Source organism: Phodopus roborovskii, unplaced genomic scaffold (genome assembly GCF_943737965.1).
Source record: "Phodopus roborovskii unplaced genomic scaffold, PHOROB, whole genome shotgun sequence".
NCBI lineage: Eukaryota > Metazoa > Chordata > Mammalia > Rodentia > Cricetidae > Phodopus > Phodopus roborovskii.
In genome coordinates this window covers 58,743,509-58,815,597 of record NW_026126418.1, presented here as the reverse complement: position 1 = coordinate 58,815,597, position 72,089 = coordinate 58,743,509, and positions in this window count along the sequence as shown.

Here is a 72,089-nt window from a genome sequence, read left to right as displayed (position 1 = left end):
GATTGAGCCTGGTTAGGAATGGAAAATAGGAAAGAGAGAGAGAGACAGAGACAGAGAGAGAGAACATAAAAGAGGGAGCCAATATTGGTTTGAAGATAAAGTTGAACACAAAGAAAGGTCGAAGGAACTACAAGACTGCTCCCAACTAACAATCTCAGCTTCCGTGGAAAGGCTATCATAAATGCCCTTCCCGGAGAGTGAGATCAACAACTAACTTCTCCATGGAGTCCTCAACTAATGCCTGTTGAAAACAGGAGCAAACACCCATACATAAACACTGAGTCAAACTAGAACCCAGAAGCAGATGGAGAGGACAAGACCATGCGGTAGAAGTACATAGAGACAGCTTACCTGAACAAGGAGGAGCTAAGGGCCACTAGACTGATAGCTGGGAAGCCAACAGGGGTCTGACTCGGACTCCCCTGAATATGGGTCTCAGCCAGAAGGTCTGAGCAGTCTAAGAGACCTCAGACAGTGGAGCCAGGATGTATCCCTGGTGCACAAAAGGACTTTGCAAACATATCCCCCATGGAGGGATAACTGCCTTATTCTAGAGATAGGAGAGAAGCCCTAGTCCCTACTTCACAGGACCTGTCAGATCTACATGACCCCAACTGGATGGCATTCCCCTACATATTGTATTGTGGTGGGGGGTTGGGAGGGGAGGGTGTTTAGAGTGCATGGGAGAGGGTAGAGAGGGTAAAAGGGAGGGAAGGAGGGAGGGAGGGCTTGGGGGGAGGGAGGGAGGGAGGGAGAGGGAACTGGGATCGACATGTAAAATAATAATAAAAAAAAAAAAAAAAAAAAAAAAAAAAAAACGCTTTGACTCCAAAATTTAAGTTGAAGAACAAGTTACTGGGGAAAAGTATTTCTATTTTTGTTTCCACAGAAAATGAAAAGATGTGGATTCCTTCCAGACTAATGTGGTTTGATCACACCAGACCACCTGAAACAGAGTACAAGCTGATCCTACATTCCAAACAGCTGGACAAAACAGCCCTACAGACTACAGCTAGGATATCTGAATCTTCTTCGAATCCCCCAAGACAGCGCCCCTTACCAGCAGGAAGTAGTTTGGAAAGAACGACGCCCAAATTCCCAAATATTGTGTATAAATGTTTGTTTTCATTTAATTGGACTTTGTTATATAAAATTAAATAAAAAATACTCTATATGCAAAAAAAAAAAAAAAAAAAAAAAAAAAAAGAGTTGGCATGATCATGGTGTCTATTCACAGCAATAGTAAACCCTTACTAAGACACCAACCAACATCTGATCTGACTTAAAGCCCTCTCTATGAGTTGGAACCCATGCCTGACATTGCTTGGAAGATCAAGAACCAGAGACTAGATGGCACAGAGATCTAGGGTAAAACAAAGTACTAATGGTCTTGAAAGAAAGAAAGAAAGAAAGGAAGGAAGAAAGAAAGAAAGAAAGAAAGAAAGAAAGAAAGAAAGAAAGGAAAGCCATTCATAGATCAGTGCCTCATTCAGCCTTCATTAGGGAAGCTTCCTCCTGCAGAAGACAGGAACAAATGCAGAGAACAACAACCAGACATTACACACACACTGAGAGAGAGAGACCTTGGAACTCACAGCTCTAATCAGGATGTCTCTATCAAATCCCTTCTCTAGGAATTCAAGGAACCCCCCTTGGAAGAGGAGACAGAAAGGATGAAAGATCCAGAGGGGATAGTGGGCACCAGGAGAACAAGATCCTCTAAATCAACATCATCAAAGCTCATATGAACTCACAGAGACTAAAGCAGGAAGCACATGGCCAACATAGGTCTGCACCAGGTCTTTTGCATGTGTATTATAGTCTTATAGTTTATTGTTTTTATGGGACTCCTGAGTGTGTGAACAAGTGGGTCTGTGATTCTTGTGCTTTCTCTTGGGTTCTTTTCCTCATGTTGGTTTGCCATGTCCAACTTTGATGTAATGGCTTTTGTTTTATCTGATTATAATTATTTTGTTAAAATTTTTTTAAAAAACAGCAAAAAATATAGCAAACAAATAGTTGCATCAATTTTACAATAGAAAATATAAGGATTTTCTGTGAAGTAAACACTTTCACCAGGAAAAGGGGAGTTAATAAACCACTGTGGTGATAGCTTGCCTGTATGGATAAAGCCCGTCTGAAGATCAGAGGATGGAGCATGCCACTATCTAACCACAGAGGTCTGGAGGTCTGTACAGTTAGACAGGAAGTGAGATTACTGGGCACAGAGAAGAAGTAAGGTGGCTGGGCACAGACAGAAAGTGAGATGGCTGGGCAGAGAGTAGATATAAGCAGAAAGAAACAGGAATTCACTCTCTTGTCCACTGAGATACCAGGGAAGTAAAAGGTGACTTTGGCTTGCTCCTTTTTCTCTTTGATCTCTGTATTTTCCTCTGTACCTGACTGTGGGATTTTATTATTTAGGCCAATTAAGAACCCTTTTTACAAACCATATGTGAAGTGTTCATATCTGCTTATTAAATGAAGATACAACATGACCAACTGTCTCAAGCTCCTGCCCAATTAGTCCCCACCAGGATGGACCTTACCCTGGATCTGCACTGATAGACTTTGCACAAGAATGCAAGATGTTTCAAAAGGTCTACTTTCCTGTTCTTGACAGTGTTGAAAACATGAGTGTTTTCTGGTGTTCAGGATATAAGCTCCAAACTCTTATTTTTAGTGCTGATAATTCAGGGAAAGTAAGACTGTGCTTTGATCTTGATGATCTATGAGAAGTTGCCTTACCTTAGTATAAGGGGAGCTTCATCTTCAGGTCATTCAGTTGTATTTTTCCAGATGGAAAGTGGTGAGCCCAACTCTTTCCTAAAGACAGCTACAGATGTAGTAAGAATACTGCCACTGACTCCAGAGTGACTTCCTTAAATGTCCTGTTAATGTCCTCCTCCTTGAGAATAAAGATTGCTGGAAATGAGCATTGTGGTAGTTTGGAAGCCACAAACATATTTCTATTGAGTGAAATATAATGTACTCATAAACACCTAGAAGATCTAAAAGGCCTTAGAACTACCTTGAGAAATGCAAAATGACATTTAAAATTTCCTTTACAGATAAACATTTATTTTGATATATTTTACCACAAATCAAGGATCAGATTACTCTATACCTTGAGATAAAAGGAAAAAACAAAAAAGAAATTTCCTCTGGCATATTTGATGAGAATAATATACATCCTGACAAAAATGTATAAAGTCAGATTAAGACAAAAATATATATGGCTAGTTTCAGAAAATAAATGAAAAACACCAAACGGTTTATAAATATAGTGATATATGTAAAAGGCAATACATTATACTGGAAGTATACATTTGATTTAACATTAGAAAATTTAAATTATTTCACCACTATAAAAATTAAAAGTTATCCCTAGGGGGCCTAGAGACATTACTCGGTTGACAAAGGTCATGCTCAGAAGTATGAAAAACTCAGTTTGATTTTCACCTGCATTAAACAGCCAAGCAAGTAGTATGTGTGCATGGAAGATAGAGTCAGCTGTAATCCCAGTGCAGCCGAGTGTACACAGGAAGAGTCCAGCTGTAAATCCCAGTGCTGGGGAGGTGGGGCAGGAATGTTCCATCTGTAATCCCAGTGCCCATCAGGGTTGGGAACATAAGGATTCCAACTGTGATCCCAGGGCAGGAGAAGTAAGGACAGGAAGATGCCAGCTGGAATTGCAGCCCAGGGAGGTAGGGACAGGAGGATTCTGGAGTTTTCTGGCCAGACAATCTAGGTGAATTGGAGTGCTTCCAATTCCATGAGAAACTGTCTCAAAAACTAAGGTGGCAAATAAAAGAGGAAAGTCACCTACCATTGACCTCTGAAACACACACACACACACACACACACACACACACGCATGCCCACATATACATGCACACGCCACCAGCAAAAGCCACATTGGGGATGTGTTTGTCTACTTTTGCTAAGCTGTAACTCAGAATTCTGGTGGCCTAGTATCAGAGGAGAGTGAGGAGGGCTTAAGAGAAGGCTATAATTCTGTCCCACTAGTGACTAGTGACACTGAACCAAACTTCTGTGTTAACAGTAAATACCATATGGAAACCTGGCCTTTACTCTTCACCTTACAACGGCTCAGAGCCCCCCTCCACACACACACACATCTTCTGACTGACATGGTACTTGAAGAGGACCAGTGAAAAATCAGAACTTCTTCCATCACCCATTCTGAAAAAAAAATAGTAATTTATTTAAAAACTAAATACACATCTATCATACAATGTTCCAATTCTTTTACTGGGTATTTATACCAGAAAAATGAAATGTGTTCACACTGCAATTTGCATACAAGTGTTTAATAATGATCTGTGTGTCCTTGATGGGTGAATATGAATAAATTGTGATACTGTCATACCATGGAATATATACTAGTCAACAATATAAAATAAACTGTCACCATGAAACAATATCAATAGATCCACAGAGAATGATGTAGAATGAAAAATATTAATGCCCAAAGGTCACACATGTCATGGTTCCATTTCTACAATACTTACATAATATCAGATTTATAGAAACAGAAGACACACTAGTGGTTGTGCAGGGCTTAAAGGATCAGAGCAGCAAAGCTATAAAAGGAGATATGAATGTCTCTTATAGTGATAGAATGTTTTGTGTCTCAGTTGTACCAATGTCAGCATCTTGGTTGTGATTTATACTGTACTTTTTAAAAAAATATAAATATTAGAGAAACTGAATAAATGGTACATGAGCTCTCTATTATTTCCACATGTAAATCTATAATTATCTCAAAATTAAGAAGCCTTATTGAAAACAGATTTTTTTTCATGGAACTTGAAAAATTAATTTAATTCAATGTAGGAAAGTGAAACAAAAAATATATATAGTGGGCTAGGAGTGTAAATAAGCACTAAGCATTTGCTGAACATGGACAGGTCTCTGTCCTTCATACCCAGCAAGACCAAAACCAAAAGTATAAAGTAACAGTGATGGACCTACCTAAGACTAAAAAAATACAGGGTTCTCTCTCCCTCCTAAAAGCAGAAAATGAGCAAGCAAATCCTATCAGTTTCAACTTCTGAAGAATTTGAAATCTAGTAAAAGGAGAAAAATCGACTTTTTAAAAAGCTAGGAGTAACTTGGAGAAGGAATGGGCTGCTGCTTTGTGATCAGAGAATGAACGCTATGGTGTTTGAAAGTTCTTGTCTACCATGCCCACACAGGCTGTCTACACACTTGGTTCAATTTTCTAGTGCCGGAGTTAGCAATACAGAACTCACTCCCAAAGACTTGTGCATGTAGATCTAAACCTATTGGATAGTTTTTTCAACCAGGACAAGAGTTGCTTTATGCTACAACTAACTCAGTTTCTCTGGCTTTCCCAGACAGCTTTGATAAGTTACGTGAAAGCACAGTATTGGCTGAGGTGTCCTAGGGCAGGCAATAAAAAACATTTAAGACAATCAATACATAGATCAAAAAGTCTCTAGGAAGGCAGAGCTTAGGAAAGTAAGAGCTTCTGTGTATGCCAGAGGCTCAAGAAACCCACGTGTGGGCTCAGGATGGGATGAATGTTACATAAAGACTTGGAAGACCTAAGATTTCACTTCTGGCTACTCCCCAGTCCCCATACAAGTGAAGGAGGCTTAAATAAAGAAACAGAAAAACTGAGCACAGGGGAATTGCTACAATACAAAGAAAAAGCTCAAAAACCCAACAATGCAGCTATTTTCTTTTCGTTTCTCTTTTGCAATCCCAGGTGTCTAAGATTACACTGTTAAAGCACATGGGTATGACTGAACTTATAGACTACAGACTACTACGAAGGACCAAAATAATGCACAAGCTTGAAAAAAAAATGGTTTGAGAAAAAAATCACATAGGGAATAAATGACCACCTGAAATAGAAGAGCAATAAGTCTAATGGGGGTGGAAGAATATAAATTCTGAATTTGTGTGTTAGAATCACCTAGTAAAAATAAATAAGAATATGTGATCTATCCACAGGAAACTAAAACACAAATCAGTAGAAACTGTTCTTGCAGGTGCCTAACAATTTGACTAAGAAAGAAGCTAACTGACATCTATTATGTACACTCAAACAAGAAAAGGAACAGGAACAGGGGATTAAAGAAAGAGAGAGAAATAGAGTTTTAACAAACCAAAAGTATCACTGAAGAGACAATAAAGAAAAAGATGGTTTCAAAGAAACCCAGGTTTGATCCCTCTGACATTGCCAATAAAGTCTGCTTTGAATCAGAGGGCAGAGCCAGCTTCTAGCAAAATTAGCTATAGAGGTTTTTGGAGGACCAAGGACATATAGAGAGACACAGAAAGTAGTAGGGAGGGGTTTAGAAAGATTCTCAACACTTTTGGATGGAGAAAGGAGAGAGAAAGAAGGCTCCTTCTCCACTGCTTTTCTGATCATTCAGGTTCTTACGAGTTTTTATTAAGAAAGAATAATTAGATAAATGCTTCACCAGATAGAAAGTGTAGAGTTCAAAATTACTAAGACTAAGATAAAAATGTCAGCAGAGTGTTCTACACAGATGGGATTAGACAGAAGAGTAAATGAACATGAATATAAGTCAACAAAAATGTGCCCATTCAAGAAGCAGAAGGAATGAAGAAAAATGAACAAAGCATAAAATCCTTAGGACACCAACATGGAACTAAGTGCACAAAAGGAGAATTCCAGAGCGTGGAAAGAGGCAGATGGATGGACACACCTTGAATACGTGGTGGCCACTTACATCTCAAGTTTAATGCAGAATAAATGCAAAAAAAAAAAAAAAAAAAAAAAAAAAAAAAAAAAAAAAAACCAATTCCAAGAGACATTAGAGCCAAACTTTCAAAGATAATCTTGAAAGCAGCTAGTGAAAGGCCTGTCTAGTTGTCTAGCAGGCCCAAGCACTGCAGACAGGTTTGGCCATCTCCCTCCCTCTCTCTTGCTAAACCATTCCATTATATTCCTAAAGTTAACCCTCAAAGTCTATTCCCTTGTTTGGCCACTGACTCATTCTTGAGACTGAACACTGAAGTCTAGCAATCAAAACTCATTATTTGGCTACACTGGCTTACCTATCCAACCAGGACTTACCAACTCAATGTAGCACAAACTTCCTCTTTTCTCCTTAAAAACCTGCAGAAACACCTACTGCTTGCTGTTTGCCTTTGCCCATTTAAGAAGCAGCCCCCACCCCCCCCCACCCCCTAACACTGCTTGCCCCTCCAGGGTAATATCCTTTGTGCCTAGAATTTGGTGTCTGGATGTGTTCTAAGCCGACTCCAAGGGTTCCCCCCTACATTGGTTCCGTGACTGGAGGAGTTGTACTACAGGACCCCCCAACTCAATTCTTGTATTTTCTAGACTGCTCACTTCATCCAACAGCAGCAAATTGGTAAGTCTTATCTAACTAACAATCCTAAACCTTCCCCTGGGACACCAGATCATGATCTTTTTGTGTCCTGCATCTCCACTCTGTCTTGTGGCTTTCAAGTGGATAGACTCCCTTGAAAGGCAGGTAGGCACATTCCATTCATTTTATCTTGGATAGCAGTTTCCTTTTTCACTTTTAATGGCCTCTCTAGTGGAATCCAGTGTCCATTCCTAACTATCTGTAAATCTTCTCCACAGGCTCCAGATTTCTCCTCTGACCCATCATGTCCCTCTCTTGGGTGACAATTCTTCCCTCCCAGAGACCTCCTTATCAGCCACATTAGATCCTAGAAGAAGCCCTTGGCTCCTGGTCACCAGTAACAAAGGGGATCTGTTTCCATTCTGACTGATACACCTCTGGGATGTTCCTTAAAGGCTCCAACTCCTACCCAACATTACTAGTGAACCTTAGCATTCAACATAGTTCTTATACTCCCTACATATCAAACAAACAAAACAAAAACTTTTACAATTTTGTGGGTACATGAACCAATTGAAGGGGATAACAACCCCCCCCCCCACACACACACACTTTTCCTCCCTGCCTCCTTCGTTGCAACCTCTCTGCCTATCTCTAATTCTTAACAAATTAACTCTGGGATTCCCCCATCACATCCCACCACTCTCTCTCACCTCCTGACTTACAAAGGATTCCAAACCCTTCCACTCTCTCAGATCCTGTCCCTCCAAACTTCTATTGAAAACTCATTCCTTACATTTCTTACCTGTCTTCTCCTCAATTCCTCCACACCTACCCCAACATTCTCTAGACCCCTTCATTCCTGTCCAGAGACTCTCCAAGGCTTCCTTCCCCATCTCTCTCATATACAAGAGGGTCATCTAGCTATTTCCTCCTATACTTTTTATACAGATGGCAATTCCTTCCTGTTGGATAGTCACCATGTGAGATATGGAGTGGTCAAAGATGATGACATCATCAAGGTAACCTCCTTGTCCACACACACAACTAATCAACAGACAAAATTAATAGCCCTCACCAGAGCCTTCCAAATCACCACCAAAAAAAAAAATCATTAAAGGTATATACAGACTCCAAATATACTTTCCATGTATTGCTAACACACTCAACCATCTGGAAAGAATAAGAACTTCTAAACACAAAAGGCAACTTAATTACTAACTCTTCATATATCCATAACCTCAAGGCCTTTGTTTTACCCTCAGACACTGGCTTGGTTCATTACAAGACACATCAGACTAACCCCTACCATCGTCAGTAAATGCAATAGTTGTGCTGACATGGTAGCCTTTTATCCTTTGTGACTTATCCCACTTCCTTCCAAGTAACCTTCCTACATAACCCAGATAACAACATACTTTCAACACAGCCAATTATTTGCTACTTGTATCAATTATTGTACCCTAATACTAAATCTCTTTTATTCTTTCTTTACACTCAGACTCCTCTCACCCCAGCAGGTAAACCTTTTTTTTTTTTTTTTTTTTTTTTTTTTACATAACTGAACCCAAACCTACAATATATGGCAGCTAACTAATACAACCTCCACTATATGGTCTATCTAAGTCTAAGAAAATGTTTCAAGGTATGTGAATACAAGTTATAAAGGTCTAAGTTCTGAGGATATGAAAGCTTAAATAAGTTGTAAGGGTTGAAGCAGATGACTTATGGGTCTGAGAAAGTGATGTAAAACATAAGAAGTTATTTCAGATTTCTTCCCCACCTTTCTATGCTATTGTTTTGGGTCCCCAAATTTCTACTATGTCCCAACATATAAATCTATTGCCCTTTCTACAATATGAATTTCAGTCATTTAGCAAACTGGTAATAATAACATATCTAAAATTTTATCTCATTTGTAAATTTAAAAATTCTTGCAAGCTTCAGGGAATTGACTTGGATCCACCTCTCACAGGTCAAATGGACTTCAGAAAAGTACTCCCGTCAACCATCAGCCTAAGATTTCCCAGATGAGGGTGGTATCACTCCCCACTTTTCTGGTCTTGGTATTCCTCTCCCATAACTCCCAGGACCATGGGCCTAAGAGTTTCAAATATACACTCAAGAAAAATTTTTACCCCTAAACTCTTTAACTTTACTTCTGTCTTTAGTCTATCTGTTCTAGCAGATTTTAAATCATCTACAGACTATTCCAGCAACTGGATAGCCTCAGATGTTCCTTTGGACTCTATATCCTAGACAGGTCCAAAGCAGCTAGCCTCAGATGGCCCAGCCTCACAAACTGCTCCAATGTTGTCTGCATTTCCCTAGCCCCAGATGGTACCTCAGATCTTGGACAGGGATTGATACAGCTTGCTCTTCCTGACCTTGACCAACATTCTGGGTTCATTGGATCCCAAACAATGACACCCTTACTCTCCCTTGATAAATCATTAGATCATATTCCTAAAGCTAGCCCCCAAGGCCTATTCCATTATGGCCATTGATTCATTTCTGAGACTAAATATCAAGGCCTAGCAATCAAAATTCATTATTTGGCTACACTGGCTAACCTGTTCAATCAGGACTTACCAACTCACCCTAGCACAGATTTGCCCCTGCTACTACCCTTCCAGGGTAAAAAATCTCCTTTGTGCTGAGAATTTGGTGTCTGGGTGAGTTCTCAGCTGACTCCAAGCCCTACCCCCAACTCCAATGAGCTAGAGAAAAGCAATTTATCGTGTACAAAGAAGTCTTAAAATAATAAGATTGTAAGCTGACTTCTTTCTAGTGACTATGGAGGCCAAATGCTTTAGAATGACACATTTTCACATTAAGAATAGTGAAAGGAAAAAAAACTGCCAATCAAGAAAAATTACCCACTAAATTTGTCCCCCAAAAATAAAGGAAAAATTAAGAGGGAAAGTAACTAAACTAGTTGAATCAAGAAAGTAAGATCAGGGGACAGAGAGACAGGTCAGTTGCTAAAGTGTCATAGAAGCTTGAGGACCTGAATTGGGACCTCCAGCACCCACACAAAAGCCAAGTATGAGGCACATGCTTTTACTTCTACTCTAGTGATGCAGAGAAGAAAAATTCTGGGGCTTGCTGGTTCCAGGTTAGTGAGAGATCCTATGTCAAAAGGTAATGTGGAGGGTAACTGGGGTGAGTGCTCAATAGATAAGAGTTCTTACTATGCAAAATGAGGACTTCAGTTCAAATCCTGCTTGCTTAAGTGTTATATATTGTTTTCCTTTGAAACTAAAATATTCTATCTTGAAATGAACTCATTAAGACTCAAGCGGTTTGAAAAAGAGGTAAAAACATTCCAATCCTGCAGGGGAGCTCCTTAAATTCAGGAAGTAAATAACTCAATAGCTTCAGGAAGTCCCTCAAACTAAGTAGATTTACTAGTCTCTCTCTCAGCGCTTATATAAACAGTAAGGACTGCTGAGAAACACTCTCAGACAAGCCACACTGCCTGAAAGGGGTAGATTAGCCAAGCAATCTGGAGGAAGCAGAGACTAAGTAAGCTACCTAAAGAGTAGCTGTGGAGCAGCCTGCAAGTTGTTCAATGCAGATTTCAGTTTTCAGGAGCTGTCATCTATGCTAGCATGGGCTTTGGACATGTAGCCTTTTCATTTATGCTCCTATAAGTAATGCCAGAACGAGTTGGTTAACCAACATGGCCATTAGTGATATCATTATTTTGGCCTATCATTTCTTCTCTGTCTGAGTAGACATTTACTCATATCTTCACACAACCAGGTCCCACATAAAATGCCTCATGACTGCACATGCCTGTAACTACAGTGCTGTAGGATACAGGATAATTGCCAGGGCTTTCTGACTGTTCTGTTTATTCTTGGTTGTCAACTTGACTACATCTGGAATTAACTAAAACCCACCTGTGAGGGATTTTTTTCTTAATTAAATCATTTGAAGTGGAAAAAACCATTTCTAATCCAGATCTTTGTGGTAAGAAGATAAACTTTTAATCCAGGTCTTTTGAAGTGGGAAGGCCCACCTCTAATCTGGGTGATGCCTTCTGCTGGAATCCCATATAAAAGATGTATAAGAAGGAAGATTTTGTTCTTTGCCTGCTTGCTTTCACCTAGCTAGCAAATCCATCCCTTCACTGGTATTAGAGCATACTTAATTGGGATTCTGGCATATACTAAAGACATGCAGCCTTTTGGACTGAAGAACAACTGGATTCTTGGACCTTCCATTGGTAAATAGCTATTGTTATATTAACTGTATCACAATCTGTGAGTCATTCTAATAAATCTCCTCTCTATACATCAAAGGAGATTAATTCTATAAATTCTGTTTCTCTAGAGAACCCTGACTAATACACTAGCCATTATCCTAGTTCCAGACTCAGGGAGAGACTCCATCTCAAAGGAAAAAGACAGAGAGGGATAGAGCAGGACATTTGGCATCTTCCTCTGGCCTCTGTGAGCATACACTCATATACTCACATACCTGCACATACACATTCATCTACACACATAACACACAGGTACACACACACACACTCTGGTATTTTGGATGAGAAAAGCTCCCATAAGCTCATATATTTAAGTGTTTAGTCACCACGGAAAAGAATTATTTGGGAAGGATTAGGAGGTACGGCCTTGTTGGAGTAGATATTTTCTTGCTATAGGAGGTGTGACACTGGGTGTGGGCTTTGAGGTTTCAAAAGTCCACACTAGGCCATGATGAACATGGACTAACTCTCTAAAACCATGATGAAACCCACAAAGAGTTGTCTTGGTCGTGGTGTCTCTTCACAGCAATGGAACAGTAAGCAAGACACATACACACACTACACTCACACACATACACACACACACACACACACACACACACACACACACACAAAATGTGGAGAGTCATAGAAGAAGGATCTAACATCAGTTCAGATCTCCATACATGTTTACATATGGTCACACATGTTCACACTAACATGTATACATCTATATAATATGCACATATGCACAAAGAACTAAATGAGAAAGTGCAAGACTTTAAAGATTTAAATAGGTTTATAGAGAAATATATTTATCATGTGGGCAATAAATATTTTGTATAAAAGAAAGAGAAAAGCTGTGTGTAGTGACTCACATTTATGGTTCCAGCACTCTGGAAAGTCAATACAGGTTAAGGAACATAGTATTTGTTTTGTTTTGTTTTTTGTTTGTTTGTTTTTGTTTTTCAAAACAGGGTTTCTCTGTATTGCTTTGGAGCCTGTCCTGGAACTGGCTCTATAGACCAGGCTGGACTCAAACTCACAGAGATCTGCCTGCCTCTGCCTCCCAAGTTCTGGGACTAAAGGTGTGTGCCACCAACACCCGGCCAAGGAACAGAGTTTCATAGTTTGTAGTAAGTTCCAAACTCGTCTAAGTGACAGTGAGATCTATTTTAGAAAAGGGAAAAAAAATAAGGAAATTACAAAATGAAGGAAGTGATAGAGAGGATGAAAGAATGAAAGAGAGAAGAAAGAAAGGGAGGAAGGAAGGAAGAGAATAGGGAAAGAAAAATGACAAAACAACCAACCAATAAATTGAAAAAGCATAAGCAGAAAAGGTCTAATTAAGGATTGCAATTTGAAACAAAACTTTTACATCCTAAAATTAAAATAAAAATATCAGACAACTCACAGGAAAGATAACATAATAAATACTGACAAATTGAAGGTGAATATATGAAAAAGATTCTTTATTTCAAAATTGATCCCGAGGGCTGGAAATATGCTCAGCTGTTAGGAGTCCATACTGTTGTGATGGTTTGAATAAGATTGTTCCCCATGGGCTCATGCATTTGAATGCTTGGTTATTAGAGAGTAGCACTATATGACAGGGATTAGGAGGTGTGGCATTGTTGAAGTAGCAAGTTTGTCACTTTGGGCTTTGGGGTTTCAGATGCTTAAGCATCTGATGTCTCACTCTCACCCTGCTGTCTGTCAGTTCAGAAGTAGAACTCTCAGCTCTCTCTCCAGCACCATGTCTGCCTTCATGTCACCATGCTTCTTCACCATGATGGCAATGGGTGAAATCTTTGAAACTATACACAGGCCCCAACTAAATGCTTTCCTTTATAAAAGTTGCCATGGCCGTGGTGTCCTTTCACAGCAATAGGACACTGACTAAGACTACTCTCAGAAGACTGAAGATCAGTTTCCAGCACCATGTCAGGTCCTCACAATTGCTTGTAAGTCTATCTCCAAGGGATTGATGCCCTCTTCTAGACCTGGAGCACCTGTGCTCATTCGTACATAAACCTACACACAGATGACATGCACAGACCTACATACAAACATGCACAGACCTACACACAGACATGTACAGACCTACAAATAGACATGCACAGACCTATTTACAGATGACATGCATAGACCTACATACAGATGATATGCACAGACATATACAGACATGCACAGACCTACACATAGACATGCACATATACACATAATTTAATAAATGATTTTCAAAAAATAGGTTTTAAAAGGCAAAGAGTCAGCACTAGGAGGTAGAGGCAAGAAGAGGTTTGTGAGTTCAAGGTCAACCTGGCTGATCTACATAACAAGTTCCAAGCCAGGCATGGCTACATGGTGAGACCCTATCTCAGAGAAGAAGAATAGTAGAAGAAAGATAAAGGAAGAAAAGAAGGGGTGGGGAAGAGGAGACAGCAGGATGGCATAAATCCATATTCCTAGTAACTGAGGGAAGCATAGAAAGATTGTCTCAAAAATTAAACAAAGTAAAAAAAAAAAAATGTGTATTGTATCTACCTGGGTACATGTGTCACATCCAAACATACTTTAAAAGTTCAAGTCTAAGAAGTATCAGTGCCCAAAATAGTCGCCTGCCTGACTGAGTAGAGGGAACTGACAAACTACTGTGGAACACAAGAAGGATTATTCTGGAAAGCAATTTGTATATACCCAAGCATCACTTCTAGGGACAAATCTGTGAGGCACTCTTCAAGACATGAGCATAAGGAAACTTACACACAAGCATTTGTAGCAACATTCCTTATAACAGTAAACCAGTCCAAATATTTGAGAAAATAAAAACAAAATGAAAGGCACCCTTGAAATTAAATATTATGCAAGAATGAAAATATAGAAATCACAGCAGCAGTCATCAACACAAATTATACCTGGAAATATAATGTGAATGATAATGGCAAGTTGCTGGTATCTTTCATACAGTGTTCAAACATGAACAAAATAAAACAATGTAATAGTACCTACTTTATTTAAACATATATATTTATATATATGCAACATCAACATAAATAAGTACATATGTATATATGCATATGCAGTATATGTGTGTATATATGCTTACTATATATTATATGTACAACTAACAATGATAATTTTATAGTTTTCAAATGCTATCATCTATTACAAATGTTCTGGCATACTGTATTTCAAATATTCACAGTAAAATATAAACTATTTTATTCACAATGAGAAGTAAAAACAATCGGAATATCTAATGAAAAAAGTAAATGATGCCTGTTTTAGGACGATTACTTCACTGCACACAGACGGTAACCCCACTAGAGGGGAGAAATAAAGTGGGCAATGCCATGGTCAGGGTTAGAAGAGAAGTCTGTGAATGTGCCACCAACAGAAGGAACAGCTGATAGAATGAAAGGGCTGACAATGCTGCCTTCTGAGCCCGGCTTGTTATTACAAAGACAATGATGACCAAAGAGAACTGTGGGGACCCTTTCCTTGAGGGGCTTCAGGGAGGATAGGAGTAAGCAGATAGGAAGAACCCTAAGCTCAGGAGGATTAAGAAGACACAGCTTGCTCAGAGCTTCATTTCCTGGGAAGTGGGTGTGATTGGAGCCCACTGGCATGAAACGGACAGGAACAGCCTTCTGAACTCAAGGAGTCGCAAAGGGTTTGAAAGCTTTGGAACTGCAGCTGCGAGAGATACAATAGGGAAGAAAACAGACAAATAAAAAGTGTGTCAAAAAGTAAAGCAAACTCAGCTGAGGCTGGGTGGCAGAAATCCATGGCAGAGCCAGCTGGTATGATTCATGACCTACTCCAGCAACCTTGGTCATCACTCAGTTGTTATCAAGGTTGAAAATATTATCATGTCTGAAATACACAATTACACATGAATAACACATACACATGGTCCACCAGAGGAGAGGGCTAACTAACTTGTCAGAACTTTCTTAAAACCTTGATCACACAGAAGAGGCTTTGGGGAAAATCACCCTTATGAGGGCAACATGGTTTTTATGGATGGCCAGGTATATTGACCTAGGTGGAGTCTTGGGTTCTGATTGGTCAGAATTTCCAAAAGCATATGAGGAAGGTTAATATGGCAAACCAAAAACACACCCAGCACTTCATGACCCTAAAGAAGGTGCTAATTGTCATTACCCCTCTTCTTTCCACCATGCACATCTATTGCTTCCATTGTTTTGAACTTTGTGGGCCTAAGTGGCTCACTTGTGGGGTTGGTCAAGCCCTCATCAATTTCCATGTGTGTTTTAGGCTATAGCCATTGCTCACTCAATTATCATCATGTAACAGGAGCCTCCTTCAGATAAGTGTACCCGATGAACACCCATCACCTTGCATTCACTCTTTTCCTGCCATCGTGACTCGTTACTTGTCATGGTAATTGTGTCTCCTTGTGACAGGTCCTACTACTTGACCCCCTCTTTTCTAAGACCTCATCATCTCAAATGATATTGGGACAGTCAGTAATCTTATGGAATCTCCCACTGTTGGCACCAGTCTATATAGAACATTATAGTGCTGAAAAATCTAATGTCCTAACATCATTGCATCCTTGTAATTTTGATCAGTAATTTTATAATCTGATCTGAATTCTTCTGGCCCCAGAGAAAGAAATGGTGTTTCTTAACTTTCTTTGTTTATGAAATTATCTAATTTCTATTTTTCCATTATTTATTTTTTGATATCATTTTACACTCCAACCACAGTTCTCCCTCCCATCCCTTCTTGCCTCCCTGCCAGCCCACCCCCAGTCCACTCCTCATCACTGGTATGGGCTCCTATGAGTCAATATAGTCTAGTACAATAGGTTGGGGTGAGCATGGCCCCTCTCCCATGCATTAACAATGAGCATGTCATTCCACCATGGGGAGTGGCTCCAACAAGCTAGCTCATGTACTGGGATTATATTGTGGTGGTCCTACTTCCTTTGAGCATGACATCCCACCCTAAGGAATAGTCTCCAATAAGCTAGCTCATGGAAAAGGTTTGTATTGTGGTCCTACTGCCAGGGCCACCTCTGATAGTCCAAGTTTCACAACTGTCTCTCACATATGGAGGGCCTAATTCAGTCCCCTGGAGTCTCCACAGTTGTAGGTCTAGAGTCCGTGAGTTTCCACAATCCTGGTTCAGTTGTCTCTGTAGATTTCTCCATCATGATTTTGACCTCTCTTGCTGATATGTTCCCTCCTCCCTCTCTTCATCTGGATTCCCAGAGATCAGCCCAGTTCTTGGTTGTGGATCTCTGCATATGGTTTCCAACAGTTACTGGATGAGGGCTCTATGATGATAGTTGGGGTATTCATCAATCTGATTACAGGGGTAGGCCAGTTCAGGCAACCTGTCTACTATTGCTAGGAGTCTTATTTGGAGTCCTTCTTGTGGAATCTTGTGAGTTACACCAGGTTTCTTCCTAAGCTCATACTGGCTTTCTCTATTAAGATATCTTTTTCATTGCTTTTCCACTGCATCCCTCCCAACCTAGGCCATCTTCTTCCCTCCTGTTCTTATCTCCCCTCCCCACCCCCTTAACACCTCCCAGCCGCCAGTTTGCCCTGTAACTATCATCTAATTTCTCTTCACAGGGTGATCCATGTATCCCTCTAAGGGTCCTCCTTGTTACTTAACCTCTCTGGAGCTGTGAACTTTAGTCAACACTGGACTTCACAATCTTTAGAATAAAGTAAGGCAGCTCCTGTATTTCACCCACACTCAGGGACACTTGTTGACTTCAGTGCCTCATCCATGTGGCTGTTTTCTACTTCATCCCTTCATGATGTTCATATTCTTCAAACATTCCGTCTTCCTTTTCTTTCTCTCATGTTTTTTTCCATTTGCTGCCTATGTGTCCCAGGAACTCTACTACATTTTCCATTGTACTTAACTCATTCCTCTAATCACATACATTGTGAGCTACTAACTGTCATTTGTAACCCATGCCATAAATTACTGAGTTTATAAAGCAAAGATTCTCTAGTGGGGTAAGAGAAACAGAGAAGTGGCCCTCCCCAAAGAAGTACACTCAAAATGACCGCCAACTCAACAACCTGAGCAGTTGGAGAAATTAGTCATTGTGTGAATGCCAGCATTCACACACCTGCATGTACACACATACATACAGAGAGAGAGAAAGAAAGAGAGAGAGTTTTCTAGCTAAACAAAGAAAGGGCAACAGTGCATTTCAAGAGGTATGCTCTCCGAAAGAGTGCAATCAATAAGGGCTATATGCTAAAACAAAGTTGTTTTGATTTTGAAGCTACATTTCCAAGAATTTTCCAAGTAATTTCTTCCCATTGAATTCACTCCTTAACACGTGCACTTAGATGCTAACAATGACTGACAGACATTCCGCAAGCTGACCTGCACACAGTTCAGCTCTGCCATATGCTCGCCGTCACTGCTTGCAGTTTGTAAACCCTCATAAATTATTCTCCAGCTGACTAACCTCCTGGATCATAAAGGGAATGAATACCTGTCTGTTTTTCCAATGTTGTATTTTATTTTCCCTTACTACTGAGAAATTTGGATAGTAGAATAAGTGATTATCTGGCAATTGGATGGATGGTTTTAAGGGAAAATAATGGGTGTCCCTCCAGAAGGTCCACAAATATTTTCTACTTAAATGATGGCCTCATTCAGAAATCTTTCAAACCGTATTCATATATTCATCAGGTATAATTTCAGAAGAACATTGTCACTTTCAACCGCCTAGCAGAACTGTTAAAAGGCTATCTGATATTTCTTAGAAAGCCCTACACTTTAAACGTGTCTCTGTGTGTGTGTGTGTGTTTATGTTTGGATATGTATGCAATATAGCAATGGCTAAAAATACACATTCTATTTAATTTTGGTCTTTAAAAATCAATGTATTAGTTTCTCTTTCAAATGTGTTTAGGCACCCAACTATCCGACTTCCTGGTTGCTCCCTTTTTTTTTTTGACACTCCATTTCCCAGGTAATAATGTAAATGGAAAGATCTTTTGGTAGAAGGGAAAGCTTAATACCCAGTGTCTTAGATTTCAGTGTAGTATAAACCCATGCACACTCTTTTCCTTTTGTACTTAAGAATATGTCTTCAACTTTTCCAATTCTAGTTAAATAGATACGCTGACAATGGTGCTTTTTGCCTTGCTTTATTGGAGCTTTCTGTTATTGTTTTTGTATTTTTGTAAAATGTCATTAACGTCTGAGAAAATAAAATGAGAGATTCCATAATCTTCAAGTATTCTGGGGAATGACTTGGGTAGGCACTACCTATGCTATGTTTATCTCCTTTGTTTTGGCTTAATGGTTGGCCTAAATTTCACTGAGGAAGTGATTTTTATTCGCCAGTCTCAGTTGCTATTTTTAAATCATAATGTAAACTCATCTTTTAAAGGTGCCATATTTATGTCAAAATATTCTAAGACAAATCAACAATCTTAAATATTTATAACCATCAATTATATTGCATAATTAAATGATTTGCTGCTTACTTCTCTTCAATGTTTTTCAAAGAATATTTAAGACTTGACTCCTGATACTGAAAAAAAAAAAAAACCTACTTGTAGCTAGTAATAGAAATTAATCATGAAAATAGAATAAAAATGGTTTGATAACAGGCATATGCTCACCTCCCTTCTGACAAGGCACTTTGGATAATCCAAGAGTCCAACAATACCTAACTGTGCTTTCACTACAGCCCCTTCTCATCCTCTGAATTCTCAGAGTGGAGGATGGGACAATGCACCCACAAGACTTTCTGTTCATCTGTACCAGAGGAGCCGTGGGCAGCTGGCACTCTTCCACAGGGAGCGTCAAACACCACTTGCCACGTCGCGAGTTTCCTCAGGCAGCAGATGTCTGGTAGCTGCTGCTCAGGTCTCCAGCTCCGCCAGGCCACCTGCACAACATATTTAATGTACTCACTACAATTCTGTTGCTACTTATGAAAAAATATCTTTTTGCTTGATTTTTCTCTGAACTCTTGTGTGGCCTGTGGAATTTCTGTGTGAAATTTCTCATATTGTAAAACTGTGTATTCAGGTATGACTGAGAAAAACCAAGTCTTATACACTCTTTATCTTTTGCCAACTTTCCCAGGTCCCAGGTGATTCATGGAAATCCATTCTCTATCTGTACTGCTACAATGAAATTTTGTTTCAAAAACAAAAACCAAAAAAAAAAAAAAAAAAAAGAGTTTCCACAAAGCATCTTTGCTAAACAACCAGACTGAAAAGTTAAACAACTAACTGTTCAATTGCTTGCCTTCTGCATCCCTCTGATACTACCCAACTTGAAGAACATGCTTTTACCAAAACTTTAAGCTATGGGTGCAATTCTCTCTGAACATTATCAGGACGCATCTTGACTTTCGGCTGCTAAAATGACACTTACAGTACCATTGTGTCTGTTTAGTTTAAAAATGGGGTTGATAATGATAATGCTCTTCCATAAGACGATCTTCTACTTTTTAATGGCCTCTGTAGTTTCCCCTACATAAATGACTAAATCCTTACAGAATCTCTGTCTTGATTAGCACTCCTGCTAGTAAAATTTCACATACTAAATCAGCACCAGCTGTAGCAAGAAAGAAAGAAAAAGGCAAGTGTAAATGTTCCATATGCCCCACCAAATTGGCATCTGTGTCAGTAACCCTTCTTTTTAACTATTGTGTACATACATTCTCTTAAGTGTTTTGTTCACAGAATACTGCTAACAAAATTCTCTCAGTTGCCATATCGATGAAGGAGCCTGCCCTTGGTATTATTTAATGACAAACACAAAGTCTCCTTTTCCTGGCTTGGTAATGGACATAGCTAAACGTTCTGTTTAAGTTTATTCTGATTAGTGAACCCTTAGTTTTGCATCTGTGCTCTGTAATGTATTGTGCCATGCCTTACAAAGCTTCTCTACAGTTGTATTTAATGGGCAGCAATGTCACAGTATATAAGAAAGACACTGGAATTGTGTTCTGTCCACCTGGCAATTCAGAGATCAAACTCAAAGCAACTAACTCAGAAGAGGAAGGGACACACTTGTGATCACTCTCATGTGTCCACACAAGATTGCTCAAGTTGTGGAGTGCCTCTCTATAATTGCAGACATATCAGAAATAACCAGGAAGATATGCCAAGATTCTGTGTGAAGGTACTTGAGTCACTGAACACTTGGTTTTTATTAATAATCTGAAAAACAGATTCAAGTAAGCAGTATAATCCTGCAGCAGCCACCAGAAAACTACTCTGATGGTATGCATGAGAATGTCTCCCATAAGCTCATCTATTTGAACACTAGGACCTCAGCTGGTGGCACTGTTTAGGGAAGTTTAGGAGGTTTGGTCTTGTTGGAGGAAGTATGTCACTGGAAGTGGGCTTTGAGAGTTTCAATACTCAAACCGTTTTCTGTTTTCTCTCTGTATTTGGTGCTTACAGTTCAAGACACAAACACTCAGCATTGTGTTCCAGCTATCATATCTCTGATTGCTGCCATGCTTTCCTGTCATGATAGACTGTTTTCCCTTGGGAACAACTGTAAACCCAAGTAAACTATTTCTTTTATAAGTTGTCTTGGTCATGGTGTTTTATCAAGGCAACAGAAAAGTAACTACATCAGCTACAAACATAGAAGAGTCCACAGATTAAATTATGTCCCTCCAAGGAGCACTAACATAGATTAGGGGTGGGGGATTCTAATGGTATGTATGTGTACATATGTGTGTATGAGTATGTATATGTGTGTGTGTGGTATGGTGTGTGTGTGTATGTGTGTGTGTTTTCTTTTCATTGAAACACAACTCAGAGAAGGCCAGTGAAGACAGAAAAGAAAATTGAACACACCATTCTCCCTTTGATCATCACTTGAGTTTATAACACTCTTATTTACTGACTGCTCTGCCATTCTTAAATCTCACAGCTCCATGAAAGTTGAATGGTTATCTATGTAGATATCTGTCCACCTGCTATATTTTCAGAGTTGAGTAGAAACCAAATAAATGTTTGCCCACCTCATTTACTGAAGGGTTTTGTTAAAAAGTAAAAGAACTATTTGGTGAATAACTTACCAATTTAATGAAAGAAGAAGGAGAAGGAATGAAAATGTCCTTGGCTCCCCTGTAGGTTTCCTACTATAAAAAAAATCATTTTCTTAAATGTAATCCTGGAGTTACTAAGATCAAGTGAAAGTTAAATCTAATAGTTCTTTACCTAAGAATTAAAAAAAATCAGATGGCATTTTGATAACAGGTTTAAAAACTTTTGGGTCTTCAGATGAAATTTATTTAACTCTAGTGAGTTGGTCATAAGAAGAGCAGGTGGGAGAAATATAATTGTATTGTGTTTTTAAAACAATTCTTTTTACTAATCATTTTTTTCCCTGTGCATCCATTTTAAGGCATATATACATTGTACACAATGTGAGGTTTCATAAAGTCATTTTCATACAAGTCAATATGTTCTTTGATCATATTCACACTATATTCCTCCCTTTCTTCATCCCCTCATTATTCCCATTCACTCCCCAATCTCACTGTTACTTTCACATCATGTATATGGTTTCATGTATCCATAGAAAATCTAGACTCCACAAATAAGACAACATGAGATATTCTTCTTAGTGTGACCTACTTCCCCTAATATGGTCTCCATTTGCAAATGACATACTCATTCTTCTTTATGGTTGAATAAAACTCCATGTGAAAGTGGCTTAAAATTCTCACTGAGCAAGCATGGGGACTTGAATTCAGATTCTAGCACTCATGTGAAAAATCAGGCATAACATTGTATGTCCATATTCCCAGCACTGGGAAGTAAGGTTAGGGGAATCTCTGGGGTTTGCTGATCAGTCTAGCCAATCACTGAGTTCTAATCTGAGTGATAGATTGCATCTCAATATCTCAAAGTGTGTGTGTGTGGGGGGGGGACAGCAACAACAAGGACGACAACAACAACAAAACCTCTATAATTTAAAGATCAAGAGAAGACATGCACTATTAACCCCTGACCTCCTCCACAAGGAAGTCACCATGCAGACATTACATCATATACACACACACATACACACACACACACACACACACACACACACAAATTTCATTGTGTATGTATGTCTTATTTTCATTATCTGTTTATCTGTTGGTGAACATGTAGGCTGATCCTATAAGTTGACCATTGTCAATAGTGCTAAATAAACATGGCTCTACCCTAGAGTTATTTGGGTACACAAATAATTTTTGATATCAGAAAATTCATTCTATTAAAAATATGTGACTTCCCTTGGGAGGACATAGTCTCTCTCCAGAACTGTGAACAGTGAAGCAGCTGCTGTGGCAGAAATTTCTGCATTGAGGTGTTTATAGGAGTTGATTCAGCACTCATGCACATGAAATTCAATAACCCTATAGTGACATTGCAGTTGTTCATTGAATGTAATTGAACCTGTTCTTAAGGCACTTAGTCATGATTGATAATAACCATGATAAAAATGGCTATTTCTACAATTGTATATACTTACTAGGGTAAGTACAGTCACTTTTTTTTTCTTTTAGTTTTTCAAGACAGGATTTCAAGCCTGTCCTGGAACTTACTCTTAGACCAGGCTGGCCTCGAACTCAGAGATCTACCTGCCTCTGCCTCCCGAGTGCTGGAATTAAAGATATGCACCACCACTGCCTGGCTAAGTACACACATTTTTAATATATTCCCAAATATCAAAACAGTGATACAAAACATGTACTTTTATTTTTTGTTTTTGTTTATTTGAGACAGAGACTCATTCCATAGCTCTGGCTGTCCTAGAACTTATTATGTAGACAAGGGTAGCTTTGAACTCACAGAAATCTATTGACCTCTGCCTCCCAAGGTTGGGATTAAAGGCATGCACCACTACAACTGACTAGTATATTTATTTTAAAATCACTACTGATTTAAAATGTTGACTTTAATTTTGAACACCTAGTATCTTACCTGGATGACTGCCTGCTTAGTTGGTAGTCCCTCCTCTTAGTTCTGTAAGGGGCATATTTATTCTAATATGGTCGTGTACATAATGAATTACATACTCATATGTGCTTTCTCCAAATGACAGGCAAAAGCAAAAATGAACCAAGAGCCCATCAATTGATAAGAATTTCCAAGAATGTTGGTACACAGTGTAGAGTTACTGGAGTTACTCACACCCAAAGAGAGCAATAATGATACAAGCTAAGGTAGCCCACAAGTGGCACTCTGCTTGGTCCCTTTCTGCACCATGCTAGCTGTTAAATATCTTTAGCACCAACTTCACTTTCTGTTCTAAGGAACCCTATGAGTCTGGTAAGATGAATGTAACTATAATCTACAAAGAACCAAAAACTGACAGTATAATAACAGCCTACTCTATTTGATATCTACAAGGAGTTCAGAGAAGATTGTCAAGTTCTGGAAGCTAAGCAAGGGGTGTTGACATTCTAACTTGGAGCACTGGCTTTTAAAGTCTAAGTATCCCAGGTCTTCAGGTGGACATTTGCCATCCATTTATATGGACACTGGTGGTACCCATTGCCCTAGGTATTCCTAATTGAGAAGGTATAGTAACCTTATTCTCTAGAGTGGCATGGCAGGGTACTTGTGGGTGGTGGCTGATTTGAAAAAGGCCACAGCCAGGTCACATACTATTTAAAGCACGATTTTATTTAAGTCAACTTTCAAGTGCTTTTTCTCCCTTTGCTGTCTATGATTGCCCCATTTCAGTTTGCCATAGAACAGCTGTTTAGATATCCAGCATTTATCCGTTCTCCACATGAATCCAGCCCAGAGGGATTGTTAAGTAGATCATTGTTTTAATTCTGGCTCCATTCCAGGTCCCCATTATTAGTGATCCTGTCTTAACATTTACTGTTCAGTTTGGCTCACAGGTGATGTTGATTAAATTGGATATGCCATCTGGGGTGGGTTTTCATCTGGTAGGCACATTCAAGGCTCAGCACACCTACTGCTACGTTTTGGTCTGAAGCTTTTCCCACATTTGATGGCATTCTGGATGTGGCTTTCTGCCACCTGGGTTTCAGGCTTCCTCATTTAGTGGTTGTTTGAAACCAGGCAATCTATTCTTATGTGTTGTCTTGTTTCCTAAGGATAAAATGAGAATATTCATCAATTTAATTCTTCATGTATCTCCTTGTTAATTTTTAACTATTTTTGAGGCAGGAGTGGAGAAAGTCGATATAAATATGGAATGGGAGTACAGAAGACACAGAAGCAGGAAGTAGGCAGTGCATCATCACACCCCATGCACTGCCTGCCCCTGCAACAGATATAAGGAAAAGAGCTTTGCAAAGCAAAAACGAAACCACTGAACTGGGATATGAAGACTCAGCTCTGAACTTTGCTTTCAGCCATTTAGATAATGAAAATATTCATATAAGTTGGGTGTAATGGCACAGGGGAGGCAGAGGCAGGCAGATCTCTGTGAATTTGAGGCCGTGGAGGGCTACATAGTGAGACTTTGTCTCAAAATCGACATCCACATAAAGGCAATGCATAGCAATTTTGCTCCCACAGGGTAGAGAAATAACAAACATGTCTAGTTCACTTGTTAGCTGTTTGTTAATCTCAACATGCAAAACAGACTTGGACATACATGTACAGACCACATGAGTTATTTTGAGACACAATGTCATGATGTGTGAGCAGACATCCTTTAACATGCTGGAGAAGGTGCTTTTTAAATGTGAGTGATGCTACCTACCCTGTGTGCTACTGTGCTGTGGTAGTGCTGAGAAAATATAATGTTGGAAATGGAAACACCAATAATTGTGAGAGCAGCCACAACTAATAGTTAATTTGGCTTTTACACTGGGCTAGGCATGACTCTAAGTGTTTAACATGTGTTCATTCATTTAATCCTCAAAGCAACCAATCTTCTATGTTCTGGAGGTGAGCCGTATGAGAGGGTTGAGAGTTGACCCAGAAAATGTCAATTTCAAGTGATTCATCTTGTTATTACTTGCTCAGCTTGCACATGAGTAAGTGAAATGCAGAGAGATTAGGTAACTTATCCAAGGTCACAGAGTTTGTTAAAGGTTATTATTTTTGTAATTATTTATAAACATTCCTAATTTCGTGGGGTGTTCATGTTACAAGAATAAAAAATGTGATATGTCTAACTTGGAGAGAAAAATAATTTATTAGAAGGATGTGGGAGTGCTGGAAAAATAAAAGGAGAAGGTAAATAACAGATTATTTCCAGAACCCCACTGGCCCCCATCACCTCAAGATCTGTCCAACACCTGAACAACACATGAAACTCCGACTAGTCCCCCAGCCTCTGCCTTTGCCCTTTCTAAGGCTATATTCAACATGATAGAGATTTAATTGATGCAAAAATATAGGTCAATACCACCACTCTTCATCATGTCTGTGGCTCCCATCTCACTTACTCAGAAGCAAAGCCAACACCTTCACACTGGCCTCCCTACCCCTATGCAATCTAACTCCAGGCCTGAGCTTCTGCCTCAACCTCTCTATTTTCTTCCTCCTTCTGTTGGCTCCAGTCACCTGTCCCATGAGCATCAAGATCACAGTGCCAACCTAGATTGCTGCCAGTGCAGATCTACCCCCAGACTTCTGGATTCCCTTCCCACTCTTAATGTCCATCTTTTCTCATACATCATCTTCTCAGAGAAACCTTTTCAGATGTGCACTTAAAACTTCAGTCCTGGAGTTGTAGAGATGGCATAGTGGTTAAGAGCATGGGCTGCTCTTCCAGAGTTCAACTCCCAGCACCCACATGGTGGCTCACAACCATCTATAACTCCAGTTCCATGAACCTGACACCCTCTTCTTGCCTCCAAGGGCACTGCATGCACCCAGTGCACAAATATGCATGCAGGAAATACCAATATAAATAAAAATCAATTAAAAAAAAAAACCTTCAGTCCTATGCCACTGTGAATCTATTCCCCTGGTACTCTTTACTGTTTCTACTTTATGCTTATCACTGTCTTATATTGACTTGCATTTATTATTGAGAAGATTCTGTGAAATATTATTAGGAAAGAGATGGCGTTTTTTAATCAGTATTTAGCACATAAAATATGTGTTGCATGAATGAATGAATGGGTAGATATTGAAAAGTAAAACAAGTAGGAAAAAAACGCCAACTATTTCAGTTTAACTGCATTTCTACATCCAGCTCTTAGAAGGGACAGCCATGGGTATAGTTCTGCTCTCATATTCAGCACTTACAGAGCAGATGAATCAGTAAAACAAAAGACCAACAACCCATGTTATTGCATCTGCTCCCAGAATAAAGGAGGAGAGTGAATTCATGAGAAGTAAAGATCAGGAGCTTTGTACCCACTATACACACTAACCTTGATGCAAACTCTGCTTTTCACTGCATTTCCTGTCATTTAATACACCATCTAGTATTCTCCAGAAAACAGTGTATTACCATGGAAATGAGGATACAAAAGATCAAAGCACAGAATCATTGTTTCTATTTTCATTAGGTTGACTTTTTATAAATGTAACTTTAAATATGCATTGCACAATGTTTGGAGAATCTGTGAATATGACACAGGGATTTTGAATTATTGTATTAGTTCTATTGTAATAAAAGAAAAACGTCCCTCAAGTTTCTTCATTACATTCACAATAATATTACCACATTGTTCTTGCTAATAAAAAGATAACTTGAAAAAACTGGGCAGTACCAAAGGTGCAATGCACCTGATCAAGCTGCCCCCTGGCTTCTGTACAATGCCATAGAGAGTCTCTCTTATCATGGCAGATGAATAATTCCAGCATACTTCATATCATAAATGTCATTGCATCATCATATCACTTCATAACATCATGTTTCTGCTGCATGAGCTACATCACAAAATTCTATGCAAATTGGTTCTACAACTTTTGATCTTTATTACATTATGTACACATGACATATACATCTTTACAGGCCACATTGGTTTCCCTTATCTTTATCCTACTTAAACATTACATTGGGATTACTTATGTAAACATATCACCTTATTTGGCCATAGTAGAGTAGAGACTATTGCCATAGAAAATAGGACAGCCATTGCTGTCTTTATTCCAAAATGTACACTGGCATTTTTAGAATAAAGCAAAAATATACAAATACTTAGAAAAAATGTATGTTTTGCATTTTAATGCTTAATCTAGAAATTTTAAACAATTTATGCCCTATAAACAATATATAGTGCTTGCTTTTTAAGTACCACATGTACCATTATCTTTACTATTCATTTATTTACTCAATTTTTTTTTTTTGCTTGCCAATGCTAAGAATATTCAGTGTTCTAATAGAAAGTACAAAATCTACTACTAGGTTGGTAATTCTAGGTTCTACGTACCACATCTTATTAGATGCCACCTTTACTAGAATTTGAAATGTGGCAAGTATTTCCAATATAAAGAAGGCCAGTGAAAGCCTGAACTTTGATGTTTACACAGCTCCAAAAATGAAAAAAAAAATGAAAAGCAACATTTTACCCAATAGAATAGTGGTGGATTAGATGAAAATTTTAAATATATTTTCAGTAGCACAAAAACAAAAAAACAAAAAAAAAAAAAAAAAAAAAAAACCCTTGGAAGCACAGAATAAGACAAAGATGACAACTGTATGAGACACATCACCTCTTCCAACAACCTGTACTTGGTAGACCAATTGCAAGGAACTCAGTTTCTGTCTCTGAATACATGACAATGGCATCCTCAGCAGCCACTGGGACTTATAGCTATATCAGATACTTCTACTTGACATCCCATAGCTACACAATGGTGATGCTACTCATAAATATGAAAAATTGAAATCAGAATTTCTGATATAAATGTCTGGCCTTCTGTGGAGTTGATATAAACATGACCAGAAAGAGAGGAATCCTGTAGCTCCTGAAGTTGGAGATTGTGTTCAATGACATTGCCAGTGGTTCCAACCTATTAGGATTTTGCAATTGTTGCAATTCAGGATGAGATCAAGGTTTGAGCATTGATTTCTCACCTATAGAGCTGGGAAAAAATGACACCCTGTCCGTAATATTTTATTATAGCAGTATAGGCAGACCAAGACACACTGTTAAAAGTAGATGTTTTTTATATTTTTTGTTGTAGACTTTTAACCTACAAAAAATAGACTCTTTTATAGTCAAGCATGAGAAAAACTGTACTATTTTCCCCCTTTGTGTGAGAGGCTCACTTAGGAAAGGAACATTAGTCTCATTTCTGCTGCAAGTGGCTCTCTACGTAACCACCTTGTATCAAAAAGTCATGGCTCTAGAAATCAATAACTAAATAGATTTAATACTTGTTTTTCATTATAAAGGCCCATTGTCCATAGGTTCAAGTTCTAGCTTTAAGATTCTTGGAGGCAATCTTTGCATGCAATTGTGCACATGTTAAATGATATTGAATATGCCAACCCAAGTTAATTTCAGATTAGGTTAAAGTATGGAGATAAAGAAATCATGACGTTAAATAAAACATTTAATTTCACCACCAGCAAATCATTTTCCTGTTTTTTTTTTCTTCAAGGCAAAATAAAAATCATACAGGTACAGTAAAATTTATTGAGGCAAAAAATTTCAGTGTTATTTGAAAAAAATGTTGAAAAGTCTATTTTGTAGTTGTTAGCCACGGGCATTTGCCATTGACCCATTTCCTCTGACTTCGTGTATGTATTTCCCAAGAGGACCATGCACTTCTTCGTGGCTGGTATTGGCTTGAAGAATGGAAGGTCATTAGAAAGCAGGATTTAGCACTCTCATTTTAATAATAAATACAACGACACACTTCCCCGGTACTTTTTACGCCTGCCTGCAACAAAAACAGCTGAACAGATTGTGATGAAATTCAGACTGACAGTCTGACAAAAAAAAATCCCTTTTTGTCTAAAATCTGGCTTCCATAGGTTTGTGAAAATCTAAATATTTGATTTTGCACTGGAAAAGGAGCCAGTCTTATGTACAATTTATAAAATAAATGTGTAGATACATGTTTTAAAATCCCTAAATTTTGTCAACACATACGGTCTAACTTTCAAGACTTTTCTCCCCCAATTTTTTGTCTGTGACTAGGGTGTGTTTTCCTCATCCTTTCCAAGGCTTTGGCTGTTTATCTAATAAAGAGCCCTCTTGCAAACAGTATTTCACTAGTGATTTAACAGTAGTTTCAGCATCACATTGCCCTTTGCTCAGCAGGGAGTGTTAAGCCTCCCTGTATTAGACTTCCAAGACACTCAGGAGCTGGAGTTGAGAGATAGACTATTTCCTTTGAAGTTTGCCTTTGCAACACACTGGGATGCAAACAAGTTTCAGCTACTCAGCATTCAAACAATTCCATCACACAGAGACCAGGGCTAAACATTGTACCACACTTTCTAATTATGTCATTGCACTATTGCTCATGTGAGATTTGGTGAAAATATAATAGAATAAATAGAAATCTCTTTGTCTAAATAGGACATCTGGACATCAAATTATTGGACTCTCTGGTTCCAAATTCTCTTTGCCAAGTCACAATCACAATAAAAATAACTGACAAAAAAATTAAGGTATCAGTGATAAAATTTTTATATATGTACTAAAGGTGTTTATTGCACCAGATATACATATGTATGTGGAAGTCCCAGTTAAAGAAGATTCATTCTATCATTAATCTGAACATTACACTACCCTCATGTTTTGTGTGTGAATATTGTTGTCTACTTCATGGCCTTAAGGGACTTCTCAGTCTCCACATGCACCAAGTTGAAACTTCTTCTTTTATATGTTTTCTGCAGTTTATGCTGGACCCTATTCTTTCTTACTAATAACTGGGGAAGGGTGTGTGAAAAAAGAATTAACTGACCCCACTCCAAGTAAACAATAAGCCAAACTAAGAATGAAGAAATACACTGAGCCTTGCGGAATTTCTTGTCATGTCTCTGGAGTTTTTAACCTAGACCACTTGCCATACTATGTGATCTTGTATGAAGAAAATGTAAGCACCTCATGGGGATGAAAAAACACCCACTCAAAGAAGTTAGTTCACCATGTGCCACTCACTACTTAGTCAGAGAAGTCCGTAATTATATAAATGAATATCAAGCAAGTGTATTTGGAAGATTAAAAATACCCCCAGACAACTCATGCTCCAGATTAAGATGGGCATATTGTCACGCCCTGTATTGGCTGAACACCCACAAGGTCCCCCTTCCTCTAAGGTAATGAATAGTCTTCAAGTGGTAAGGGAACATGGGCTGCTGTTTGTTTGATGCTGATGACATTGAAAATTTAGGATAACAGAAATCCCATCATTTTTCACTTGTATGCAAATTTTTCTGTTCCAGAAATTAACCCCTGGACCTCACGTCAGTTTTCATCTCCAGGAATTTTCTTTGCCAACACCATATAGAGCAGACTTCTCTCTACCCTAAGGTCACCAGGCTTCCCTCCTTTAAGAGGAAAGGCTTCTACCACCAGGTCAGAAAGCCTTTGTTTTCTCTCATTACTGGAGGATAAAGAGCCCTGCAAGGCAAGGCCTGTTGTAAAACGCACATCTCTAATGGCCAGCAGCATTGAAATGCAAACTTCCACCACTTTGACCAAATAACTCTCATTGACCACTTGCCTAGCGTTAAGGTAAACCCATTACAATAGATCAATCCTAGTAGTGACCTTTTCAGCCAGGTCTTCAACTGTTAAAAAGGCCCTTTGTTGCTTCCCACCTTAGACAAATGTCATCATCTACATGTGAAGGGGAAAGGAGTTTGAGGTTTTTAATTGATGTGGATTTAATTATGCTAATTTGGACAGCTGTAAAGCATTTCAGTATAGCAGCATAATAGGGCAAACAAATGCAGGTGCCCTTCCCTGCAGGGGCTTAATTTTCAACCTAGAAACTTGAAAGGGGGAAGAGCTCAAAAGCCAGGACAATTTAACATTTGTAGATTTGAGGCTCCCACTCCCTTCCCTGAAATAGTTAGCAGGCTCTAAATAGTCACTCTTAAACATTTGTTCTTACTTAAGAGCCCCAAACCCCCGTCGTCAAGTAGAATAGAAAATTTTAGATAATGGATTTATCAAGAATTAGTTCAAGACAACAGCAAACTAGAATTGGGGGGTTTGAAATGATCTTTATTTCTTTCTCAAAAATATCATAAAATGGGAATGATAATTCTTTGAAGTAGGAAAAATTTGTAAAGCCCATTTTCTTAAGTAGGGCAAGATTCTGATTTTTTTTCCCTTTTAACTAATGACCAGGCCATTTTACCCTGCCATATGTCTATCTGGTCCACTCCTCATCTCACTGTTGGCAAACTGAAGACTAGTACAAAGTTCCAGTTCTTTCCATCTCTGCCTAGTGTCAATGCTCTCGGTGGATTAAGTGGAAATTGTAGATTGTTTTGGTCTTCACAGGAGTGGCAATGAATCCTGTGCATGCTACAGATACGGCTTGTTGGCTGTCCTCTTTGGAGTAAGGCTTGCTCCATATGCTTTGTGAAAGAAAAGGGGGCAAGAAATTTGAAAACCTTTGATGCCTGCTTTGTGCCTTTCCTGGGTCGAACATGCCTCAATTCTTCACATCTAGATTCTCCAATCTTCGAGGCGCAGGATGTCACCACAGACACAGCTGCAAGACAAAAGGTTTTCAATGAATCACCTTCTTTTCTCCCTGCTAGGCCCTGCTCACTGTGGTCAGCCTTCTCCTCTGTGTCTCCTCCTTTGTTTGGTAGTAATCAGCTGTGTAATTAGCTGGAGAAAAGGAGCCCCAAAAGAAGACCATACCCTCTGTTCTATCCAGAGGCACAGAGTGGCTGCCCAGTTCTTCCCAGGACATAGAAATTGGGGCATGAATTTCATTTCTAGCTTTTACTAATTCTTCCACCTTCAATAAGTTGCTTATGTTCCCTGATTTAACTGACTAAATGAAACAATCACGTGCAGATGGCACAGCTGCCGAGGCTGTCCAGGAGATACAGTGGAAAGCATTTTGACCATGGGCTGCATCTCCGAGAATTCTTTGCATATCCTTATCACAATTTCTTTTTTATTAACTTTTAAAAATTCCCTCCTTTCAGTTATTACTTGATTTTCAACTCTCCTCTGTTTCTCATCACAGATTCTTTTAACATTTTTTTCATAGACTTCTGTTGTGATGGTAGGGTTTTTATTTTTGAGACAGGGATCTCTCTACATAACTCTGGCTGTCCTGGAACTCACTATGTAGACCAGGACTAGCTTCATCTTTTTGCCTTTTGGGGGGTAATGACAGAAAAGGAAAGGACAGAAGTATATTTCAAAGGAATAGGAAAAAAAAAAAAAACACTCCAAATACATTCCTTGTAGGGCATGTAGGGCATAGTCACCACTTTTCTGAGCCAGCTAGCCAGCCCTAGGAAGGTAGAGGCAGGTCATCTCTGTGAGTTTGAGGTCAGCCTGGTCTTCATACCGAGTTCCAGGTTAGCCAGGAACTACATGGTAATTCTCTCTCTCTCTCTCTCTCTCTCTCTCTCTCTCTCTCTCTCTCTCTCTCTCTCTGTCTCTCTCTCAAAATAAACAAACAAAAAACCTTTAGGTAAAATTCTGGCCATTGTTTCCTGAGAAAATTTCAAGTAGTATAAGCATATAAATTTACACATTATTTCTCCTCAGGCATAGAATCTGAAATATAGACTCAGTAACCACATGGAGGACCCAGGGCTTTGCCACAGTGGCATACCATGTGCTCAGTTAGTTCTAAGCCTTGGGTTTGGTCTCCAGTACCACAAAAAGTGTGGTGTATAGAGATTGCAAAGTGGACTGGGGCCATCTGTGATTCCAGCAGTGGAAGGATTTCATTCTGAAAATTTCACCAATAACAGGGGCTATCAGAACCATAGCAGCCTTTTATATCTCAATAGAGCTAATGCATAAAAATTACATCCAAAAGAATTCATGTTGGCAATGCAACCTTTTAATACTGTCCTAAGTTCCTTCATACTGAGAATAACCACCTGAAGCAGTTCTATGCAATGAGACATGCTTGGAAGACAAATACAGAAGCTTTCTGCCTTTTCCCCCGCCTAGAGGGGTAATAACTGTCTTTCATCTGACAGGCAGTATGGTTAAGGAAAGAGTGCTGTGCTGTTCTAACAATGTTGAACTTCTGGCCCAAAGCCAGTTGCCACTTACCTCTAACATTTGTTAAGGATGAGGACACTTTTGGATTAACTCACATTTATCTTTTCTGTAAATTGAAGATGAAGTTATTATACATTTAATGTGAAATTTCATAGATGTAGAAGTCATATTTAACCATTACCAATCATGTTAGAGTAGATAAACTGAAATATATTTAGAAAGAAAAGTCAGATTTTGAACCCTACCTGAATTTATGAAATAGAGGAAGCTTTACTACACATTTTAAAGGATCTAGACTTGAGTACCAAGGCACTGAATCAATGAACTTGAAGCTGAGTTATTAGTACCTGAACACTGAATGGCTATCTGAAAAGTCTGAAACAGATGCTCTGGCGTGGTAAGACAGCTGGTACTTAAACATTCCAAGATCTGAGGAGCATGCTACTAAACGGGCAGGCAAATAGAAGGTGCAGAAGAGGGGGTCTTTTACGTTTTGCACTCAGACTTTTAGTTTTTGTCCTTTCTGCTAGAGAGCCAACTACTCAGTGGAATTAAGGCAGCTAAAAAACAAAACCAAACAAAAAAGTCAATGAGATGCATTCTGTTTACAGGTAATCAGAACATTTGTTTCCAATGTGACACAACAGACTTACACAGCATTAGTAAATACACACAACTGAAGGTGAAATGTATTTAACTGGAATGCTTTAGAAATACAAGTTCCCAGTTCTTGAAGGACAATTTCGTTGATCTGCATATTTTTGGTTATTCTTGTATAAATTTGTGGTACCTGCCTTAAAATGCTTTAATAGTTAAACAAAACAAAACAAAGGGGCTGGAAAGATAGATCACATGTTGTGAGTACTTACTACACTTGCAGAGGACCCAGGTTCGATGCCCAACACCCACATGGGCAGTTTATAATCTCCTGTGACTCTAGTTTCATAGATCTGGACATCCTCTTTAGAGTCCTCAGCCTCCTACATGTACACAGCATACAGACAATCAGGTACACACATATAAGGAAAAATTAACCATTTTTTTATACTTACTCAAGAGAAGTTTCATATGTGTGTTCCAAAATTTGACTTCCTAGGCTAAACCAAGAAGAAAAAGAAGCTAGATTTCATTTTAAGTCTTTGGGCCTAGAAAAAATAAATTTCTTAGGTGGCAAAATAACACAAGTATTGTTTTAAAAGAAATTCCTTTATAGGTATTTCCTGAAATGGGGCAGAGTTTGGGGAAAATGACAGGTGCTTTCCCACTATTTCAAAAAGTGAGAAACAAGTAATTTTTTTACTGGGAAGAACCAGGAGGCGATGGATGTGCCTGGGAAACTTTAGCCCCAGAAAGACTTGGTTCAAAATTTATTCAAATTGATGTGTTATGTATGTTTTAGTCACTTTTATGTTGTAGATGGCACAAACTCTATGCAGTTCTTGTCCATGGGTAACTTAAAATCTAGTGTAGAATACTATATTAAAGAGATGGACACACCCAAATCCGTAGTCTCATGCACTCTAAAGCAGAGGTCAGGCCAGGAGCCTAGAGTCACAACAAGCTGCTGCAATTCAGTTTGGCTGAGAGTATAAAGGGTTCCCCAAGAGAGTATTCAGGACACAATTTAAAAGATAAAGAAGGAGCAGACAAGGATAGTGTGTATACCAAGAGCAACATGGACATACAAGTCCAGAGGGAGGGCCAGCTGGGTCCACTTGTGCAAATAAACAGTGGCTGGAGTGTTCGTGGTCAAGAAGACAGTCCCTCGCCTGACATACTATTTCCAACAGACAGGGTTCTAAAGTTCAGGGTTCAACAAGACCAGATATTGTGATAATTAAGTGGGATTAAATACACAAACACCCCTGACCGTTCACTGGGTGCTAAATAAAACTACCTTCCTACCCCACCACTCACTGAACAACGCATCCTGCCAGTTTTCTCTCATTGGAAGTGCTTGCTCTAAATATAATGATATAATGGAATGTTTTTCTGTAACTGACTGTCTGATACTCCACGTGCCAACTCAGAACAATCTCATGTTTATTTATTTAAGGTATTCTTAGGCTTGTCACTCATTTCTTAAATCAACTGGTACTTTCTATTTTTGCTGCTTTTCATTAGTACAATGAATATAATCAAATACAGCCTGTTTATCCGTGGTTACTATGGTCCTGCACCTTTGGTCTATCCATTAGTGAGGGTACTCCATGGAGACAGCAGCATGAAGAGAGGGGAGGGAAGAGAGTTTGTGTGTGTGTGTGTGTGTGTGTGTGTGTGTGTGTGTGTGTGTGTGTGGTGTGTGAGAAAGAGAGAGATCATTGTCAAAAGAAATCTAAAATCAGTTAGACCCCCAGTTTGGAGAAGCAGAGAAAAGTTAAAACCACCTACCAAATCTGAAGAGTCTCAGGGCTGAATTCCTATTTTTCCTACAGGCTTAGTCTTTTAATGCCTGCTACAGATTGGATGAGACCTACCCACATTATCAAGAGTAATCTGCTTTATTCAAAGGTGTATCTATCCTATCAAAAACAAACAGCTGGGTGGGGTGGTGCACACCTTTAATTCCAGCCCTTAAGAAGCAGAGGTTAAGTAGGTCTCTGCAAGTTTGAGGTCACCCTGGTCTACGTAGTGAGTCCTAAGTCTGGCTAGGACTACATAAGACCCTGTCCAAAAAACAAAACAAAACAAAATATCCTGAACCCCTTCAAACAACATCTACACCCAATTTAACAAAAACAATAGCAACAACAAAAATCAGCTATTTTGGGCTAGCCAAATTGACCAACAACATTATTCATTCATTCACCAATTGGATTCAAAATCAGTTGTTCCCTCCCCTGAGAGGGTTTAGCTTCAGGATTACTGGAAGTAAAGGTCCTTCCCTTGTCTGCAGGTCAGGCAGATATGAGTTGTTAGGAAAGTCTTTAAGAAGCAAGGAGGTACCAAGGACGAGAGGCATCCATACAAACAAACAAACAGTAAATATTGGGGAGACACAAACTCTGATCCTAAGGCTACTTCTCAACTCAGCTGGGGTTTTGCCCTCCAAGGCTTAGCTTTCTGACTGGAAGGCTCCTTATCATTCTCACTGATGTATATACCCTTCCATGGAGCCCTGAGCCAGGTTCCTTGGATGAAGAACCTGGATGACCTCTCTACTACCCTTACAAAATGTTTTTGGAAGTGTTCGCCTGGGTTATCATATGAGAAAGATGGAGGAATGATATCTACTTAAGGTTCACACTGTGCTGAGTTCACAGTCCTAGAATGACTACTTGACTTTTCTTAGGAATCACACTCATCTACCTCATGAAAAACATGTTGGCCAGTTAACCTGTGACCACACTAAATACCTGCCTTTGTGTATATGTGTAGCATGATGTTTTAGTTAGATGTGTATTAATCTATTTCTATTAGACATCACTTAAGCTTTTTCAACACCTTCTACACCCTCCACTAAAAGGTAAAATCTGAAGACAGAGGGAAGAGATTGACAGGAGGGTACAAATCTTCTTTTAAAAGAAAAATAAGGGGGACTGGGGATGCAGCGCAAATGTTCAGTTATAGCATGTTCGAAGCTGTGAGTTCAATACACAGCACAGCATTTGTGAGGGGGGAATGCAATGACTAAAAGGAGCCCATCCCACATAGAGGGACACTTTCCCAACCTAGACACATGAGGAAGTGCCTATGCCTGCCCCAAATGAAGTGACAAACTTTGAAGACTCCCCATGGAAGACCTCACCCTCCCTGGGGAGCAGAAAGGGTTGATGAGGGAGGAAGAGAGGGTGGGGGAACTCGGATTGACATGTAATACAATCTTGTTTCAAACATAAAGAAAAAAGAAAAGAAAAGAAGTTCAAGGACATCCTGTGCTGCTTAGCTAGTTCCTGCCTAGTCTTGGTTTTAAGCAGCCCTGTCTCAAAAACAAAAACAAGTGTTCTGACTGGTCTTAGTCAACCTGACACATAAACTAGAGTTGTCTGAAAGGAGTGAACCTTAATTGAGAAAATGTCTCCATGCTATTGGGCATTTTATTAATTAGTGATTGATGGGGAGGCCCCAGGCCATGTGGATAGTTCCATCCCTGACCCTGGTGGTCCTAGGTTGCATAGGAAAGCAGGCTGAGCAAACCAAGTAGAGTAAGGCGGTGAGCAGTATCCTCCACAGCATCTGCATCAGTTCCTGTCTCCAGGAACTTGCCCCGTTTGAGTTCCTGTCCTGACTTCCTTTGATGGTGACTAGCAATGTGGAAGTATAAGCTGAATAAACCCTTTCTTCCACAGTTTGCTGTTTTGGTCATGGTGTTTCATCAAAGTAGTAGAAACCCTAAGACAGTAATCAAACAAAAATCCACAAAAGCTAAATTACTACAGACCAAAGGGACAGTGTGGTGGCTATAGTTAATAATAGTATATACCAGTAGGAGAAAATGAGGGGGAGGAGAGGAAGGCATGTGCGACCAGGAGGATTGAGCCTGGTTAGGAATGGAAGATAGGAAAGAGAGAGAGAGAGAGAGAGAGAGAGAGAGAGAGAGAGAGAGAGAGACAGAGACAGAGACAGAGACAGAGACAGAGACAGAGACAGAGACAGAGAGAGAGAGAGAGAACATAAAAAAGGGAGCCAATATTGGTTTGAAGATAAAGTTGAACACAAAGAAAGGTCGAGAGAACTACAAGACTGCTCCCAACTAACAATCTCAGCTTCCGTGGAAAGGCTGTCATAAATGCCCTTCCCGGAGAGTGAGATCAACAACTAACTTCTCCATGGAGCCTTCAACTAATGCCTGTTGAAAATAGGAGCAAACACCCATACATAAACACTGAGTCGAACTAGAACCCAGAAGCAGATGGAGAGGACAAGACCATTCGGCAGAAGCACATAGAGACAGCTTACCTGAACAAGGAGGAGCTAATGGGCCCCAGACTGATAGCTGGGAAGCCAACAGGGGACTGACTCGGACCCCCCTGAATATGGGTCTCAGCCAGAAGGACTGAGCAGTCTAAGGGACCTCAGACAGTGGAGCCAGGATGTATCCCTGGTGCACAAAAGGACTTTGCGAACATATCCCCCATGGAGGGATAACTGCCTTAATCTAGAGACAGGAGAGAAGCCCTAGTCCCTACTTCACAGGACCTGTCAGATCTACATGACCCCAACTGGATGGCATTCCCCTATACATGGAATTGGGGTGGGGGGATGGGAGGGGAGGGTGTTTAGAGTGCATGTGAGAGGGCAGAGAGGGTAAAAGGGAGGGAAGGGGGAGGGAGGGCTGAAGGGGAGGGAGGGAGAGAGGGAGGGAGAGGGAACTGGGATCGACATGTAAAACAATAAATTAAATTAAAAAAATGCTTTGACTCTAAAATTTAAGTTGAAGGACAAGTTACTGGGGAAAAGGATTTCTATTTTTGTTTCCACAGAAAATGAAAAGATGTGGATTCCTTCCAGACTAATGTGGTTTGATCACGCCAGACCGCCTGAAACAGAGTACAAGCTGATCCTACATTCAAGACAGCTGGACAAAACAGCCCTACAGACTACAGCTAGGATATCTGAATCTTCTTCGAATCCCCCAAGACAGCGCCCCTTACCAGCAGGAAGTAGTTTGGAAAGAACGACGCCCAAATTCCCAAATAATGTGTATAAATGTTTGTTTTCATTTAATTGGACTTTGTTATATAAAATTAAATAAAAAAAAAGAAAAAAAATAATAGTATATACCATGTGCTGAGAAGAAAAATCTTACCACATTAAATAAAGCAGGTAACAATGTGAAGTAATAGTATGTTATCAGATTAATTATGATAATCCATTTACAGTATACAAATATAAAACAGTGGATTCTATACAATAAATATATACAAGTATTATTTCTCAAACATACCTCGATAAAATCAGATAAATAAATAAAAAATCAAGAGAAATGGAGTCTTCAATAAATGGTAGAACTTCTGCTTTGCTTCAGACTTCCTGAATTACCTCAATTCCTAGTGGTTATTATTAAACTTAACAAACATTTACTGAAAACACTCTGCTCAGGGTCCCTTACCAGGTGCTATTGGCTATAGAGAACTGATATGATTGTCAACCAAGGGGATTTTCCTGAGGGTCATACCAAGTTCCAGTACCACAGTGATGGTTATAATATCAGTCTGGAGGCCACACAGCAGACAATCACCTGGCCAGGGGAGCCGTCTGCACAGGGACTGGAAATTCAGAATTCCCGCTCCACTGCTCAACACTGGAGAAACACTGCAGTCTGGTCTTCAGGCAACACCCTCCAAAAGCCCCAGGCTCCTGAGCTGCAAACATGTCAGTCATCCAAGACCTGCCACACAGATGTGTTCTCTGCTTATTCGCTTTGGTCTGGAGAGGTGATCAGTGAGTATTTATTATTAGTTTGTTGACAGCATTCTTGACGTGAAGCAAACACAATGAGTTGCTAATCACAGAAAGGGTCATTTATTTTCTATTTTTGGGTCACTTGTTTTCTCTACTGAAGGAAAGGAACATGACAGCTCTTTGTTACTCATGCCAAATTCAAATCCCCCTTTCTTTTGAAATCTGAATATGGCACCCTTCCTGACTATGCCTTGTCCTTAGGCAGGTACTTAAGCCTCTATTCAGACTTGTGAGATCTCGTTTAACAAGACCTGCTTCCTGCAAGAATGGAAAGTTCAGAGACCAGGGGGAGCCTTCTCCACAGTTGCTATGAGGGGTAGTTTATGCATGCAGAGCTGCTGGGTTCATTCCCTTGGCCCGCCTTCCTTCTAGAATCCTCACAGCAGCGCAATAGCTCTTCCCATGAATATATTATCTGTGCTAACTTGACAGTCTCGCTGTTGACAGTATTATTTGTACTTCACTCCCCCGCTGTGGTCCAAAATCAGATCCAACACCTCTGGGCTTGTACGGTGGTTGTACAGCAGCTGAAGGGCCCACTGCCAGTGGCTCTGAAAGGGATTCTCTCCAGCCTCAGCACCTGACTTCCTGGCTGCCTCTCTTCTGGTCTCACTGGTTGATGTGGCAGCTGTTGAGTCTGATAGTGAAGCTTGGTGCTGGGTCAAGGTTTCTTTTCGGCTGACATACACCCCCAGGCGCCATTTTTCGTGTCTTAACCTTGATTACAGAGAAAGTCCTCTATAACCTTTTAGAACAATTCAAGAGCCACAATCAAACCTTGGAAGCAGGGATTTTGATTTTTTTTTTTTAAATTAAATGCTAAAATGCAAGCAAAAGGGAAAGGGGCAACCCAAGCCTAGTTTTGAGACCACTCACTGACTATCATGGGCCCTTTAGAATTCTGATAGCCTTGAATACAATATTTATGTGAAAATACAATACAATTTGAACAGAATAAATCTTTGTGACCTAATATAGAAAATATGAAATAAAATAGGAATATCTCTAGTAATAAAACTTTTTTTTTAATTCAGTAGTGAAATATCAATTACTTAACAAAATCTGTTGTTTAAGAAAAACCTCCAGCACAGTCGACAAGATCAAACGGCAGCCCACAGACTGGGAAAAGATTTTCACCAACCCTATATCCGACAAAGGGCTGATCTCCAAAATACACAAAGAACTCAAGAAACTAGTCAACAAAACACCAAATAACCCTATTAAAAAATGGGGTACAGAACTGAAGAAAGAATTCTCAATGGAGGAAATCAAAAAGGCTGAAAGACACTTAAGAAAATGCTCCACATCCTTAGCTATCAGGGAAATGCAAATCAAAACAACTTTGAGATACCATTTTACCCCTGCCAGAATGGCTAAAATTAGAAACACTAGTGATGACTTATCTTGGAGAGGATGTGGAGAAAGTGGAACACTCCTCCACTGCTGGTGGGAGTGCAAACTCATACAGCCATTTTGGAGATCAGTATGGCGGTTCCTCAGGAAAATGGGAATTAGTTTACCACAGGACCCGGCAATCCCCCCTCTTAGGCATATACCCAAAGGATTCACATCCATGCAACAAAGACATCTGTTCAACTATGTTCATAGCAGCACTATTTGTAATAGCAAGAACCTGGAAGCAACCTAGATGCCCCTCAATTAAAGAATGGTTAATGAAGATGTGGCACATCTACACAATGGAATACTACTCTGCAGAAAAAAATAATGGTATCTTGAAATTTGCAGGCAAGTGGATGGCACTTGAAGAAACCATCCTGAATGAGGTAACCCAGTCACAAAAAGAGGAACACAGTATGTACTCACTCATATATGGATTTTAGACCTAGATCAAATGATCACCAGCCTATAATTCACATCACCAGGCGAACTAGGATACAAGGTGTATTCTAAGAGATTCATATAAAGTCCCTCACAGAACTGGGAAGGGACAAGTCCCCCCAGAGCTCAGGTGAAGTGGGGGAAGACAGCAAATGGAGAGAGAAGTAGGAGAAAATGAGGGGGAGGAAAGGAAAACCTGTGCGACCAGGAAGATTGAGCCTGGTTAGGAATGGAAGATAGGAAAGAGAGAGAGAGAGAGAGAGAGAGACAGAGACAGAGACAGAGACAGAGACAGAGAGAGAGAACATAAAAAAGGGAGCCAATATTGGTTTGAAGATAAAGTTGAACACAAAGAAAGGTCGAGAGAACTACAAGACTGCTCCCAACTAACAATCTCAGCTTCCGTGGAAAGGCTGTCATAAATGCCCTTCCCGGAGAGTGAGATCAACAACTAACTTCTCCATGGAGCCTTCAACTAATGCCTGTTGAAAATAGGAGCAAACACCCATACATAAACACTGAGTCGAACTAGAACCCAGAAGCAGATGGAGAGGACAAGACCATTCGGCAGAAGCACATAGAGACAGCTTACCTGAACAAGGAGGAGCTAATGGGCCCCAGACTGATAGCTGGGAAGCCAACAGGGGACTGACTCGGACCCCCCTGAATATGGGTCTCAGCCAGAAGGACTGAGCAGTCTAAGGGACCTCAGACAGTGGAGCCAGGATGTATCCCTGGTGCACAAAAGGACTTTGCGAACATATCCCCCATGGAGGGATAACTGCCTTAATCTAGAGACAGGAGAGAAGCCCTAGTCCCTACTTCACAGGACCTGTCAGATCTACATGACCCCAACTGGATGGCATTCCCCTATACATGGAATTGGGGTGGGGGGATGGGAGGGGAGGGTGTTTAGAGTGCATGTGAGAGGGCAGAGAGGGTAAAAGGGAGGGAAGGGGGAGGGAGGGCTGAAGGGGAGGGAGGGAGAGAGGGAGGGAGAGGGAACTGGGATCGACATGTAAAACAATAAATCAAATTAAAAAAATGCTTTGACTCTAAAATTTAAGTTGAAGGACAAGTTACTGGGGAAAAGGATTTCTATTTTTATTTCCACAGAAAATGAAAAGATGTGGATTCCTTCCAGACTAATGAGGTTTGATCACGCCAGACCGCCTGAAACAGAGTACAAGCTAATCCTACATTCAAAACAGCTGGACAAAACAGCCCTACAGACTACAGCCAGGATATCTGAATCTTCTTCGAATCCCCCCAAGACAGCGCCCCTTACCAGCAGGAAGTAGCTTGGAAAGAACGACGCCCAAATTCCCAAATATTGTGTATAAATGTTTGTTTTCATTTAATTGGACTTTGTTATATAAAATAAAATAAAAGAAAAAAAAAAAAAAGAAAGAAAAACCTCCAGGGTTTTGGCTTTCATTATCACAAACTAGCCACCCTCCTCCCAAACAGACAGTGGTAACAATAAATGTTAATAATATGAAAATTCTATGTGATGTCATTTGATAGACAACTGTGAACACTTGAAATTCTGAGCATAATGTGTGTATTGATAAAGTATAATTCACTGGGTGCCTGAAGAGACAGCTCAGTGGATAAGAAGAGCTTTTGCTTTGCAAACATGAGGACCTGAATTCAAACTCTCAGCATACACATAAAAAGCCAGGTACAGTAATATGTGCCTGTAACCCCAGCATTGGGGGACAGCCAGAAAGATCATCATAGCTCATTGTCCATTGGTTTAGTCTAACCAAACTATCAACTTTACAGCATTTCTAGAGACTTTAGACTCTTTTTGGAAGTATAATTTTTAAAGATTTTTTTATTCTATATGTATGTGTTTTGTCTGAATGTATGTATGTACTCCATATGCATGCTGGTGCCTAGAGGTCAGAAGAGGGTATCAGATTCTCTGGAACCGGAGTTAGAGACAGTTGTGAACTGTCAGTGGGTGCTGGGAATTGAATCTAGGTCCTGTAGAAAAGCAGTCAGTGCTCTTAATCACGAGCCATCTCTCCAGTACCTGGGAGTACAATTTGTTAATCAAAGGTTATATTTATTTTAAAGCTGATAGATATTATAAAGTACTCATCCCCTATATTATGGCTATTTACATCATGAGTAAATGTGATGAGAATGAAGTTTGGACTATGACATACTTGAGGAACATTTTTTCTATATAGAAAAAGTGAATGCTTTTTTTTTGCAATGCAATAATATAAAGCATATATCTGAAGTAATACCTACAAAACTCACCATTCCTGTGATTTACAAGTCTTTAAGAACTCTTTTTTTTTCTTTTGATAAAATTCATACTATCTTACCTTCTATCTTACCTTACTGAATTACTGTTAAGCACAGAAGGTAGTATTCTAATATCAGGCAACTAGTCAGAAAGAGAAATAAATGGAATGTGGCAATTGTCTGTAGAAATAAGCAAACCAAGATGAATCACCATGCCATGTCCTATAGGCTTGGTATAGTTTTCCAGATTGAAAACATTCTAATTGGTCAAGACTACTTTTCTATAGTTACATGAGAGCCCAAGGAGGCAAAGTCCTTCTGTGCCAAGAGCCCTTTATGTCAGTGATAGAGGCAATGTGCCATGAGTGAAGAACAACAAGCATGTTCCCCTGCAGAGAGATGTCTTCCCACTTATCTGATATGAAGTTGAGGCTTAGTCATCATGGTGATGACATCTCATGCAGTCAATGTATATTCATCAATATACAGCTAATATTTTTTCAATAATGACAAGGTCTTATAATATTAAGAGACAAGCAAGAAATATATAGACATTGCATAGGAGAAGTTGCTCTTCCATCAGAAGCAACACACACTCCATGTTCTTTGCAAGGCTTTTTTGGGGCTCTCATTCCTGCTGTTGTTTCTAGATCCTGAAGCCTCCATACAGCAGTTACTAATTAACAAAATGTTTAAATGCTACAACCAAGAGTTTTCTTAGAATTCTTTTACATGTTCTTAAGCAGGTTAATATACAGAGTAGATACATTTCAAACTCAACTTCCAATTCTTTCCAAAAATGGGAGTGTGGGATGAACAAAATTAATTCAAACTTTTATTTTGAAGTGCTCCCCAACTGGTGTTTGTGGCAGATAGTTTGACATCTACATCTGTTAAGCATCCTTTTCCTATTTCTTCTTTTACTTGATCTTCTAAAGTATGATTTGCCTATAATAACATAAATCTAGGTCTTTGGAGCCAATGTTCCATTAGAGTGATTGACATTATAGAGTTTTAAAGTACATGATAGAAGATTCTGTCACTAGACACTAAATTGAAATTTTAAAGAAATGATGGAAATGGCTGTAAGGGAAAGACGGTAGCCTTTTAAATCGAATTTGTTACGCACTGCAGTAGGGTAATGGATGCAGTGAAAGTTCTTTTACGGAGTTCCCATGTCCAAAAGGTGTTTAGGTAGCAAAGGTTGTTAAGTAGACTCCCCGTGGCCTCCTTCAACTGAAGGTGGCAGGACGTGAGGTATATTGGTCTCTGTCCTCCTCATTTTTATTTCCTTGGGAATACAACTGCAAAGGACACCTTAGGCTGTTTAGGGATCACAAAGGGATTGCCAGAACCCTCACTGTCAGCTTGAATAGAGGAGCGAGCTGAAGGGCGGCTGGGACCTTATAGGGAGTTAAATCCTTCAGGTGGGTCTTTTCAAATTCCAATAGTGAAGAGTTACTGGAGAATTGGTGAGGATTTCACTAGGTCCCAGCAGGTTTGAGATCAAAAGCTTTGGTTAAATAAAAGCCTGTTGGGAAATCTTAAAACCTCTTTGTAATGTAACTTTAAAAAGTTAATACAAAGAACCCTTAGACTGAAGCGGGTTACAGCACGAACAAAGAGTATATCAAAACGGATTCTACTAAGAGAAAGAGGGCATACAAATGCACTTAATTTAAAGAGCAATCCAGTTACATTACTATGAGCGGGACTACAGCACACACCATACCACCTCGCCCACTTAGATGACTTTCATTTCTTGTTATATATGCCAGACTACAATTGTTTTGTTTATATATGATTTTGAAACAAAATACAAGTTTTTTTTTTCAAGAAGAGAGTAATGTTATTCAAACACACTCCTAAAGAAAATGCTTTGAAAACAAATTAAAATTCAGCTTGATGGGGTTAACTATTTTCTATGTTCTCAAACTGCTAACTGCCCCATCACTAATGATCTACCAACAAAAGACAATAAGGTATTTTTTATAATTAATACCAATCCGTATAAAAGTATAAAATAATACTTTTATAACTGAAATTGTCAGTTCATGGTTTGGTGTAGGGAAAGGAACTTTTTTGTGTGTGTCTAATGTCTCAATTTGCACTACTTTGAACCTTCCATAGCACTTACACACTTGCATACATAAGTGTGATTTGTATATAGACAGATGACAGGTAGATCGATAGGGAGAATGAAGTCCATTACACAGTCTTTTAGAGAAAGGTTGGACCCATAGCTTCTAATTCAGTCTCAGAGGAAGCACTAAGCAATGCTCCTCTAATCTCATATATGGCAAGATGCCATGGTTCAAGTTGTATTTCACCACATTGTCCCCAGATATCCTTTCCTTGTGCTTGTTATTGAAGACAATCATCTTGAATTTTTTGTATTGATAGAGAAACTAGTATTTTGCCCATATCTAATTTTTCATTTACTTTTTTAATTTATAAAGATTTATTTTATTTTATTCATATGAGTGCTTGCCTGTTTGTTATGTTCACCATATGTATGCATGTGCCCACAGAGTCCAGAAGAGGGAGTCAGATCCCCTGGAACTGGAATTGTGAGCTGACAAGTAGGTGCTGGGAACTGAATCTGAGTCCTCTGCAGAAGCTGCAAGTGCTCTAACTGCTGAACTATCTCCAATGCTCTTAGCCCACATACTTTCATTGAATGATACAATAGTAATCAATCTATTGCAACTTCATTCTTTATTCTTTTGTCATGTATAAAATCACATCTCAAGGGCATCTGGTTTAGCATATTTATTCTTGGAAATTAAAATTGTGTTTTCTTGGGTAACAATTCTCCCTTTATCGCAAATGGACTCTTGTTTTTAAATTTGGTATATAACAACTTGCCTTTTAGATTAATCATGTTCTTTGACAAATATTCACTATCTTGGGATAATTTCTCCACTAGAAAAAGCAATTTTGATGATTTGGTGTTGTTAATGTTCTTGATGGCGTTATTATACATATGCATGGTTGACATTTTTGAAAACAAATTCGATGTGTGTATGTAATGACTAACTTCAAAAATATATTGATACATTGTGAGTACCTATACAAGTTTTTTTTCCTTTAACTGGCTGTAGTCACCTCCATTTTGTTTATTTCATAATATATTTAATTCTACTGAAAAGTATTAGGTTGCATTAATTTTTGTTGTTTTCATCAACAGTGTTTTAATAAACACTTTTTAACATAAATTCAGAAATATTTACTTGGCATAAATTCCTGGACATGAAGTGGACTTAAAATGTTGAAGAATTTTGTTAAAATGCTCTATAAACAAGCTGTGCCAATTTATACTTCCACCAACTGTGCATAAGTCATTTTTCCTATAACCTAGACTAGATATAATTTATTTAAAATTAATTAAAATTCATTTAAACATTGTTTATCTAATAAGGAAAACTGTCTCACATTTTTATTACTGTTTGAAACCCTCAATTACTTAAGAATCTTTAAGTAAAGAAATTCTTGGTAAGTCACACCTGAAAATCCCTCACACCCACACCCCTCATGGAACATGTCTGTGACGAAACTGACTCTCCTCTCCTACCCAAGTAGGTTGTCCCTTTATACCAACAGTAGATTTGAATTCAAGGAGTGGGAAGACCTTAATATCAGCCTAAATACATGTGGGAGAGAGAGATCAAAGCATTTTAACAACTCTCAGAATAAAACATGTTGAACTATTAGCTGTTGTGACATTGTAGCCACTGCTATTCTCTATTACTATGGATGGATGAGTAAAGAGTCACTAGCATACAGACTTTGTGGCTCTCTTCCAGGACACATCCTTCAGGGTGACACAAGAACAAGAAAACCCATGTCTTAGTTTTTCTTGAAGGCTGCAGTTAGATTATTAATTCTCCCACAAACCCTAAATTCAATAAACTATTGATATGATAATGTATAAAATAACACAGCTGCATCTTTGAATATAACATTGACAACATCTCAATATCTCAATGAAACCAAATCAGTATTAGAAATTTCAAAAATATAAACCTTGAAGTTGTATAATCCTAGTCAAAAGAGTAGTGCAGGTCAACATCTCTTGCCCATGGAAGACAGTAGGATCTTTGTGGAATGCTCACAGAGACTTTATAGACTCTATTGTGCCTATGATCAGCCCTTTTCCTACACCTGCCATTGTACTGATACTTTCTATTGACTGAAGACTATAAGAGCAAAAGTATAAAGACACTTGTTTCCAGATGTGTTATTTGACTGATCATTGCAAAAACTCTGAAAGGAGCTTCTGTGTTCACTAAGAGTGGTTGCTTTAGTTGTCTATCACTGTGTAACAAATAAACCCAGATTTTAGCATCTTAAAATAAAGCACAAGCATCTGTGGTTTTTAGAATTGGGGACTAAGGGTTCCCTGCTTCATGTCTCTTTGGAAAGTACAGTCCAGATGTTAAATTAACTGCCACAATCACACCAAGGCTCACCTGCTGACCTGGAGCAGAGTGCCTCCCTTCCTCCATGTGAAAGGGTTGTCAAGTTCCATGACAACCAATAACAAATATTTCACTGAGGCAGAAAGAAGCCTCATCCAAGCTCATACATTCCTGGCTGGTAGGATTAGGTTCATCACAGACTATGAGGGGCTAACAGAAACTCTGTGAGTGACTCTTCCAGCAAGACAGAAGCCAGTTTTGTATGACTGAAAAATGGAGATGATTTAATAACCCTGTCCATAGTCTAGGCTTCAGAAGCAAACCATATTCAAGTGGAATGAACTACACAAAGCCACAAATATGGGGGGCACAATGATGACTATATTCAGTGTTTGTCTATCACAGGAGTGACTTTTCAACTGATAAAAGGAACAAAAGAAACCCAAAATACAGGCAGGAGAATTCCAAATCCTGTATGAGAGGAATTCTTTGGAAAAAAGTGATGCTGGGGGCACTGATCATCTGAGCAAGGGAATGTGTAACATCTTGGATCTCAGTGGTATGAGTTATGTCAAGTTGGGAGTGTTCCTCCAACGATGCAAACAGTGGAGACAATTACTATGAAGGAAGAACAAAATATGGCAAATTTTAAACAAAAATTGCAACTTTAAATAAGGGGAAATAAGCAGTCCCTGCTTAATACGGGAAAAAAGAGAATAATTCTTATTCACTCAAAATGCCAGTTCTGCTAATTTTGGAAAAGTGAAATTAGTAATATTTCAAAGACTATGACTCTATAGCACATGTAAACAAATCATTTATTCTTATTTGATGAGCTTAAATTTCATCTTTTTTCTATCAAGACCAAAAATTTGTTGGTCATTGAGTGCTTTCCCTTTCTTTGCACTGACTTCTTATGGTGTATTCTGAGGAATCATTAAATAAAATCTAAAACATGTCTCCACTCATACCAAGGGGCTCATAGGCATCCCGTATTTATAAGAATGGCTGTTCTAACAGCCATTAGGCTAATCAGGTGCATGTGCACACATATGGGTGACATACACATTTCTGTGATAGCAAAAACAAGCAAGAGATACAGCACATAAATTGTCTTAACAGGTTTTGCTTCATTTTAGTGCAAAAACTTACTAATTAATGCAAGTGTTGCAATCATTTTTATGACATTCCCCAAAGCTGGCACTTTAAGGGTTATGCCATATGCTGATTGACAGCAGCCATAATTCCATACAATGAGACTGTACCATATTGTTTGAAGTGAGGTGATGTTCATCTCTCGAAACTGATCAAACATATGATTGCATCAAACAGTATTACAATATAATCGTGCTGCATGTGGGGACTGCCAAGGCTGATCATCCTGTCCTACTTTTTGCCTTGGACTTCTCTAATAGCAGTTGTGACACATCATTGCACCGACATTTCCCTCTAAGAACTGAAGACTAAGATAGAGCAGAAAATCTGCATAAGACTATGCCTTGGTTATGCTGTGTGAATGTACATTTGTAGACTTCTTTGGAATCATAAATTTCCTCCCATTAACATCTCCCTAAGTATAAAACCATAAAAAAACAAGACAAGAAGGAGATTCCACACAAGGCATAAAAAAACTCAACTGCTCTTCATTTTTCTTCAGTAAACAAGCAAACTTGCTTGGAAGTATTTTACTTTTAAACAACTCTCTCTCTCTCTCTCTCTCTCTCTCTCTCTCTCTCTGGGCAGCATCCAGCACCCAATGCTATCTCTTCCTAATACACTATTTGGCAAAGCTGTTGCTTACTGGTAACCATAGGCCCACTTCAGTTGCAGACAGAAATGCCATGAGCTCCTGTTCTGGTCTCAGCAGAAGGTATAGAGAGTGCGGGCATGGTGCTCATGGGGAGGTTGGTACCCCCCCCCCAGCTTATCACTGGGTGGTTTCCGTGGGGAAAATACTTAACAGAGGGTTGTAAAATTAGGCTCCCATGGCCATCTATCCATCCATCCATCCATCCATCCACTGATCCAACATTACAAAGAAGCCCTTACGAAACGTTCAAAACTATGTTAAGGACAGCTTGCAAAGAAACAAAAATTTGGGTGATATTCATTTCATACCCAAGCATCCATGCATTGAGATGACTGAGCTGTCACTGTCCAATCTGGACCTTTATTTATTCTTTAGTCTAAACTTACTGTCCATCCATCCTTAACCTTGGTGTGTTCAGTGTGAGTCATTAGTTTAAACATGTTCTAGCTGTTTGTGCCTGCAGAAATCATGTCAACACAGACACTCTTGCAGACCAGTTACCAAACACTCCATACAGCTACCTCTCCGATTTATACACAGGGGAATCTGAGGTTGTTAGCCTCCTGGACAAATTACAAAACCACCCAGTTCTCTGCTCTTACAGCCTCTCAACCAGCTGGGTGCATGAAGGTCAGGCACTTCAACAGGGACACCACAAACACCCAGAGACCTGTACTTTCCCTCCAACCACTCTGGTGCCCCTGTAGCTGATGGGTCTTTATGTAGCATGTAGATAAAATTTTGTTTGATCTGTTCTCCTCAAAACTTCCATTCATGGTCTTAAAGTCATGCTTTAAGACCTGGAGGTTTGCATTTCAAAAGACTCAGCACTGACTCAGTTTTGATCTCTATAGTAGCAAGCATTGTATAAAGAGAGCAGACCCATGCCAACTGCCTGCAGTGAGCAAAGGTCACAATGTATCTTTCTTCTTTTCTTTTTCTTTATTTTCCTTTCTTTTCTTTTCTTCAACTTCTGTCATGTTGCTTGCCGTTTTAATGTTGCCTTTCTTTTATTTATGAGAGTCTAGCCGTCTAGCCCTCAATGTTCCTTGTTTATTAATCTTGTGAGTTTTCTTATTTCTTTGCCTCATTTTAAGTTTTTGGAAGTACATATTTACTTTCATTTCCTACTTAATCTACACCATTTAAAAGCTCCCCCCCCCCCATTGGTTGTTGCTTTTGTTTTGAAATAATCAAGATCTAACCAAAATCTGGGCACACATTAAAAATAACTTATTTTTCTGAATGCTGATGAAATATATTGAGCCAGGTAGCAAACAGGCTTTTTCTTGGGCCATGAACCAGCTCCCAAGTCATGACACAGAGACTCATTATTAGTTATGAACGCTTGTTCTTATGCTCATTTCTTGCTAGCTCTTATAACTTATATTAATCCATTTCTCTTCATTATGCTTTGCCTTGGGGCTTTTTATCTTTCTTTCCTTCTGTATGTCTTACTCCATGTCTGACTGGCTGGCCCCTAGCATCTGTCTCTATTTTTACGCTGTTCTCTCATCTTCTCTCCTCTCTTCCTAATTAGTCTTGCTGCCTGCCAGCCCTACCTATCCCTCTACTGCCTGAGTATTGGCTGTTCAGCATTGTATTATACCAATCAGATCCATGAGGCAGGCAAGGTAAAACAGCAACACATCTTTATAGAATTAAATAATGCAGCATAAACAAATGTAACACAACTTTAAATAGTTTAAGTAGTTTTCTGCAATATAAACAAATATAACACATCTTTACCTAGCTAAACAAATGCAGCATAAACAAATTTAACACAATTTTACACAGTTTAATATTCTGCAGCATAAACAAATGTAATACATCTTTACATAGTTTAAGTACTATTTCAAGACAGACCCAATGATTCATTAGCCTCAAACACAAAAATGTTTTCAAGAGTTGCCTCCTGTCTACCTGAAGCACACTGATAAAAGTGGGTGAGTGACTGAGCCGAGGACGTCCCAGCCACCATGGTGAGACATATACACAGTGATACACACTTCTTTTATTGAAAGGGCTCAGTTCAGAACCACACATTGAATGTAGATGCTAAATCCCTTTTGTCTCCTGCCAGCTGGAATGCTCACTCTTTAATGACTTTGAAGATGAGTCAGTTACTCTACAGGGTTCACCTCAGTGCAGATTTACTAGATGCTTCCTTAGGACTGGCCCTGCAGCCACAATACTGTGTTTTCCCTATGCTTGACAGAATGTCTACCATGGCTTCAATAACTGACATTCACTAGACCTCTCAACTAAAGCACTGTCCTCTAGTGTTGCACACTAAGGGTTCTACCAAGGGAAAGTATGTGCATGCTACATACACACTTACCTTTATTTCTGTGTGTGCCTGTGTGCATACATGATACATTTACAAGTATATTCTAATTTTCCCTTTGTGTCAAACTGTTAAAAACAAAGCAAGACAAAATGACAAAACCCTTGCTTCCACAATTCTTCTGATAGTTACTAATGCAATCACTTCTGCTAAAATCTCTTAGCATTCCAAGACCTTTCTCTGCATACTCTACTATCTTCTTATGCCATTTTGGATTTCACCCTCTTACAGGCCTACTGTCCAGCACAGATACTTATTCTATTCAAGGTAATTCCTCAGGTTAGATTGCCATATATTCTCTGATGCTGTTCTCTTTCTCCTTGGGCCAAGGCATGCCTTTTTAGAAAACTTTAGGTCCTCATATCTTGCTCGGTTCCATCAAATGGCCCTAGGACTATATTTTTGAGAAGGAAGGAATGTTACTCAAACTGTGTTTATAATATTTTATCCTTAATTTGTATGTATTTTGCATTTTCAAGTATTTCTGAAACTTTTGTTTTTTTATTGCTAATGTGATGAAGTGTGTTCAATTTTATTTCTTAACTTTTAAATTAGTCATTTTTAGGTCAATTAAAATATTTGCAAGGGCTTTATTAACCAGGATTTTCCACAGAAAAAGAAAGAACCAATAGAGAAGAAATGGGAAACAGATAGATGGATGACAAGAATAAATAAATGATAGAGATAGATAGAAGGGTATATAAATAATATATGGATGATAAGTAGATAAAGAATAGATAGACATTATATACCTGGACCTATCTCCAGCATTGTATTTTGTGCTTTTACCACCTTTTCTGATTTCCACCTTTCTTGCTCTGTGTGTGTGAAGATATGGAGGTTGGGTGCAGATGTATAGAGGATAGAACTTGGCACTAGATGTCTTTCTACATTGCTCTCAACCTTTATGTTTTGAGACAGGATCTCTCACCAAACCTGGAGCACCCTGGCTAAAGTAGCCAGCCAGTGAGCCACTTCAGTTCTCCTCTCTCTGCTTCCAAGAATCGGGATTGCAGGCAGGTCCTGCCATATCCAGCTTTTTTCATGAGTGCTAAGATTCAGGCTTGTGTAGCAAGCATTTTATTCACTAAGCTATATCCCCAGACCTATTCTATTTTGTGTTTGGACCTGTGGGGCTGTGCTAATGGGCTGGAGGTTGATGTTGGGAGTCTTCCACTATTGCTCTCCACCATTATTTATTTATTTTATTATATATTTGTTGATAATTTCATGTATGAATACAATATCTTTTGATCATATACATTCCCTACATCTCCTTCAACTCTTCCTAGAATACACCTCTCTCTCTCTCTCTCTCTCTCACACACACACACACACCTGTGTGTACATAAGCCTCCTCTCAACTTTTTCTTTTCTATAGACCACTGAGTCTATTTAGTGCTGTCCATGGCTTGGGTGTAAGGCCACCCATCAGAGCATGGCTGACTACCAAGGGCCACACTGCTGAAGAAAATGTCTCCTGTTACAGTAGCCTCAGTAGAACATCAGTTTTGTTAATCCTTGGAATTCAGATTACCATATGAAAAGGTGAAAGTACCTGGGCTTTGTTCTAAGTTTCAACCAACTCTATCCCCAAGAGGAGACCCAGACTTCTAAATATGGTGGTTTGAATGAGAATGGTCCCCATAGACTCATATGTTTGAAAACATGGTGAACAACTTGGTTAGGATTAGTAAGTAAGACTTGTTGGAGAAGGTGTGTCACTGGGAGTGGGCTTTGAGTTTCAAAACCCCTACACCATTTTTGATGTCTCTCATATTCTCTCTTCCTTGTGTTTATTGTCTAAAGATGTGAGCTCTCAGCTACTGCTCCAGTGTAATGACTGCCTGCTACCACTACTTGTCATGGACTCTAAACCTCTGAAAGTGTAAGCCACAAATAAACTATTGTATAAACTGTCCCATCATGATGTCTCATAACAGTAATGGAAAGGACACTAGGCTACCCAAAATAAAATGAAAAGGATTACTATCACTCTAATGAGATAATGTACTTTGTCTTCCCAGCAGCCTTTAGGGCAGAGGCTTGTAGAGCCCTATGCCTGCTTTTATGAGCTAGAACTCAGAAACATGTAAATTTCATTTATTAATTCTTCGGATATTAATAATGCTGTCCTGGTCACTGTGGCTTTTTCACTCTCTGATGCCTTCTCTCCTTTCATCAAGTGGCTACTTTTCTTACCTTCATTTTAAACACTATGGCATTCTCTTTTCTTTAGCTCTCTTCTCCTGGCAGTTGCTGAGGTTCATAGCTTGCTTGCTCTGGTGTTTTTCCTGTAAACTCTAATAAAATTATTCTTGAGCTTCATTTTGAGTCTGGTTCTAAATTATTTTATTAACCAGATGAAGAACCCCCAACGGCAGTTTCTCCCAGTGCCTTAGCCAGTGTTCTACTATTGTGAAGAGATACCATGACCATGGCAGCTCTCATAAAAGGAAGTATTTAACTGGGGCTTGCTTACCATTTCCGAAGTTTATTTCATTAGACTCATGGGGGGGGGGGGGATGGGAGATGCGGGATGGGAGCATGAAGGCAGACATGCTATCTGAATGTTCTACATCCAGATCTAAATGTAGAAGGGAGACCCAGGGTTTGCCATGGGCATCTGAAACTTCAAAGCCTACCTCCAGTGACACACTTCCTCCAATAATACCATACCTTCTAATCCTTTCAAATAACGACACTCCCTGGTGATCAGGCATTTAATCTATAAGCCCATGGAGGCCATTCTTGTTCAAACCATCACACTCAGTAATACTTAGTCAGCATCTATCATTTGTTCAATTACGGGTGGGAATCTCATGAACCCTTCCCCTATCCACATTGGAGTACTGATTGTCTTACTCCTGAGCAGGATTTGTGCAGGCAACCAGAGGTAGTTCATGAATACAAAAGGCTGTATGCCTAGAAGATACTATTTCATATCTTTCTGCCCCTTCTTCTGTGATGGTCCCTGAGCATTGTGGGAGAGTTGTAATATAGATGTCTCAGCTGTGGCTGGGTACTCCACAGTTACTAATCAGCAGTTATACATCATACTTAATTTTTGTCAGGATAGAGTTTCTTTCTGTTACTACTTTGAATCAGGCTGTTTACAGCATTCTATGAGTCCAAGTTTTTTATTATTTATTTGTAAAGAAAATTTTGTAACTTATATAATTGTTGAATAACATGGGCATAGGAGATGGAATACATATGGCTATACAACTGTTGATTGGTGATTATCTTCTCTCGAAGTCTTACAGATGATAATTTATGTTATTTCATCGGTTATGTTGCTTCTAAGAAGTGTGCTTTCACTAGGGATGTAGCTCAGTGGTAGAACCTTTATATAGGATACACAGTCATGTTCAGTCTCCAGGACTGCAATGGTAATAATGTAGTGGTAATAATATCTGTTGCCAATTTCATTATCGTCCCTTTGAAAATAATCTGTTTTAATGCTCCATTTCTCATTCCCTCTGCTGAATCCTAATGAAAGTCATATTTTAGGGAACTATTTTATTTTTGTATTTTATATATACACATTCACAAATACATACTATATGTATATTTTCTGTTTGTAAATTCATAAAGAAGTCATTTTGCATCATATATAACATATATCATCTGATATGTGTCTTTATAATGTCAGCTATATTGTTTGATGGCAATTCCTTTCAAAACTCTATTAATATGCACTTTAAAATCACTGACTATATTTAAATTTCAGGATTATAATTTATTGTTCTCATTCTACATGATTCTTTTCACAACTTTCTACATCTCACTTTTTTCACAATTCTTTATTGATTCTTTGTGAATTTCACATCTACCCCAATCCCACTCATTTCTTTCTCAGTCCTTCCATGTCTGCCCTCTCTCTACCCATGTAACCTCTCCAGAAAAAGAAAACAAAAAGTAAAAAAAAAAAAAAAAAAAAAAAAAAAAAAAAAGCCATGGAAGTTGCAGTATGTCACACATACTTTTTTTTCCAAAAGCTTTACTTGCAAATGTTCATTGCAATGAGTCATTGGTCTGGTTCAAGGCTTCTGGCTTCTGCTACACCATCAATACTGGATCCTCATCGCAACTCCTTGTGGATATCCTGATGTTGCCCTGAGTCATGGAGATCCTGCACCTTTCGTTCTATAGGATTAGCCCCTTCACACACTCCGGCTGGTCATAGATGGGGTAGATGTTGAGATGGACCAGATCAAAGCCTTGAATATGGGCCTGGTGGTAGCTGAGTTGGTTAGCCTGCCAGTGCTCCCATGCCCAGGTCACTGGGGCCAGCTCTCCTGAGCTCATTCCATAGGGGCTAGCTCTGCACCTCATTTTAAAGAATGTTTTAAAATTCTATTTTAGTTTCAATTATTTTAGACTCAGATAGCACATGATATCTCTCTAATAGTTTTAACCTAAATTCTTTGGCTCACAGCCTGCTGTTCTCTTTCATATGTCTTTCCAGGTAAACTGTTTCCCTGCCCATTTATAATTTTGAATGGAGTGTTCATCTTTACAGTTGTCATATGAAGATATTTTATGTGGCCTGGGGTGAGTCAGGTTCATCTCACTCTGATTTGTTCTCACGCTGAAGCCTCTGAACATGGAATTTTTTTAGTGCCGTGCAGCTTACATACTGAGCTTAAAAGAGGGACATATTTGTGACTACAGATTCTCTGGGTGGGCCATTTTTGACTGTATACCAAGGTCTACATCAGAGGTTCTCAACGTTCCTTATGCTGTGACCCTTTAATACAATTCCTCATGTTGTCATGGCCCCCAACAATAAAAGTATGTCATTGCTACTTCATAACTGTAGTTTTGATATAGTTGTGAATAGTAATATAGATGTCTTATATGCAGGATATCTGACATGCAATTCCTATGAAAGAGTCATTTAAATCCCCAAGGGTTGCTGCCTATAGGTTGAGAAAAGCTGCTCTACAAAAAAGCTTTCTCCTCCAACTCCTCCCTGGGCCTATGTATAGGTTTCTACTCTGTGGCTGTCATTGCAAGTTTACTTCATGAAGTTCTCCCTCAGTTACCTAGTTTCCTCACAGAAATTCCAAGGTCATGTATTCTATCTCTGAGTATGCAAACAAGTCCTTTTAATTTCTGAGAACACAACCAGCATGGAGCTCATTTTCTTCTGCAGTGTTAACCTATGGGACTACACTTCACATTTCAAAGTTCACTTGATGCTTTTTCTCTCTTCAGATATAAATCCGTACCTGCTGGGTCAATGGCAGTTTGAACCCTGCTCCTTTCTCTTGGATACTGGCCTATTTCCATAGTCAAAGGCTGTCTGTCAGCTTTGATGTCACTTCCCCAGAGAAACTTCCTGACTCAGATTAGGTTATGATTCTGGATTTGAACATTTGTGTGTACGTTCATACCTGTTCCCATAATTCAAATAGATTGATTCATTTTGCCATTACTAAAATTCCCCCTCCCCTTCTACAATGTTCTAAGTTGATAGATAATATCACCAACTTCAGACCATTTGGTGGGAGAAGCAGAAATGTTACTCTGTCAGCTACTACAAGAGTAATGTTGCTTCAAAGAATGCCACAAAATTCAGTGTCTTAAGAAAATGCATTTGTTTCTCTGTCTTAGTTAGGACAGTGACTTAATTTGCTACAATTCATTGTATTTGACTTAAGTGCAGATTGCAGCTCTGAGACCCAGTCTAACAAGTTGAGTTTAGGTCTACTTCAGCTATTTTTAGTTCTTTACCCAGAACAGCAGCTACTCAGGCCATATTGCCTCACAGTGGGGGGCAGAAGTTGAAGAAGACAGATGAGCTTCTGTTAAGTTGGTATCTTGGATTAGATACTCTGTCACTTACCTCCCAATTTTTTGATCAAATATTTCAGATTCTGGTCAAGCCTAACATTGATGCACCAGGGAGACTTTATGAAAACCAGTAGGAAAGGCCAAAACTACAGTGAATAGTTATATACCAGGGAGATATTGACAACAATAGTTCAATCTCACTTCAAAAAACAATTTCTAGTTTACTTACGATATATTCTCATTGTATTTCTCTACCAAAGATGTATCCTTCTGCACATTGAAAGAAAAACCTCATAGTCAGAGTTCACAGCACTTTTGAGCCACTTTCTGTCACCTACAGTTATGCATATCATCGAAGTGACCCATAATTATGTAACCAGGTTTGTGAACAGTAAGGAACAATTGTGTAAAAAGAATCTAGGTTATATTCACATTCTCTGTTTTGTTAAGTTCAGACATTCCTCCGCTACAATGATTCTTATCATTGGAGATAAAAGCCTTTGTATAGAAATCAACAAGTAGTCTTTAACAGATACTTGACATCTGAATTATAGTCCATAGTGTGTGAAGTGGGTGTATCACCTCCCTAGCTTGTAAACTCTACAATCTATTTCTAATGTCTTTTAATTGCACTGTCTGGATTCAATGGCAATTCTTTTGAGGGTGTCTCAATACCAAACAAAACACAGGCTTATCTTCCAGTCTGTATTTTAACTTCTTGTGGGGCCTACAAAGGACATTTAAATGTCAGCTCATCTTTCCTCCAGCCATGAATATTTAACTTAATTATTGTAACTTTGTGTTATAGCTCTAGCCCCCAGCTCTTTTTGGTTTTCTTTGCACATATACTAACTTTCATTTCAAAGCTACCTTGGAATGTCATCCTTGGGAAGATATTTAAAAGGACAATAAGAGATCTCAATTTAAAATTCTGCCCTGTAAGGTGATAACAATGTGAGTAACACAACTCAGACTTGTTTGGCAATGTCACCTATACTTAAGAGCTGGGATATTCTTGAAGGCTCCATTCAAATACAGTACTAGTGTCCTCCTCATCTGAATGCCATCTGTTCTTCCCCTTCTTCAAGTATGAAGTGATCAGTCCTCTTTTGCTAGGGTTTGCAGTGGATGCTAGTTATGAGAGTGCTCTCTTCTAAGGCTGTATGAATCATATGAAAGTTACAAGAGTCCTCTTTCCTATCATATAACTGCCTTAGAGAAGGGATCACTTCACAGTGTGTGTGTGTGTGTGTGTGTGTGTGTGTGTGTGTGTGTGTGTGTGTGTCCGTGCGCATGTACACCAGAGAAGAGAGCACACAGGTCAGCACTGCACCCTTCTATAGTCCAAGATCATATCCTAGGGCTTATTGACACAGAACTGTGCCACACGTTTACTAGTGTGACTTAGCACCTGACACCGACAATCAAATATAGCTGTGGCCCCTATGAGGTACTAACACAGGACTGCATCTTAGTCAAGAACACATGGCAGTGTGTGGGCCAAACACACATTTTAAAGTGACTCAACCCAGTCATTCATTTTCTTCACAGAGCACTGTGAAGGGCACCGTCTTCATGGCTGCCCTCACTCCCTCCTCCCTACCCCCACTCAGTGGTTAACACACAACAGCTGCTTCTGCTCCATTCTATTGTCTTCAAATTCCACTCTCCTACCAAGATAACCTCCCCCTGCAATTTAATCTTTTGAACTTCTGTTCTCTCTCCCTTTCCTCCTAATTTTCACTCTCTGTCTTTTCTCTGCCTGTGCAAGACTCAGGGTAGAACACAAGCAGTAGAGAGAACCATACAGGGAAATGGAGAATCCTGGGACCATATATGAAGGTGAGGCACATCCATGTCAGCCCCATTCTCTTCTGTGACTTCATCTTTAATGATGTTTTAAAGTAGAAAGGTTACCTTAGTTTGAGCTTACATAAATGCTCTTTATATATGGGCTTTTCATACTAGTCTATGTCTTCCATTATAACGTAATTAAACACAACCTAAATGAATTGTTGAATGGATAAATAGGGACTACATGAACAAGTGTAAAGTAAGACATTAAACCTATTTGGGAAATTATTGTTAGAAATTATTTTGTCATTAAATATTATATAGCATGGTGGTAGCTCATGCCTTTAGTCCCAGCACTTGAGAGGCAGAGGCAGGCAGATCTCTGTGTATTCAATGCCAGCCTGGTCTATAGAGTGAGTTCCAGAGTAGCCAGGGATACACAGAGAGAGACTCTGTTTCAAACAAACAAACAAACAAATTTTGGCAACTAGAAGGGTAAAAATTTATTTCTAAGATTTTTGACTATATTAATAACTAAAAAGGCAAAAATATAGAAATCAGAGAGAAAAAGCAAATGATGTCTACATTCACCCAAACTCTAAAGTTCAAATGACTCCAGTAGTAGTTACAACAAATACTATTTATTTATTTACTTTTAAAATTTGAGACAGGATCTTTCTAAGTAGCCCTGGATGTCTTGGAACTCTTTACATAGACCAGGCTGGCTTCAAACTCACAGGATAACCCTGTCTCTGCTTCCAGAGTGTTGTGACTGAAGGTATGTGCTACTATGCCTAGCTGTGACAAAATATGTTTTATTAGAAGTCTTTGTACACAGTAGAGGTCAAATATGACTGAAGCAGATCTCAGTGTTTGCAGGGCTGCCTACCTCACAGCCATTTCTTTCTTATCTTGGCCAATCTCATCTTAACTTTGTTTATGATCCTATCCATATGCCTCAGGACTTGAGTGGTTTCCTCTTTCACAGTTCTTGCTTGTTTAGCATGATCTCACTACATAGCCTAGGCTATGTAGAACTCTGTGTAGCCCTGGCTGGTCCTGAACTTGCAAATCTCCTCCCTCAGCTTCTGAATGACAGAAGCGCCTCCTCCTCTGCTGCCTCCACTGTATGCATACACCTTGATGCAACGAGTTATAGGGGAAATCCTCCTGGAAGACATCTCACAAACCTTTTCCTTGACAGCAAAAGGTACAAGGAAGAAAATTCCTGGTTCTGTGTTTGAAAGAGATTCTGTAGGAGTGTGGTGTCAGGACTGCTGAGCCCTTTGGTGACCAACCATAAGAGGCCAACTAAAGGGAATGTAAGCTGTGGGGATGCAGGTCAAGAAGACAGTTATTCTGTACCTAGATTTCTCACTATTAAAAATAGTCCATTTTCATTGAGCAGGTCTTTCTACATTTCTGCCTATGAGAAAATCCTTGGTGATACAAAGAACAAATCAAAGAGGCAGAGCATGTGGCTTTGGATTGCTAGACAGCCTGGGAGCAGTGGAAATTAGGAAGCTGTGATGGTGAGTCTTCCTCATCAATTTGACAGGATTGGGGCTCTCCCAGGAGATTTCTTTGAGTACTATTATCATCCTCACATAGTTACAAATTCATCTTCTACACACAATTTCAGTGAGTATGGACTATGTAATCCTAAGTGAAAAGGGGAAAATGTGTGACCATCTAGACCCAGCTTTGTAACTTACCAGCAGTGTAGTCTAGAGTTGCTTTCACTGTAATCTGTGACTTAAGCTCTAATTAATTCTCTATATCATAGGGTATTATAAAGCTTAAGTCAGATGACAGGTGAAAAAGTCCGTCAAAATGCTAAAGAGCTACACAAGTATAACAGAATGGCTGTCTTACATGGATTCAGACAGGAGACGGTACAAGAGAGCATGCAGGAATCCAGCTTCCTAAAACTTGCAAAAGTATTCCCACAAAAAGCAAAGAATGCAGGAGCAAAGATGCTGGGCTACAGCAGTCATTGGGGTCAACTGCAGTCTCTAGCCGGAGAACAACCAGAATTCCTTTTATTTCATTCATGGATATATATATATATATATATATATATATATATATATATATATATATAGGTGTGTGGGGTGTATGAGGAGGTCAGAGGAGGGCATCAGATTCCCTAGAGCTAGACTTGCAAGTAGGTGTGAGCTGCCACTCAATGTGGATGGTGAAAATTGAGCGCAGGTCCTCTGGAAGGGCAGTGGACACTCCTAACTGCAGAACCATCTCTTCAGCTTCTCTTTGTATTTCTCTTGTAGAGTCAGATTTGATTTCTGAGGTTGCTGAAGGTTCAAATGAAAATAAATCTTACCCCATTTCTCTCTCCTTTATGCTAAAGGAGAAAACAGTTAATTACACTGTTCTATCCAACCTTTTCCCTTTCCTTGAAGAGTCCACGTAGGCTTTCCTCTTAATGAGCTGTCATGTGAAATGGAATAGCATTTATTATTTACTATGCACATTAAATTTATCTTCATTTTAAAAATGGGTGGGTTTTGTTGTGTGTTTTATCTATATATCCATATGTCACCCATACCACTATCTTTTATTGTTTGTTTAGTTGAAGTCCTTGATGTGCTTTTCTTTAGGTCAGGTATTCATAAAAAGCAAGACACGATAAAGCTTCTGGCATGTTTTAGAGTAATTAGAAGCAGCTAGCTGATTATACATTTTTTTCTGTTTCTTATATATTTTACCCAATTTAAATATGATATATATATATAAATGTTCACTTAGTGGTGCTTAAGCTATATAGCTTTCCTTCAGGGTTCAGTAATTTTTTTTTTAAAGGATATATTTTAAGATATTTATTTTATGTGTGTGCATGTTTTGTCTGCATGTATGTGTGTGTAGCACATGAGTATGTAGTACTTGCAGCAGTGGGTACATGGCATTAGACTCCTAGGATCTAGAGTTGTGGATGTTGGAAATTACCATGTGAGTGCTAGGAACTGAATGTGGGGTTTCTGCAAGAGCAGTGAGTGCTCTTTAAAGAAAACACACCAAGCCAACTATTCAGTCCCTGTTGAAGTACTGACCATCAAATTACATTAAAGCAACAGTTTATATATGCACAGATCAGTTATTGCTAGGGCTTTACATTGGGTCTAGGGAGATCAAGATTTGTACACCTGTCTGATAATTCCAGTTCTGATATACGGTAGTTTATTAGATGGGGGTAGTGCTGAGGAATTTATTCATCTTATGGCGTCCTTCCCTTGTTCAGGAATTAACTGCTGGCCAAAATATTCAGAAGGAAAGAATGTTCAAATGATTCACCCATTCAAAATCATTGATGCTTTCATAACTATGAAAGGTAACATTATACAGTCACATTTATTTTATGTTCTGGTGGCTCATCTCTAAATTGCAAATGCTTTAAAAGGCCTTCTTTGTTTCACACAATAAAAACATGGATACCTAACATAAGCTTACTAAAGAATGCTAAATTTGAAAAATTAGCTCATGTATATCAAAAAGGTCCCCTTGGGAGCTTCCTTCAGCTGTTTAATATTTGAATGTAACAATCCAGGCAATGATGGCACTCCTAATAATTGGGTCTTATCCATGCAACCCAGTTTTGACAGTGTTGTACTAGAACAATTTTATTCCAAAGCCATCTTGAATTTTCTTTCTCTACTTTCTCCACTGTCATTTTCATCTCTCCCATCTTCCTGTCTGCCCTGCCCCCCATGCATGTGAACATTTTCTCATTGTTACTTCAGAGGAGCCTCATCATATTTCTAGAACATAAAAATCCAACTGATATGAAAGAAAAGGAAATGGTTCTTTAACATGTAAAATTTAAGCTGGAAACAGTATATATAGGTCAGTTTGTTTTCTTAGATGAAGTATTCCCACTGTTCTTAGCTATGTATAACTAAGTAATCTATGTTGGTATAATTTTAGATTGAGCTGCTACAACTAAAATGTTTGAGAAAAAAGATATTACTGAATAGCACAAAGCCACCACTTTACAGCACTGTTCTCTCACGGAACACTCAGTGAGAAGTAAAACAGCAGAGTGTGCCCAGGATGGGAGCTTGTTGTCATGTTTCTGAACGTGCTTATGCAGAAAAAAAAACATCTCAAGACTGGGCCCTTACACAAGTCACTATTATCCACTAAGGGCTTTTTTTTTTTTTTTCTGTCATGTTCCCCAACCCCTCTTCAGGATGTCTGGTCTTCAAAACTATAGTTGTCTGTAGCAGCAGGCTACTAGGTTCTCTAGTCTTTCTAGTTTGAATAGAGTTCTTAACTAAAACAAGTTGGGCTTGTACTTTACAAAAGCAAAACACAGAACTCAACACCAACCAACCAACTAAACAAACCACCAGTCAACCAACCAACCAACCAACCAAAACAAAACCTTTGATCATGTATTCCAAGGAAGTGTGATTCCCTTTGTTACTTGGTATGTAATTAGATATATTTGAAATAAAAGGTAAGTTAAAAAGGAAGTTTCAGGGACAGGAAAATACCACTTGAAATTCAGGCAGTGTCAAATGTTGCTTTTTAACCAACTATCAAAGGGTGTTTCACAGGTGACTTCTCAGGGCTGATGTTAGCTAATTATTAGCTACCATACCCTGCCACCCATTCTAAATGACTATCTCCTGGCAGAAACACACAGCCAAGAGTGTGTTTATTTCATTTGTCCTTGTAGGGTTTTTTTTTTTTTTTTCCTTTTTCTTTTTTTATCAGCCTGAAGAACTGAAGAATGTGGACTGAGCCAAAGTTAGAATAATTCTTCAGCTAAGCAAAAGTGCCACTTTTAACAGCCCCCATTAGTTGGGGGCTGTTACATGATTAATTTGAGGGAAACAGAAGACAGTGATTTCTTTACAACTCACAGTTGGGTGCAACATACTAAAAGTAATCCTGTAAATTACATTTTAAATCTTCACCATATTCTGAGCAGATAAAATAGTGGCATGATTGACCAAACTCCTTTTAAAAGTACACATATTACGATGCATCATAGTTATAAACAGATGGTATTTGGCCTCCTTCCTATTCTCAACATTTGGAATTTCTAAACTATGTGAATTAAACAATAATATTTTATAAACATACAAGGGATTTTGCTCACTGCTTTGTTAACATAGAAATTATACAATGCTGACATTTATTTAAATTTTAAAAAGTAAACAACAGTGTGCATTGAAATAAAGCAAACTAAAATCAACAGAGAAACATGCTCTGTGTGCTCACCACCTACAGTGGCCCTGGCCTGTGGAAAGGAAGACATAATGGGTTGAAGAACAAATTGTAGTTTAGCGGGCCTAATCCTCAGTACTCCTAAGGCTCATTTAACACCTCTTTGTAAACAACGGATATTTATTCCATAATTGGCTATTTGACCATCAGTGTTCATTTACTATGTAACCTGCTATTATGGAGTTAAAAGAAGTTCCCCTTCATTTGCTTGACAGCTTTCATAGTAGTGAAAGTGTCTAACAGTTACACACACACACACACACACACACACACACACACACGAATTGGTTTGAAGCTTGTGCTCAAAAGGAGAAACATTGTCATGATATCAATATATGTATATATGTACAGCTATTTTCCTCTGGTGGCATTATTGCCAGAGAGAAAAAGAAATGTATCAGATCTTATTGTCTTTCTTGAGATGTTTTTCAAAACGATAGCTTTAACTCTTTTGCTAGTTTGGGAGACACATCTGCTGTTCTGATGTACAAAATAGAAGGTGCTTAGTTTCCAAACAATATTCTAAGATTCGTGAAGTTTGCTGTGATGAGTAAGTAATGAGCCGGGTATTTCTATCCATTTTATGATTCTGAAAGCCCCATCATCATGTTGATAGTCTCCTCTAAGCATGCTCACTACACATTCTTGGGCAGCTCTCCTGGAGTAGGCTCTTGTAAGCCACCCTCTTTCAGCCTCTTTTGTGGTAGGCATGGAATACAGATTTTTCTCACATTTTAGCCAACCTGCTCATATCTTGAATCACACTTTGAGTATTATTTCAAACAGTATGGGGGAAAATCTCGAGTGATGTTAGAGATGGTCATGGGCCCTCTGGGTTAACTGAGTAACTTGATTTCCAGTTGTACATCACTTTTTGCATACAACTGTATTTTTGGCAAAAAAAAAAAAAAAAAAAAAAAAAAAAAAGAGGGAGGAGTATTACTATATACCAGGTATAGACTATATACAATGTAATTTATGCTACATGGGATAGGAAGGAAAAGGCCACTGCTGGTACCAGGGAATGTGAACCCCCTTTCCCATCACTTGTACCTACATTTATACACTCAAATACTCACATGGAAAAGCTTTTCAAGCAATCCGAAGTTTCAAAATACTAAAAAATTTCCCCATTTCTCTCAAACTTAGAGCAAGGGAAGGACAAATAGATGGGCTGCTTCTAAAGACTCTGACTAAATAAATCACTTTAAATACTCTGTGCCCCCCGTTGTCCAAAACAATTTGCGGTGGACAGGTAAGGGAACACAGTTTATAATCCCCAATACACAGACGTGATGTGACTGGGAAAAAAAAAAAAAAAACCCAACCAAACAAAAAATAAGAAACAACACTCGTTCTGAGCATGTGATTTAAATCAGTCTGACAATGCCAGAGTGGAGAGGAGTGTTTAAACGTATAGCCCGGAATCTTTACTGCAGAATTCTCGTGCCCTTCTCCACTGGGGTCTGTGTAGGTCAAACTTAAACCAGTGTGCGTTTGAGTGTAGAAAGCAGCAGTTCTTGTCTGCGCTGTGCATCTTCAGATTCATGCTTCAAGGGTTGAGCATAGCCACCTCGGAACCCAGTGCTCAGCGCAGTGCCACAGAGATGGCAGTGATGCTGAAACCGGAGTCAGCGGAATGCCAGGCGCCCGGGCTCGCGTCTCCACCGCGACCCCGCGGGCTCCAGCGGCTGTGGCGCGGGGTCGTGCGCTTGCGAGGGCGACGGGACATCGAAAACTCTCCAGTATCCTGCTTTCCCAGCGCCAAGGTGCTGCTCGCCCTTGCCTTTTGCGTGAAGTCGAACGTGCTGTCCAGGACGGAAGTCATCTGGTCCTCGGAGGTGCCCTGCTACTGGCGACCCCAGGCCCGCACTGCAGAGCGGGACCGCGGCTTGGCTCAGTCGTCAGCATTCGCAGGCGGGGTGTCCCGCAGCATGGCCCAGAAAAGTCCCAGACTGCAGAACGGATCAGACCCCATCGAGGGTAGAGACTTGGTGCTGGGCGGGAGGGAGGACAGAGGTGGCAAGCCTGGGACAAGGGATCCTTAATTACAGATTAAATACACACAAAACTGTACGCTACATTTTCCAAGTGTCAGCTTATGGTCGCGACAAAAGGAAACACAGAACACCAAGGGGGGCCTCTCCCATTTATAATGTGTGCAATGTAAAATGCATGAGGTAGAAACTATGGGTAGGTGGTGCCTGGGGCCAAATCGCAGCTGCATGCTCAATGGTGTAGGAGGACAGTTTGCTGATGCACCCAGAGGTCTAGGTAACCTCTTACAGAAAAGACTATAAATACTCCGCTCCAGCACATTTTGCTGCTTTAAAACTTCATTATTCATTCGTTTTTAACTTTTAAAATTTGGTGCTTAAAGTGTTGCAATTTACACACACACACACACACACACACACACACACACACACACACACACACACACACACACACAGTTTTGCAGTTCTGTAGATTCCATTTTATTGGCCTGCTATCACCACACTAGAAATACAGGGGCAAAGCCAGCCGATCGAAATCCAGGAACCTTAGCTGCAAGCATCAGAACAGAAGTTCTCCATGGCTCTTCGGATCAAATGGAAAAAGAACACTCTTGTTCCTTTTCCTTCTAATTAATCACTATCCCCAAACAATCCCCACCCTGCCCCTCGGATTTAAGATAGAGGTCAAACTAGCTTGTCCCCAATTGTGCAAAGAAGGTGAATTGTACAGGCTCTGAGGCTCCTGGCTTACCATGACTACAAACCTCTAGTCTTGCACCTCGACGGACAGTACTAAAATAGGGTAAATGCGATTGTCCTGTTCCACCATCCTGTGTTCCCTTCTGGATTTTCTGGCACTGCTGCTGTGTCAGTTCAGAAACAGAGGCGTTAGTCTGCCTGCACAACGATGAGCCACGCTGAAGGCGGCTAGGGCACACAACTCCTTAGTCTTTTTTCCCTCCCCCCCCCCCCCCGCAACCAGGAGTAGCTCTCCGACTTTTCTATTGTCTTTTTTCCCAACAATACCATATTTCCCCATAGCACTTTAGGGGGAAAAAAATTACAAGTGTTTTTTCATGTGGTTCCAGTTAAGTGATTTGCCCACACCCCAAATCATACCATTAGCATTCAAGATTAATAGCTGCATATCAGTAATTCTTAAATACCTTCGGATGCATAATTTCAATGTAAATGATCCTGACATTATTGGGCAGGCAAATGCCTGAACCAAGATGTGTTTGGACTAGTTGCAGCCAGATGACAGTCTTGCAGTTGGAATAAAACACAACCGATGAAGTTTCTTCACTGGTTGAAGACAGTGAAGCAGCATTTGCACTCCCCTCGAGTGGACCAGGAGGCTAACAAATCAGAAAAAAGCAAATCGCAGAGGGTTGTGTCCACTGCTACTTTCTGACACATCTTTAGGCAAATGTTACAGAACCTCTTCAGCATCCATTGCTGTGAGCTAGCCACACCCTCTGCACATTCTGGCTTTATCCCTCAGAAAAGTAAGGCAAAAGCAAATCAGGAGACCACCTTTCTTTCAGCTTCCCTTTGAGTGTACCATCCCATTGCCCTTGATCAAGGCCTGCTGTTAATTCTTACCACCCACTGCAGAGCAGGACAGGATTCAGTTTAGATTAACAAGTGATGCTTTACGAATAGGTTTCTAGATGCCAGAGTAAAGATTTCTTCATTTTTCAATGGGTGGAGAAAAGAGAATGGCAACAAAACCGGTTCCTAAGACACTTAGAATCCCTGACTTTACACATCGACAGGGGATTTTGGTTTCTCTTTTAAGTGTACTTATTTCTCTTTAAGTTCTTATATGGACTAAATACTTGTTTTTTAAAACTCAACTATGTCCATAGCTTCCAACTCCATTTCTCTTTCCTAGCTTTAAGTGTTTATAACTGTCCCTATTTATCCCCTTCTCCCATTAAGAATTTCACAATAAATCCCTGCACCAAATAAATTAAAATCTGCAACTTCAGACACTCAAGGAAGAGGACATTAATCCACTTAGTAAAATACGCAGAACTCCCCCTCTCCATTTCAGCTCTTCTTAATGTAACGTTAGTAATTGCAGCTGGCTCCTTACACTTCCTCCCTCTCTTTTATTCTGAATCATATTGGCCTTGTTTAACCTTCATTTCCTCTTCTACCCCCCACATTTGTCCACATACTTTTCTTCAACCATGATTCTTTCTTTCTGCTGCCTGGACTGAAGGGGAAAAAAAGGAGTGAGGAGCTTAGTCCTTTTGGGTAAAACCCTGCTCTACTTCTCCACTCCACTATTAATGTTTTCTAAGTTTTATACATCCTCCGGCTGTGTAGTTACTACTCTGTATTTCCCTGAGTGATCACTAAGTTCTTTGGGCTTTTTAGAACTGCTCCATAATCCTGAAGCAACAGCTTTTTCTTGGCGTGCTCTTTGGAATGCCTTTCCTGGCAAGGACAGGCATTTTGGTTTGACTGCAATTCTTAAGTTACAATTCAAAGCTAATTTGTTCAGTTAGGTTTCTGCTAGCATCGGCTTGCCTCTCACTGTTCAGTTCTCCATAGTGCTGTTTGGTAGGGGTGGGCTGTAAGAACAAGATGTAATAGACTTACATTGTACTTGATTATCAGTTTTCAAAAACAGCTGCATGCTTTGATATCTGTGTAAGGAAATATCAGGAGATAATATGCCATTGGTATTTATTACTCTATAATTAAGGATGTGTCAGTGTTTTCCTTTAAAAAAAACCCTCTATTTTCAGAAATTCATATCTCAGGCATAAATTTCCCTATGAATTAGAGTCTAATACCATCTCAGAAGTAGCTTCTTTTAAAGTTACCCCTCTGTTCTTTTTCTTCCCAGGGAAACACATCCCAGGATGTTGTTCTTCAGTTATCTACTGGAGGAAGCAGGCCTATGACTGCACAACTCAAGTGCCATAGCATCAGTGTTCCCTGCCAGCCCCAACCCTCTGAGAGAAGCCTTTTACAGCTTGAAGATGAGCAGCTTCACCCTTGTAGGTTTTAAAGACAACAGAGACGAGTCAGTTGAGAAATACTACATTTGGAGTATTCCATTTGGAAGTTCTAGCACCAGATACCAATGCCTTTGCATTGCTTTCCTTTTGTTCATTTAGAATGCATGTCGAGAAGAAGCAGGGATATGCCTGTAAGGAAGGTATTAGCAATTTCTTCTCCATGCTTCATTTGATAGCTAAAGATAGAACACAGCAAGCCAATAGATGGAGACACACACTTTCTACTTCCTTTTCTTTGTAGGACTTGACCAATGGAATCAACCACAAAAGAAAGAACTTGTAAACATCCGAGTCCAGATATGACTCTTCCTTCATGGGACCAAAAGTAGGACAGTGTTCCCTTAGGGCTGCAGTTTCCCACGTACAAATTATATGTGGGACAAATGTTTGACAAGAGAACCAATAGACTATATACCCAGGTGAATCCAGAACAATGTAAAAACACAGAATGGTGGAGATGGTGACATACACCATGCACCTTCAATGTCCCCTTAAAGGCCAGATAAAAACAATTATAAAAGTATACAAAATACTGGTCACACTTCATGGTCTCTCATGTGGCCACAAACCTGTTGGCTTTTGTCTGCGGGTGGCGGGGGGGGGGAGGGGATCAAATTAAGGGGCCCAACTGATTAATGAAACTTGAACTTGGTGCTTTCTCAGAGATCTAATTCTTTCTCTTTCTGTAGCTCTAACATATTCTGTTTCCTAAGTGTGCTGGTATGAATCGATACTGGGAATATTAAAACTTCAAATACAAATGACTTCACATTTAAAAAAAAAAAAGTCACACAAGTATGTTTTCCCAGTAGGAGTGACAGCAAACACTCTACAGCATGCCTTTGAACACAGTAACTGATGGGAAGTCACAGAAGCACTACAGATTAGCTCTTAAAGCCAATCAATTCAGAGCTTCTGGGAAGGGCTGCTAGGATCTCTGCATATTCAAGACTAAAAGCTTAGGGAACCTATGGATGGTAAAGTCTAACTCTGTCCATAATATGATGTGTGTCTAGGTAGGTTAAATTGAAGTCTCTGGCTCCTGGTAAGTAGAGAGACATTTTCTCAAACATAATTAGCAGCTCTGATCACTTTCTCTGGGAAAATAATGGTTTTCTGACTCAGTCATTACTTTAGGAAGTCAAGAGAAGTTAAAGCTAGTGGGTACCACATGCTTCCCAATGCGTTTATAACTACAGTCAAAAAGCACACCCACAATAACATCAATAATAACATTTAAAACTTAGAAGACAGAAGACAAGAGCAACAATAAGGTGTTTGTTCTGAGCCAATGGCCTACCCATGCAGAGAAAGCTGCTATTAATACAGAGTGAACGAGCCTCTAAGGTTTGTCCCCTTTCCACCAGAACTCCTCAGGGACAGGTGTAAAGTTGATGCTAATTCTC